The sequence below is a fragment of the Oncorhynchus nerka genome, linkage group LG14 (assembly GCF_034236695.1).
Source record: "Oncorhynchus nerka isolate Pitt River linkage group LG14, Oner_Uvic_2.0, whole genome shotgun sequence".
Lineage (NCBI taxonomy): Eukaryota > Metazoa > Chordata > Actinopteri > Salmoniformes > Salmonidae > Oncorhynchus > Oncorhynchus nerka.
The window spans coordinates 42,969,907-43,040,715 of record NC_088409.1 but is presented as its reverse complement, the minus strand read 5'-3'; the positions used below and the strand labels follow the sequence as shown (position 1 = coordinate 43,040,715).

The 70,809-nt window shown below is 42.3% G+C and overlaps 5 protein-coding genes and 1 pseudogene across 7 annotated transcripts in view; 4 read left to right on the top strand and 2 right to left on the bottom strand.

Moving 5' to 3' along the window:
- LOC115141145 (large proline-rich protein BAG6-like) overlaps positions 1-10,178 on the top strand; it is a 15,919-nt gene extending 5,741 nt beyond the window's left edge. Inside the window, 19 exon segments of the mRNA XM_029679825.2 lie at positions 1-97; positions 314-514; positions 3,812-4,043; positions 4,264-4,320; positions 4,470-4,772; positions 4,775-4,830; positions 5,093-5,165; positions 5,335-5,663; positions 5,892-6,183; positions 6,370-6,539; positions 6,697-6,750; positions 6,903-7,005; positions 7,121-7,245; positions 7,441-7,578; positions 7,795-7,842; positions 7,950-8,150; positions 8,512-8,619; positions 8,905-9,051; positions 9,691-10,178. The exon segment at positions 1-97 is cut by the window's left edge and continues 33 nt beyond it. Of these exon segments, the coding sequence (XP_029535685.2) occupies positions 1-97; positions 314-514; positions 3,812-4,043; positions 4,264-4,320; positions 4,470-4,772; positions 4,775-4,830; positions 5,093-5,165; positions 5,335-5,663; positions 5,892-6,183; positions 6,370-6,539; positions 6,697-6,750; positions 6,903-7,005; positions 7,121-7,245; positions 7,441-7,578; positions 7,795-7,842; positions 7,950-8,150; positions 8,512-8,619; positions 8,905-9,051; positions 9,691-9,786 (2,830 nt within the window). The 3' untranslated portion in view covers positions 9,787-10,178.
- A 2,440-nt stretch (positions 10,179-12,618) lies between these two features.
- LOC115141143 (tetraspanin-13-like) lies at positions 12,619-15,746 on the bottom strand. Its single transcript, XM_029679823.2, has 6 exons — positions 15,552-15,746; positions 14,694-14,861; positions 14,202-14,282; positions 13,832-13,945; positions 13,625-13,738; positions 12,619-12,838 (listed from the first exon to the last, which is right to left on the bottom strand). Exons 1-6 carry the CDS (start codon positions 15,612-15,614, stop codon positions 12,764-12,766), a joined length of 615 nt encoding a protein of 204 aa, XP_029535683.1. The 5' UTR covers positions 15,615-15,746; the 3' UTR covers positions 12,619-12,763.
- A 1,153-nt stretch (positions 15,747-16,899) lies between these two features.
- Positions 16,900-24,093, top strand: LOC115141142 (ankyrin repeat and MYND domain-containing protein 2-like). The gene is made up of 10 exons (XM_029679822.2): positions 16,900-17,132; positions 17,547-17,611; positions 17,994-18,132; positions 18,260-18,358; positions 20,405-20,565; positions 20,921-21,135; positions 21,446-21,581; positions 22,538-22,666; positions 22,852-22,981; positions 23,230-24,093. Exons 1-10 carry the CDS (start codon positions 17,066-17,068, stop codon positions 23,382-23,384), a joined length of 1,296 nt encoding a protein of 431 aa, XP_029535682.1. The 5' UTR covers positions 16,900-17,065; the 3' UTR covers positions 23,385-24,093.
- Positions 24,094-24,659: 566 nt separating this feature from the next.
- Positions 24,660-26,849, bottom strand: LOC135575047 (leucine-rich repeat-containing protein 72-like; annotated as a pseudogene).
- Positions 26,850-27,958: 1,109 nt separating this feature from the next.
- On the top strand, positions 27,959-31,223 carry LOC115142055 (sclerostin domain-containing protein 1-like). Of its 2 annotated transcripts, none has more exons than XM_029681532.2 (2): positions 27,959-29,130; positions 30,187-31,223. In XM_029681532.2, the coding sequence occupies exons 1-2, from the start codon at positions 28,881-28,883 to the stop codon at positions 30,633-30,635; spliced, it is 699 nt and encodes a 232-aa protein (XP_029537392.1). In that variant the 5' UTR covers positions 27,959-28,880; the 3' UTR covers positions 30,636-31,223. The 2 variants fall into 2 exon arrangements, with proteins under 2 accessions (XP_029537392.1, XP_029537393.1); XM_029681533.2 differs by lacking the exon at positions 27,959-29,130 and adding an exon at positions 29,645-29,811.
- Positions 31,224-31,895: 672 nt separating this feature from the next.
- LOC115141141 (D-ribitol-5-phosphate cytidylyltransferase-like) lies at positions 31,896-64,633 on the top strand. Of its 2 annotated transcripts, none has more exons than XM_029679820.2 (10): positions 31,896-32,306; positions 32,786-33,062; positions 33,816-33,965; positions 40,736-40,840; positions 41,165-41,210; positions 41,906-42,003; positions 45,043-45,120; positions 45,327-45,419; positions 47,835-47,972; positions 63,453-64,633. In XM_029679820.2, exons 1-10 carry the CDS (start codon positions 32,098-32,100, stop codon positions 63,555-63,557), a joined length of 1,299 nt encoding a protein of 432 aa, XP_029535680.1. In that variant the 5' UTR covers positions 31,896-32,097; the 3' UTR covers positions 63,558-64,633. The 2 variants fall into 2 exon arrangements, with proteins under 2 accessions (XP_029535680.1, XP_029535681.1); XM_029679821.2 differs by having other exon boundaries at positions 63,412-64,633.
- Positions 64,634-70,809: the final 6,176 nt, after the last annotated feature.

Genomic DNA, 70,809 nt, shown 5'->3' with positions numbered 1-70,809 from the left:
GTCAGAGCTGAGGAGGGTGGAAGAGAGGCTTCAGCCATTCGTCCAGAGAACACACTCTATCCTAGAGTCTGCTACCACTGCAGAATACGCCAACACCGTAAGCTTTTCACCACTGCATTCCTCAGTGCTTTGTGGTTAGGTACAATTCACATGCACTGATCAGACATAGAAAGTCATGAGCGTTTGCTGTTTTGCCTTGTATTGTAGTTGGACTCTTACAATACTTGTCACTTTCCCCACATGACTACCTGAATAAAATATCAAAACACACATTCTCAGAAAATGGCTTCAGCCCTTTTCTTGTCACACACAGGAAAGAGAGGAGGATCAGCGGATTCTCAACCTGGTGGGGGAGGCCCTCCGTCTCCTGGGCAATGCCCTGGTTGCCCTTAGTGACCTGCGCTGCAACCTGTTGAGTCCCGCCCCACGCCACTTACACGTGATCCGGCCAATGTCTCACTACACCTCCCCAGTGTCCATGCCTGGAGCCGTGCACCATCACATCCCGCTACATGTTAGTTGGCGTTGTATCCCATTGTCAAACTTGTTTTGTTGTGACATGGCAGACACTTACACCTATTACATTATTTCTGTCTTATGTACATTACCGGTCAAATGTTTTAGAACACCTACTCATTCAAGGGATTTTCTTTATTTTTACTATTTTGTACATTGTAGAATAATATTGAAGACATCAAAACTCTGAAATAACACACATGGAATCATGTGGTAACCAAACATCCTTCACTCCTTCATTTTGGGGCGGCAGGGTAGCCTAGTGGTTAGTGTTGGACTAGTAACCGAAAGGTTGCAAGTTCAAATCCCTGAGCTGACAAGGTTCAAATCTGTCGTTCTGCCCCTGAACAGGCAGTTAGGCCGTCATTGAAAATAAGAATTTGTTCTTAACTGACTTGCCTAGTTAAATAAAGGTCAAATAAAAAAAACTCTGCAGCCCGACTCATCTCAAACCATCTCTATTTGGTTGAGGTCGGGGGGTTGTGGAGGCCAGGTCATCTGATACAGCACTCCATCCCTTTCCCTCTTGGTAAAGTAGCCTTTACACAGCCTGGAGGTGTGCTGGGTCATTGTCCTGTTGAAAAACACATTTTTAATCCACTTAGCCCAAACCAGATGGGATGGTGTATCGCTGCAGAATGCTGTGGTAGCCATGCTGGTTAAGTGTGCCTTGAATTCTAAATAAATCAGACAGTGTCACCAGCAAAGCACCATAACACCACCTCCTCCATTCTTTACATTGGGAAATACACATGCGGAGATCATCCGTTCACCCACACCGCGTCTCACAAAGACATAGCGTTTGGAACCAAAAATCTCACATTTGGACTCCAGACCAAAGGACACATTTCCAACAAGTTAATGTCCATCGCTCGTGTTTCTTGGCCCAAGCAAGTCTCTTCTTATTATTGGTGTCCTTTAGTAGTGGTTTCTTTGCAGGCCTCCTCTGAACAGTTGATGTTGAGATGTGTCTGTTACTTGAACTCTGAAGCATTTATTTGGGCTGCAATTTCTAAAGCTGGTAAATCTAATGAACTTATTCTCTGCAGAGGTAACTCTGGGTCTTCCTTTCCTGTGGCGGTCCTCATGAGAGCCAGTTTCATCATAGTGTTTGATGGTTTTTGCGACTGCACTTGAAGAAACTTTAAAAGTTCTTGACATTTTCCGTATTGACTGACCGTCATGTCTTAAAGTAATGATGGACGGTCGTTTTTCTTTGCTTATTTGAGCTGTTCTTTCCATAACATGAACTTGGTCTTTTACCAAATAGGGCTATCTTCTGTAAAGCACCCCTACGTTGTCACAACACAACTGATTGGCTCAAACACATTCAGATGGAAAGAACTCCCACAAATAAACTTTTAACAAGGCACACCTGTTAATTGAAATGCATTCCAGGTGACTACCTCATGAAGCTGGTTGGGAGAATGCCAAGCGTGTGCAAAGCTGTCATCAAGGCAAAGGGTGGAAACTTTGAAGAAACCCAAATATTAAATGTATTTTGATTTGTTTAACACTTCTTTTGGTTACTACATGATTCCATGTGTTATTTCGTAGTTTTGATGTCTTGACTATTATTCTACAATGTCGAAAAATGTACAAATAAAGACCCTTGAATGAGTAGATGTTCTAAATCTTCTGACCGGTAGTGTATTTAGTTACAGTTGGAGGTTTACATACACTTCGGTTGGAGTCATTAACTCGTTTTTCAACCACTCCACCAAATTCTTGTTAACAAACTATAGTTTTGGCAGTCGGTTAGGACATCTACTTTGTGCATGACACAAGTAATTTTTCCAACAATTGTTTACAGACAGATTATTTCACTTATAATTTACTATATCACAATTCCAGTGGGTCAGAAGTTTACATAGACTAAGTTGAGTGTGCCTTTTAAACAACTTGGAAAATTCCAGAAAATATCATGGCTTTAGAAGCTTCTGATAGGCTAATTAACATAATTTGAGTCAATTGGAGGTGAACCTGTGGATGTATTTCAAGGCATACCTTCAAACTCAGTGCCTCTTTGCTTGACATCATGGGGAAATTAGCCAAGACCTCAGAAAATAAACATTTGTAAACCTCCACAAGACTGGTTCATCCTTGGGAGCGATTTCCAAATGCCTGAAGGTACCACGTTCATCTGTACAAACAATAGTACGCAAGTCGAAACATGCGACCGCGCAGGAGTCATACCGCTCAGGAAGGAGATCTGTCTCCTAGAGATGAACGTACTTTGGTGCGAAAAGTGCAAATCAATCCCAGAACAACAGCAACGGTGAAGATGCTGGAGGAAACTGATACAAAATAATCTATATCTACAGTAAAAAGAGTTCTATCGACATAACCTGAAAGGCTGCTCAGCAAGGAAGAAGCCACTGCTCCAAAACCACCAAAAAAAGGGCCACTGCAACTGCACATGGGGACAAAGATCCTACTTTTTTGAGAAATGTCCTCTGGTCTGATGAAACAAAAATGGAACTGTTTGGCCATAATGACCATCGTTATATTTGGAGGGAAAAGGGGGAGGCTTGCAAGCCGAAGAACACCATCCCAACCGTGAAGCACGGAGGTGACGGCATCATGTTGTGGGGTTGCTTTGCTGCAGGAGGGACTGGTGCACTTCACAAAATAGATGGCATCATGAGAAAGGACAATTATGTGGATATATTGAAGCAACATCTCAAGACATCAGTCAGGAAGTTAAAGCTTGGTCGCAAATGGGTCTTCCAAATGGACAATGACCCCAAGCATACTTCCAAAGTTGTGGAAAAATGGCTGAAGGACAACAAAGTCAAGGTATTGGAGTGGCCTTCACAAAGCCCTGGACAGAACTAAAAAAGTGTGTGCGAGCAAGGAGGCCTACAAACCTGACTCAGTTACACCAGCTCTGTCAGGGGAATGGGCCAAAATTCACCCAACTTATTGTGGGAAGCTTGTGGAAGGCTACCCAAACGTTTGACCCAAGTTAAACAATTTAAAGGCAATGGTATCAAATACTAATTGAGTGTATGTGAACTTCTGACCCACTGGGAATGTGATGAAAGAAATAAAAGCTAAAATAAATCATAACTCTACTATTATTCTGACATTTCACATTCTTAAAATAAAGTGGTGATCCTAACTGACCTAAGACAGGGAATTTTTACTAGGATTAAATGTCAGGAATTGTGAAAGACTGAGTTTAAATGTATTTGGATAAGGTGTATGTAAACTTTGGTTAGTTTTAAATTTATTTGATATAGTTTGCCAATGGAACACAGTACTTCAATGACATTTTGAAACTCATCTGCAGATGAACCTGGGAGCCACGGTCACAATGGCGTCCAATGGCAGACCAGCTACAGACGGACAGGCCCAGCCCAGTCAGACCCCCGGCCAGTCGGACCAGCCAGGTCAGGGACAGACTTCCCCCTCACAGCCTCCCCTGTCCAATCAGCAGGCTGGACAGGGACAGCCCGGCCCCCGGGTCATCAGGATCAGCCACCAGACAATGCCGGTGGTCATGATGCAGATGAACACGGACGGTGTGTTGTCCCGTACCCGCCACTGATTGAATACTTTACCACAACTTGTCCATCCGTTTCTCGTCCACAAATGGCCCATTGGAAGTTAATAACTCTACCATTGCATTTATTCCCATTTACACCCCTTTGGGTGTTATTTTTTAAGTGCTTGTTAAACCATAGTGTCCATTTGTTTTTACACACGGTTTACAGTTCAAACATTGTCTGTGTGTGTTTACAGACTCTGGTGTTCCTCAGGCAGCTGGACAGCCAAATGTTGCAGGAATGGGTCAGCCAGGTGAGTGTTGGTAACACTTCATGATGATGTTTTAGTACCTCTGGTTGTATCTCCGAATAACTGCGGACTAGAGTAAAGCCCCGTAAACCAGAGATCCTGAATCCAATATTCAAGGCACAAAGAAACATTTTCTTATACTCTCTCCCCAGGCTTCCAGATGCCTCCTGGTGTTCAGATGAATCCAGACTTCATGCAGTCCATCGTGCAGCAGATCGCCCAGTACACCGAGGCTGTAGCTGCTGCCACCGGGGGCGCCATCCCTGGCCAACCCCCCCAGCCTACCCCCCCAGGCTCCACTGCTACCTCTTCCACAACCACCACCGGCCCTAACACCCCCACCACCACCCCCACAGCCCCCCCTCCGCCTTCTCCCGGGGCCCCCCAGGCCAGGGTGGTGTTCACCCGGCCCGCCTTTGCTCCCAGGATCCCTCCACCCGTCTTTGGCACCCGGGGGCCACCATCAACCTGAGGACTAGCGTGCCGCCCATGATGGGTCAGCAACCAGGACAGGTGAGCATGTTTGTTATAGGGGGTTTGGTGCCCTATGGGTTTAGTGCAGGACTGGGATTAATGTCTTGTAGATTTCAGTTTTGACAAGAAGTTGTCAGACTTGGAATTTCAGTAGGAGGCATTCGTGTTTGCTAGTCGTTGTGGGCATTTTCATCGACAGTACCAATTGTCTTAAGCTATAGTGCTCTGAAATCTTAATGACATCGCCATGTTTGCATTATATGCTAACGTTAACTGTTGACCTATGACCTCTCCCCCACAGCCCTTCCCTCCTGCTGCCCTCAATCAGATGATCAGTGGACTGGTGGGACAACTCCTGATACCTGGACAGATGGGTATACACCCCACCTTTCAAACCTCTTATTTGTATATTATTATTTTTTTTTTTTTTTTTTGGGGGGGTTGCATAGTTACCAATCACACTAAAAGTGAATCCTCTGTTTGAAGTGTTAAGTGTACTGTTAGCCGACTCTAATTTTGTTCCTTTCTTCCTTTCCCCCCCAGCTGGTCAAACAGCCACCTCCTCTGCCTCTCATACCTTCTCCTCTGCTTCTCATACCTTCTCCTCATCCTCCTCCAACTCTTCTTCTTCCTCCTCCTCATCCTCCTCTGGCCCTATCCCCACTCCTGCTCCTGCCCCTGGCACCACTGTTCCCCCAGGCCAGCCCGGAGCCATCCCCACCATGCCCCAGGGAGCTCCCCCTGACCTGGCCCAGCTCCTGGGCTCTCTCCTGGGGACCGCAGGGGCAGTTCCTGGGGCCATGGGACCCTCCATCACTGTGACTATGCCTGGAGTGCCTGCCTTCGTCCAAGGAGTGTCTGACTTCATGCAGGTCAGTGTCTGGATCGGAATTTGTTCCAAGGGTATTCTGTGGATTAGGACACATAGAGCAGTAGAGCCTGTTACAACAGAATGGTTGAAACCAAGATTACATCATCCCCCAGTTAACTGACGTGTTAGTTGTAAGAATACCTTAATGGCATCTTAACAACATATCTTTCATATGATACATTTTTATTTTCTCCCTGTCCATCATCCATAATCTCGCTCTCCATCTCAGGCCTCCGGACCAGTCTTCCCACCACCCCCCAACAGTGCCCCCCAGCCCCCTGCCTCTGGTACCACCCCCCCTCCACCCGGGACCACCCCTAACCCTCCCACGGGTGACGGTGCCGGGGCCCAGGGAGAGGCCCTGAATCCGGAGTTGTTCACTGGTATTGTACAGGGGGTCCTGTCCACCATGATGGGCTCCCTGGGCTCTCCCCAGAGCAACACTGAGAGCATTGCCCAGTTCATCCAGAGGCTCTCTGAGACCAGCAACATCTTCACACCCGGCACAGGGGACGCCATGGGTAAGAGTTTCTGTCTTGTGTGCTTTCTTTTTTCTCTCTGTCCCTTTTTCTTGAACCTTGCTCTCTCTTCCTGTTTCTGTCTATGAAGTATAATCTCTTTCTCCCACGTTCCCTCTTTTCTCCCATGCTCTCTCTCTTCCTCAAATGTTTTTGTTCCATGTCCACACAGTTGTCTCTCTCCCTCAGGTTTCTTTGGAGACCTACTGACCCTGGTGTGTCAGAACTTCTCCATGGTGGACCTGGTCTTGCTGCTCCACGGCCAGAACCAGCCCCTGGGTCGCATCCAGACCCAGCTGTCTCAGTTCTTCACCCAGCACTACCTCAACGGGAGCGAGCCCACCGACCACAACATTGCTGTGAGTGGGCCACCGTCTATATAACCGCCTCTGTCTGGGATGTTACTGTCACGCGTCAATTACTGTCACTGCACATGGGGCTAGACAAGCTACTTGATGAGTCTCATTATCTCTCCCCTTTGGTTCTTTTTCTTTGTTATTTTCACTCTAATCCTAGGTTGCTGCTGATGGTCTCATCAATGAACTTGAGGAGTACATTACCGAGAGCTTTGTAAGTACCGTAGTTCACTTACGCTGCCCCCTTTTATAGTCCGTGGTCTTCAAATTGCTCAATAATACCAGTCACTTTTAAATTCTCCCCGTGGCCAGTTGGTCAGAGGTGAATCAGTCGCTCACATTTCTCTCTTTGTCTTGGTCCTTCAGTCTTCAGTGGCAGTGTTGGAGGGTGTCAACGTCACTCAGACCAACCTGTCCTTCTTCAGACAGCAGTTAACGCGTATCGCCACACACATACTCCGCTGCACAGGTAACATTCTGTCTTCATTGTGCCAAATTATTTTATTTGACGCAATTCATCTGACCTGGCCTATGAATGTCTATGCTTTTGTCACTTATTGCTGGGGGTTTTTCACCTCCTGCAGACAACACGTTTGGGCCGCAGCTGCTGCAGATGTGCAACCAGGGGCTGTTTGAGTGTCTGGCCCTTAACCTGTACTGTCTGAGAGGAGAGCAGAGTGCCCTCACTTCTGTCATCAACCACCGCATAGTCAGTACATGCACGCACACACACACACACAATGTTCTTTATGATATGATATACAACCTCCCACTCCATGTCTCTCCTCCTTCCATCCAGGTTATCTCTCTCTGTCAGATGATTTAGAATACTCCTTCTATAGATTTGAAAAAAAAAGAGCTAAATGGAGGTGAAATAGGTGTGTTGACCCCTCTCCTGTTACAGAGGACGTTGTCGGCTGACATGAACCCCAGCCTGGTGAACTGGCTGACCAGTATGCTGACCATGAGGCTCCAGGTCATCCTGGAGCACATCCCCGTCACAGAGGACCAGATACTGCATTATGTCGTCCACACACAGCAGGTAATTAACACACACACCATCTCGCAAACAGGTCATAGTGTTTAAAAATAATTGAAGCACACTGTTAGTGTTCTAGAAGGCTCATTTACTGGACTACTATCTAACAATGCACGTGGATACCATCATTTCCTAATCAACTGTCAGTTACGATAGCTGTCATAGATTCCATTACCACATTCCATTCAAGCAATATACGTTAAATGGTTTCTTTTCAAGGGGGAGGCTTCTAATGCACAGGAGCCTCAACGTGCCCAGATCATGGAGGTAAGGTTTTAAAATGTATTTGTAAAATTAATTATATTGTCCTCGATATACCTTGGTGTGTTGTTTCTTACCATAACTCTCTTTTCTCTATCGCCATCCCACCTTAGATGGAGGCCACCCACTCCCCAGCCCCGGCCACCACAGCTGAGGAAGCCATGGCGTCGTCACAGGAGACTAGGGCAGAACCCAGGGAAACTGGAGCCACCGGAGGGGCTGCGCCATTGGGTGGCGCCATGGCAGCAGCTGAAGCCAGCGGGAGGGAGGAGCCTGGTAGAGAGACTGAGGCCTGGACTGCTGCCGTCCCTGCTGTAAGAACACTGTTCAGCTCTCTCCCACTACTTGTCCAATCTTTCTCTCGTCCACTTTAGTTTCTTTGCCATTCTCTGTCTTCCACTCTGTCCACATGCTGTTTACTCTTTTTTATTTTTTTACATACAGGCTTCTAGTTGAATGTATACTGAATTTTTGTAAAAGTGTCATTGACTTGTAGTTTGGATTCTTGGAGAAAGAAAATATGAAAGGAAATGATCCAGCAATGGAAGTGTTTCGCCTAATCAGATCTGCATCCAAACCCATTCAAGTCTTAAAATCCAGTGTGCAGTTATATGGCTCTCGAGTGAGTTTAATTGTCTGTCTGTTATTCTGATCATCTCCGTCACTGTGTGATAGGAGTGGGTACCCATCATCAGACATGACCTGATCACCCAGAGGAAGATGAAGGCCCAGCCTCCCATGTCTGACGCCTATTTACATGGGATGCCTGCCAAACGCAGGAAGGTAAATAGATGCCCTGTGAATGAAACTAACTTATGTGCAAAAGACAAGCCCTGATCTCACAGGTCTTCCGTTATAGGAGGCATCCTGCAAGCTTTGTTGGCAGAATGCTTCCAGGCCGTATTTGTAGTTGACCCTCCATGGCTAAAACATGGGAGACTTGCTATATCAGGGCTAACATAAACTCTGATCATTGTAGTATCAGCATGCTATGTTCAACATTGAGTGCAAGGGCTTATTGTCGCACTAAAAGTTGGATTAGCGTATGACCAGGGTGTGTGTTTTCAGACCGGACAAGGGGACGGCGCTCTTCTCTCCCTCTCCGACGCCGTTAGCAGGGCGGCAAGGACGGCCGGAGTCAGGCCAGTCACTTCCCCAGACAACCTGCAGGATGAGCTTGACAGCCCTGAGCTCCAAGAGGCCTATGCAGAGCAGGTACAGTCCTCCACTAACACTCACTGACAGAAAAACAAGCCGTTTCATTCCATGGCTTCTCTTATTAAGATTACAGATGTCACACATTGACTTTGACACATAACAGTTAAATGCAGTGGTGGAAAAGGTACCAAAAAGTACCCATTTTCTAGTCAAGATAACTTAATAGAAAATGACTCAAGTGAAAGTCACCCAGTAAAATACTTGAGTAAAAGTCTTTGTTTTTAAATATAAATTCCTTATATATATTTGGCAAACCAGGCGGCACTATGTGTTTGTTTTTCATTTGCGGATAACCAGGGGCACTCTAACACCCAGACATAATTTACAAACAAAGCATGTGTTTAGTGAGTCCACAGAGTTGACCTGAGATGTTCTCTTGATAAGTGTGCGAATTGGACAATTTCTGTCCTGCTAAGCATTCAAAATCGAACGAGTACTTTTTGGTGTCAGGGAAATTGTATGGAGTAAAAAGTACATTGTTTTCTTTAGGAATGTAGTGAAGTAGTTTGCTTTACTATTTATATTGAGGTGTTTTGCACCACTGGTTGTGATTTTCAATATTGAACAATGATAGCTGATGCATTTTATATATTGAACAACCTTTTTTGTAATTGCCACCTTTGTCCTCTGTATCAGGTGAAGAAAGACATAAAGAAGCGAGTGAGAGAGGACCCGGACTTCAGCTCTCAGCAGTTCCCCAACACACACAGAGCTTTTTCATCCGACTCATAACCCAAACACATCTTGTTTTGCAAACCGATTCAAATTAAACATAACCAACCTGTATACATCATCACCATCCTTCAGTTTTACTTTTGGATTGCTCAGTATCACAACTGAATGCAGTTAAACCTACGAATTTTTTGTTGTACCATAGACACCTTGCATCTACTTTTGACTAATTTACTGATTTTGTTTTTTTCTCCACCCTCCCCATGATGGAACACACCTGATTTGACAAGTTTGTTTGGACTTTATTTTATGGATGACTTTTACATTTTACCGTAACATCTGCAATGCTCCGTTTTGTTTAGCGTTACCATGTCAATATTATCGTGCCTATTCATCTAACCTGTTTTGTGTTTTTCATTAGCTTCCCTGAAAATAAAAATGGCTTATTTCAAGAGTATGCTTTCATGGGATGAAAGTAAATGCTGTTTTGGTACATGAATGTAAGTGTGCTGAATAAATAACTTAGTACACAATGTTGTTTAATGGTGCTTGTGGAGAAACAATAAGTACCGGCCTTTCAGTTGTCTAGGGCAGTTATCAACATATTTTATTTTTTACATTACCCTAATAAAACAGTTCTGTAAGAATGAGGTTTGTGCAATGGGCCTAATACATTATCACAGCATATTGGCTATATTGAACCTTTATTTTAACTAGGCGTGAGTTAAGAAGAAATTCTTATTTTACAGTGACAGCCTACCCCAGCCAAACCCTCCCCTATATGCCTGCCCTGACAATATTGTTCTTAGAACAGATATTTAAGCTTTGAATACAAAATAGATCACCCATATATTGGTGTAGCATTTGGAAGGCACCGCTGAGCATAAATTGAAATAATTTGCAAGTCATTTATTTTTCTTTTACTGGACTGATGGTACCTGCGTCTGATGGTCATGGTGCTTTCAAGAGACATGGGAACTTGGGAAAAAAACTAGGTAAAATCATGACGCCAGTGATCTTCAGGTCGGAGGTCTAGAAAGACGTCAGTTTCTGAATTGGGATTCAGAGTTGGATGGCCGTTCAAAACGATCTTTCCCAGTCGGATCTATTTTTTCCCCCCGAGTTCCCAATGGTCTTGGACGCACTGAAGTCGGACATTTACGAGTAGTTTTGAACACGGCATTCATCTCAGCTGAGGGAGAGCGTAGCAGACCGTGCTCCTCTCACTGTCCTTGCGCTCTCCTTTTCTTCCGGTGAGACTGACCCGAGGGGACACCGTCTTCCACCTGATGGCGAAACTCGAGTCCCACCACATCTAACTCGTTCACAAATTCGTGTTGTTCCTATGACCAGAGAAAGTTAAATATTCATAAATATTAAAAATAGTAAAAACGCAGAGCTGTCGATCCACTTGGCTACTCATTCATCACAGCGGGAGTGGAAGCATGGAGAAGCGCGTTTCGTTTTGCAAGTGTTGAATAAAGATTGTTGACATTGCCGAATCAAAAATATCACATTAAAACAGCAGATATTTGCTGTATTCTTTGACAGTCTCTGTAGTCATGGTTTTAAACGTTAAATCTTACGTCTGCTAGTATTAAACTGTTGTTGAAGCGCTATAAACGCCGTGATTTGAGCTGGCCGATTGATCTCCCGGTCAGGTGGAGTTTCTCTTTTCAGACAAATGAAAACGGTTCGAAATGGGAACACTTTGCCTCCCGGTGCGCAGGGCTTCTGAAAAAGTGCACATACCGCCAACATCGCAACACAACAAAACTGAAAGGCACACAAGCCATTATCACAGCTTTTATAGTTGGTTTTTGTACAGAAATGTTTGATCATCAACTATGAATGCCTTGAAGATCGACAGGTTGGTGACCAACGGTCATTTGCATGGTGAAACATGTTACTACTGACAGCTTGTGGCACTATACACTAGCAACACATTACCATCACAGAACAGCTCACATTTGTTCCACATGTGCTAAGTTGATCATTCAAATATAAAAAGCCAGTTTGTTAAGACTGATTTAGGTATGGTGATGCCTTCATGAACAGGTTGGGCAGCCTATAGAAGAACGAAAGGGAATACACAGTTGGGTCCTTGTTCCTATCCTGTTTGGAAGGCAGGAATGTAGCCTTAGGCGTAACTCACACAGCACTGAGTTACATATTTTTACTTGGTCATAAGACTGCATTGCAACTCACTGTGCTCTGTATCTAATGTTCGCTGGAGAACAGTTAAACTGTGACTTGGAGGAAGAAATTAAGTCACACTACACCAGTGCCAGTGAAGAAATCACAGCCGTAAACTTTCTTCCTGAATCTAATTTTGAAAATTGTATTTTTGGTTGTGACATTGAGTGATAGCCTACACCAGATGTTTAGAAATTAGTTGTAATATGAACTGATACCAAATCAGTTTGTGTAATGCTTGAAGCTTTCAGATGAATAGGACAATACAGCTTAACGGTTTAGAAATGAAGACAAAAAAAGCTTAATGTCTGGATTAGTACATCTCCTGTGTAGTGATCGACTATTTAAAACTTTAGTAGGGCTGAATCTGAAAAAAAAGGCTGAATCTGTTGGCATCCGTGTGACATATAATACCCCCCCATACACTGCAACAAAGACAGCACTGTGTAGGTACCCAAAGAAAGCCAGGTTTGAAACTGGGAATCCACAGACAGCTTACCAGGAAACATTGCTCTCTGCCTTTACCCTATGTCTGTGCTCTGTTTGCATAAGGTGTATGACATTTGCTCACGACTCCGATCAGTGACCTCAGTCTGATTAAACCTTAAAGTAACTGCTCTCAATTTCAGTGTCCATCACTCAAGATTCAAATTGATTGGAATTGTTTCACAAACTTTGTCGAAAAACAGCCAATAGTATTAGATATATCAACGCATAGTTATATTTATCACAGCAATGAAAATATCCAAATAGGAAACATACAATAATCGTAAGATAAAAGTCACACAGGATCTAAATACAAATGCATGACAGTGCAAATTTGAGTTTATGAACAAGCTAGTTATAGAAATGCACCAGAGTTTGGACGGGAATCCTTCTGATTTCTGTATCTGTGAGTTAGCCACACTCCCAGGATCTGAAATTAGATGGGGGAAAAAATAGCTGAATATGTGATTCAATTAATACTAAAGCACAATATACACTGTGTACAAAACATTAGAACACCTTCCTAGTATCTTTGTTGCATTTCCTTTTGCCCTCAAAAGCCACAATTTGTTAGGGAATGGACTTTACAAGGTGTGACGTGTTCCACAGGGATGCTGGCCCATGTTGACGCCAATGTGTCAAGTTGACTGGATGTCCTGGTGGACCATTCTTGATACCCATGGGAAAGTGTTGAGCATGAAAACACCAGCAGCATTGCAGTTCTTGACACACTCAAACTGGTGAGCCTGGCACCTACTACCATACCCCGTTGAAATCTTGTCTTGCCCATTCTCCCTCTGAATGGCGCACATACACAATTCATGTATCAAGACTTGAAATCCTCCTTTAACCTGGCTCCTCCCTGTCATCTACACTGATTGAAGTGGATTTAACAAGTGACATCAATAAGGCATCATATCATAGCTTTCACCTGGTCAGTCTCATGGAAAGAGCAGGTGTTCCTAATGTTTTGTACACTCAGTTGAGATCAATCGATTTGGAATTGTTGAATTCATTCCTGAAGTCAAAATCAAAAGTCTAAAATGTAGAGCGTGTTGATGACATAATATAAAAATGCAGACAGTAAAAGTCCCCAATACAAAGTGTTCTGTTTTCAGTTCCAATTACATAGGAATCCCACAGCCTTTTACTAAGTTACACAGCAAATTCCACCCATTGCCAGTGCATTGCTATGAGGCTAAAGCAGGTTGCTAACCTCTGTGAAGCTGAAGAAGCATCCAATCCCACCCACAAAGCGTAAAACCTCCTCAGCATGACTTTGGATGATTGGACCACAGGGGTTGCAGGATAATGGTTTGGAGAAACAGTCCTGTAGTGTGAGGAAGCAAGTAGACAGGACAAAATTTAAGTAATGTGTCCATCACGCAAGATACTATCTGACAAACACGTTGCTGGTTTTTACCGCGTCACAGGTGCCATTATAGTTCGGATGGAAGAAGCCACAGCAGTTTAGAGTTTTCTCCACATCCTTCTGAGTGGCCTCGGACTTGTTCCAGCCTACCTCTAGGAGTTCTTTCTACAGTGGGGGAAATGGATGAAGCGGTGCAGGGAGATGAGGCTCTGGTCACAGAATTCAATCAGCATGTCATCAACCAGAGTGCTTCTTTGAGATCAACTGGAAATCATTTACACTTTCCATTTATGTTGTGCATTAGCCATTTGTCAACTAGCTAATACAGGACATAGAAGGAAAGTATGAATGATTCCCAGTATTTATTTAAGGTGTTCTACAGATTAAGTGGTCATGAGTCACGTTATACATTGTCACGTACCTGCTGCTCTTTATTGATAGCCAGACATGCAGCAGACACTGACAGCTGAACCATGAACACCAGGAACAGGATAATCATGTACTGAGGCCAACTAAGGAAGCTCACATGTGACAACCAACTAGGCTGTGTATTTGAAAGAGAATTGTTCATAAAGTGAGAAAATAGCAGTTAAGTGTAGTCTGGATAGAGCAGTTAAAAACACATTGCGACTAAGATCCTCTAGTATACAACAGTCCTCTGTGTTTGTTATCAATATGTGTTGTAGTAGTTTGTATTGACTTGACTATGTAATGATATGTGGCATGAATAAAACGCATTACAATTACACCCAACCCTGTGCAATCATATCACATCATGGTGATGAAAGGTGAACGGATCTAGGATCAGCTTCCCTTCCCCCAATCCTAACTATTAGTTGGAAAAATGCAAAAGAAACATGACCCAAGTTCTGTGTCTAGGGGCAACTCCACCCTACTCCTGATTGAAGGATACAAAGAACAGCAGGACCTGGTGGTGCTTCAGGGCACCACAGAGGCCCACGAAGGCCACAAATAACAGGAAGATGCCCACACCAATGATTCCAGCCACCACCCGAAAACTGGAGACCAGGCCAAACCATTTCCCCCAAGCAGCTACTCCAATCAGCAGCAAGCTCACCATCTGAAGACCAAGCACAATACAACGTCATGACAGAAATCCACTGGGAACGGAAAAGCACTCAAAAAGGACACTTCATGCTGATTTCTTTGATGTGGGCAAAGTCAACACCATCTTATATTCAGGCTACCACCTCCAGGCGGATTAAAGTCTGTTTAGACACATGTTTATATGAAATAAATACATAGAATACAAGACATTTACAAAATATCACATTGAGTATTTTGATTATATATTAAATTGCAAGAATTGTATGACGATAATGTATCACACTTTACAGATATGGTTTAGACAAATAGTTCCCAACCTTTTTCGGTTACTGTACCACCAACAAAATGTTGTTCTGCCCCGTGTAACCCTGAAGTAATCCCATAAATACATTTTCCCAGTAGGTTTATGGTATCATGAGGCTTCTTAAGTACCCCCAGTGGATCGGCCAAGTACCCCTGGTTGGAAACCAACACTGTCGACTTTGCATTAACTGAGAGACATTTGTGCAACTGTTTGGAATGTAGCCTACTATCATTTTGATTGGGGTCACAACGACTTAATTTGCACGACAGCCTTCTTGCCCTGGCTATATTATTCCTGGCTAGAATCATGTTGGCTTTTGCACTTATTATTACACTCATTAAAAACCTATCATCAAAAACAATACGGTCGCATATGGAAACATCTGTGCGTGGTACTTACAACATAAAGTATGTTCAGAGCGCATAGGGAATTCTTCGTGCAAACAAATCCTCCGCAAACCATTGTCGATATTCGTTTTTTATCCTCTCGAAGAAAGCAATTCTCAGACTCAAACGTCTCCGAGTTGAAAAGTAATTAAGTCTTATCATAGAATGACAAACAGTCCCTGTGGCGTTTTACAGGTGGGTAGGATTGCAAGGAGGGCCCAGTCCAGGGAAATAGCTTTTCAACTTACCTGATTGGTCGTCTTGAAATTATGACTTCACATATGCAAATAATGCAAAAACAATTGCACGAGCCAAGTGATTACCAAGGTGCTATTTTAATCCCCAGATACTGTGTAGGTTTATGTATTTATCATTTATTTAACTAGGCAAGTCAGCTAAAAACAAATTATTGTTTACAATGACGGTCTACCCGGGTCAAACCCTAACCCGGACGACGCTGGGGCAATTGTGCGCCGCCCAATGGGACTCCCAAACGCGGCCGGTTGTGATACAGCCTGGAATCGAATCAGGGTCTGTATTGACGTCTCTATCACTGAGTGCCTTAGGCCGCTGCGCCACTAGGGAGGTTAACTTGGACTAGACTGCACTGTAACACATTTCACATTAAATATTCCCGAAAGAAAAATAGAGTGCAGTATGCTGCAAATACTGCATCCAAAAACTTTACTGCAATAATTTTGCAGTGTAACTGCAGTTAGAGTGCAGTATAACTGCAGTTCAACTAGTTATTCTGCAATTACTGCTTCAAAATACGACGGTGGACTGCAGTTACTGCACTTTTACTGCAGTTTCAAAACTGCAATTTTTTTTGTAGGGGTTTAACCTACAGTGATGAGGAAAATGACTTTTGAAACAATGGGAGCATATAATGACTGGTTATGACACTAATGTATCTCTAACCTTTATCTTTTAATTTGGACATTGATAAACAACACTTGCTTTTCAATAAAACACAATATTTATTATTCAAGTTATGAAAGTGTGCTAGTGCTTATGGACAAATGTGATGAATTATACCCCACTAAAACATATTGAAGAACACCGACGGCTAGAGAAACAATGTATCAAATGTGTACAGTCTCTAAACGCTTAAACATATCAATAATTAACTGTCTAAACTTCTGTGGAATTGCTAACAAATGTTGAAAAGGGGGGGAGAATGGGCTTTGAAAGCAGTTCGTATTATGTTAAATAATTAAGGTGTTGCAATTTTGTATACTGCAATAATATCTGTGCATATTATTTACTTTCTGTGTTAATGTCTTCAACGGAAGAGAAACATTTGAATGAGTTAATATGAATTTCAATGCCCACCCCTGTACTGTAGAACGTGGTACAGTCTGACCACTAGTTTAACCCCAACAGCCAGCTAGCAAGACTCGCAAGCTTCAGAATGAAAACCAAACGTCGTGATAGTCTATAATTTAGTGTCACTCACAATTATCCATATTTGTCTTATTTCATTCACTGATTATTTTTATTTTTTTACACCCAATTCTAGCCAAGATGTCAGCTCCGAAGAAGGGAGATCTATCTTCCACCGAGAGGGAATTATTCGTAGTTATTGCTGCAGGTAAAGCTTACTTACTTTAATGCTAATGCTAGCTAGCTAGACAATAAGCTTGTTACTGTAGTCTAGATAATATATCTGAGATTGCTGTACCATTTTTCATTTAGCGAGTACGTAATGTAATGGGTTAAATTATGTTTCTAATGATAGTGGCTATATGGCTAACTTGATCGCTCAATCCAGCAAGTTGCATTGGAAGGAAACTTGCTAACTACTGTAGCTAGCTAGCCAAGCTAATACTACAGATAGTTATAACTCTGATAACGTTAGTACTGTACTAGAGGTTATGTTAGCTAGCTAGCCAGTTCATGAAATTGCTGAAACAGTTTTCTAGACAAGACAACTGTTGGTTGTTTCAAGCCTTGGTTAGCTTGAGGCATTGTTCATGGCTTTCAATGCATTGATGCTTTTTCTCAGGAAATGTTCAAGAAGCCTCAAGATTATTGGGTTGCAAGGATGTCAGAGTCAACTGTTTGGATGAGGTAAAGGCAGAAATGGGTTCGATTTTTTTCAACGATATTCTATTATAACATTAGTTTTTAAGTTATTGATTTATGCTCTTCATAATTTGTCAGCAAACTGGACAGTAAAGGAAATGACAGGCAGCATGTCTCTTTTTGTTTGTTAACATTGCCTATGTCTTCTCCTCAAGAGGCAGGCAGTGCAGTACAGGCACTCCACAGTTTAGCAAAGGCTATTTTCTGTAATCTCATTGTCCTGTATTGTGCATTCTACAATGTTGTATGTACAATGGAAAATATCTCTGCGTAGATTTAATTCAGCATAAATGGTCTGTAATAAGCTACTTAAATGATGCCTATATTTACAACATACACTACTGACAGTTCTGTTTCTCCTCCTCAGAATGGGATGACTCCCCTCATGCACGCTGCATACAAGGGCAAGGCGGACATGTGCAAGCTGCTACTGCAACACGGGGCAGATGTGAACTGTAATGAACACGAGCATGGCTACACGGCACTGATGTTCGCTGGGCTATCAGGTAGACACATTTTCTCAAAGTTTGTATCGCTGAGAAAGGATATCCCTGTGTAGATCAGGGTGCACCATGGTGAATTCGTTGATTTGACTGTGTGCGTTAACTCTTTTCTCCCCGCCTTGCCATATAGGTAAGACTGATATCACCTGGATGATGTTAGATGCAGGAGCGGAGACCGATGTGGTCAACTCCGTCGGGCGAACAGCATCTCAGATGGCTGCGTTTGTCGGTATGTACAGTAAGGATTTCACACATAATAAAAATCAAATCACATTTTATTGGTCACATACACATGGTTAGCAGATGTTAATGCGAGAGTAGCGAAATGCTTGTGCTTCTAGTTCCGACCGTGCAGTAATATCTAGTAATTTTAACAATTTCACAACAACTACCTTATACACACAAGTGTAAAGGAATGAATAAGAATATGTACATGTAAATATATGTATGAGCAATGGCCGTGCGGCATAGGCAAGATACAGTAGATACCCTACATTACTCATCTCATATGTATGTAAACATGATATAAAGTGGCATTGTTTAAAGTGACTAGTGATACATTTATTACATCCAATTTTTTATTATTAAAGTAGATAGAGATTTGAGTCAGTATGTTGGCAGCAGCCACTCAATGTTAGTGATGGCTGTTTAACAGTCTGATGGCCTTGAGATAGAAGCTGTTTTTCAGTCTCTCGGTCTTAGCTTTGATGCACCTGTACTGACCTCGCCTTCTGGATGATAGCGGGGTGAACAGGCAGTGGCTCGGGTGGTTGTTGTCCTTGATGATCTTTATGGCCTTCCTGTGACATCGGGTGGTGTAGGTGTGCTGGAGGGCAGGTAGTTTGCCCCCGGCAATGCGTTGTGCAGACCTCACTACCCTCTGGAGAGCCTTACAGTTGTCGTACCAGGCGGTGATGCTCTCGATTATGCATCTGTAAAAGTTTGAGTGTTTTTGGTGACAAGTCAAATTTCTTCATCCTCCTGAGGTTGAAGAAGCACTGTTGCGCATTCTTCACCACGGTGTCTGTGTGGATGGACCATTTCAGTTTGTCCGTGATGTGTACGCCGAGGAACTTAGAACTTTCCACCTTCTCCACTACTGTCCTGTCGATGTGGATAGGGGGGTGCTCCCTCTGCTGTTTCCTGAAGTCCACGATCATCTCCTTTGTTTTTGTTGACGTTGAGTGTGAGGTTATTTTCCTGACACCACACTCCGAGGCGTCTCACTCACCTCCTCCCTATAGGCCGTCTCGTCATTGTTAGTAATCAAGCCTACCACTGTTGTATCATCTGCAAACTTGTTGATTGAGTTGGAGGCATGCATGGCCACGCAGTCATGGGTGAACAGGGAGTACAGGAGAGGGCTGAGAACGCACCCTTGTGGGGCCCCAGTGTTGAGGATCAGCGGGGGGCGGCCCGTCAGAAAGTCCAGGACCCAGTTGCACAGGGCGGGGTTGAGACCCAGGGTACTATGGTACTATGGTGTTAAACGCTGAGCTGTAATCAATGAAAAGCATTCTTACATAGGTATTCCTCTTGTCCAGATGGGTTAGTGCAGTGTGATTGCGTTGTCTGTGGACCTATTTGGGTGGGTAAGCAAATTGGAGTCGGTCTAGGGTGTCAGGTAGGGTGGAAGGGATATGATCCTTGACTAGTCTCTCAAAACACTTCATGATGACGGAAGTGAGTGCTAATAGTTGTTTAGCTCAGTTACCCCATCTTTCTTGGGAACAGAAACAATGGTGGCCCTCTTGAAGCATGTGGGAACAGCAGACTGGGATAGAGATTGATTGAATATGTCTGTAAACACACCAGCCAGCTGGTCTGCGCATGCTCTGAGGACGCGGCTAGGGATGCCGTCTGGGCCGGCAGCCTTGCGAGGGTTAACACGTTTAAATGTTTTCGTCACGTTGGCTGCGGTGAATGAGAACTCGCAGGTTTTTGTTGTGTGCCGTGTCAGTGGCACTGTATTGTCCTCAAAGCGAGCAAAGAAGTTGTTTCGTTTGTCTGGGAGCAAGACGTCGGTGTCCGCGGTTTTCTTTTTGTAATCCGTGATTGACTGTAGACCCTGCCACATACGGACACCGATGGAAATGTGTTTGATGTCTGTGACGTAGAATAAACTAGAATGACTCTGTATTGGCATTGCCCCCCTTTATTCTGATTGTGTTCATTAGGGCACATTCTGTTTGGAGCCTTATGAATGCAACCTCTGTCACAGTGAGACTTCGGTACTTGTTTCTCACCCAGGTGTATCTCCTCTCCCTCTCCCCAGGGCAGCACGACTGTGTGACGGTGATCAACAACTTCTTCTCGCGGGCCAAGCTGGAGTATTACACCAAACGCCAGGGGCTGGAGAAGGAGCCCAAGCTGCCCCCCAAACTGGCAGGGCCCCTCCACAAGATCATCATGAGCACCAACCTCAACCCCGTCAAGGTAAAATACCATCACTGCTGTCTCTGGGCCACATTATGGAATAGTGGTTTTGGAGTGAGATATTAAGTGATGCATATTTGGTCAAAGCAATGTGTACACCGGACCGCTCAAGACCAGCAAGGATATCAGGCAAAAAAAGAAAGCAGATCTTTTCTATGGGAGAACTGTAAATGATAAGACACAAAGACCACCAATATAACCCTATCTGGGTGTTATGTCACCTTTTATAAAGCATATATTTTTGGGGAATAGTGGTTTATGTGGCAGTTGGCAATGCATCCTACACAGGGAGCTGTTATGTCATCCTTTATAGTGTATGAGACACCACCCCCCCTTCTCTCTTTGTCTCTCCCAGATGGTGCTTCTGGTGAAGGAGAACCCGGTGCTGGCCGAGGCAGGTGCCCTGGAGAAGTGCCGGCGGGTGATGGAGCTGATCTGTGAGAAGTGTGTGAAGCAGCAGGACATGAACGAGGTGCTGGCCATGAAGATGCACTACATTAGCTGTGTGCTGCAGAAGTGTGCCTCCTTCCTCAAGGAGCACGACGACAAGCTGGAAGGACTCATCAAGAGGTGGGCGAGGGTTTTGGACTGTATGGGCTGGTTTCCCGGACATGCATAGAGTATACACATATGAACATGTGAATACATATGAGGCCGGTTTCCTGGACACTGTTATTACTATTTATTTGTTTATTAAACTGGACGGACAGAGGATGTCAATGGAAAAAGTTGGAAAGATGAGGAAGAAATTGGTATGAAATGCATATCTGGCTGCACTGATGATGTGTAGAAACACTCTGACATACTAAATCTTTTTGATTGTTATATATACTGTATTGCAATGTATATAACCCCAGACGTCATTGCTGTCCCCATGCAGCTTGTTGAAGGGACGGGACAGTGACGGCTTTCCGCTGTTCCAGGAGAAGTTCATCAGAGAGTGCATCCGCAAGTTCCCCTACCGCGACGCCACACTGCTGCAGCAGCTGGTCCGAGGTATCGCTCCCGTGGAGATCGTGAGTTCATCAGTCATCAATCAAATTGATTTATGAAGCCCCTTTTCCATTAGTAGTTGTCACAAAGGGCTTTTACATTCTCTCTATCTCGTGTGATGTCTGTGTATTTAGTGATGACTCATTTTGCAACGTCAGTTTGAGTGAAGCGCCACTCGTAATCGTTTCCTGTTGTGGGCTTAATAACCTTTTTAAGCTTTTATACTGTTAGGCCCGGTTTCCCGGACAATGATTAAGCTTAGTCATGGACTAAAAAGCATGCTCAATGAGGAATTCCCATTTTAAAATAGCTTTCTTAGTTTATGACTAGGCTTAATCTTTGACCCTTATTGTCATTTTCAATTGTTTGTACTGTACATCTTGTGTATATGGAACAGTATAACTATAGACCGTCCCCTCGCCCATACCCGCGTGCGAACCAGGGACCCTCTGCACACATCAACAACAGTCACCCACGAAGCATCGTTACCCATTGCTCCACAAAAGCCGCGGCCCTTGCAGAGCAAGGGGAACCACTACTTCAAGGTCTCAGAGCAAGTGACGTCACCGATTGAAACGCTATTTAGCGCGCACCACCGCTAACTAAGCTAGCTGTTTCACATCCATTACACTCACCCCCCTTTTGACCTCCTCCTTTTCCGCAGTAACCAGTGATCCGGGTCACGGCACCAATGTAACAGTATAACTTTAGACCGTCCCCTCGCCCATACCCTGGCGCGAACCAGGGACCCTCTGCACACATCAACAACAGTCACCCACAAAGCATCGTTACCCATTGCTCCACAAAAGCCGCGGCCCTTGCAGAGCAAGGGGAACCACTACTTCAAGGTCTCAGAGCAAGTGACGTCACCGATTGAAACGCTATTTAGCGCGCACCACCACTAACTAAGCTAGCCGTTTCACATACGTTACATATATTTAGAATTTTCTCTCCCATTTCCCCTTTCTGTCCTGGTCAGGGTAACGATCCGACAGCCATCTCAGTTTTGACCCAGGCTATAACAGGACAGGTGGGCTTCATGGACGCAGAGTTCTGTACCACCTGTGGGGAGAAGGGAGCAGAGAAGAGATGCTCCATCTGTAAAATGGTAGGCACAATGCGCATTTCTACGGTATCTTATATCAATACAATCAAATGCTATATTCATATATCCACTGTCCTCATTCATAGACCTGCAATAGCAATGGTCAATCTGTCATTATGTATCCTTGCATCCGACGCATGGGCCTCTATTCTTCCACCAACACGTCCGACGCTTTTGTGTTCCAATAGGTGATATACTGTGCCCCAGCCTGCCAGAAAATGCACTGGTTCACCCATAAGAAGGTCTGCAAGCAGCTTCAGGAGCAGAGAGAAAAGCACGAGGCAGAGTCAGCCAAGCTGATGGAGCGACAGAGGAAAGGTATTGGAGAAATATTCTTGGGCTGTACATTTTCATGTCACCTCTTGTTTATTAATGTGTATATGTCTCATTGTAATTTTAAGTGACCATGGATTACATTAAACACCTACTGTACATTGTTTACGAAAGGATTCTTGGTTTTGAATAGGACGCCTCCGCTTCAAACGTGGTAGTTAGCTTGAATAGTCTTTCCATTGCGTTGTGTTACAGGCATCATGCTAACAGTGAGCTCCTTATGTGTTTCTCAGAGCAGAGCCAGGTGGTAGAGTCGGCGACAGGCTCCATGCAGGACCTCTCAGTGGGACCCAATGAAGACTCTCCATCTTCCCCGTCCCCCTCTGACAACCAAGCAGACCCCCCTCCCCCCAGCCCTGTCTCCACCACTCCAGACACAGAGAACTGAAGGGGGGCCTGTAAGTGACGTCCCACACAGGTGCACAATGCCTATACACCCTGCTGTCTCCCCTACTCCAGGTCTACACTGTTGTCCTAGAAGGTTGAAGGGAGGCCTGCCGTGTAAGGCCCAACAGTTAACCTGGGGATGGAGTAAAGCAGGAGTTTCACACAAGCTTAAGGCCTAAACCCATGGGAAAGGATCCCTTATTTATTGATGATCTGACATTGTTTTCCATCAAAGCAACGCAACCTTATTGCACACGATGGAAGAAGGGTTAGGGTCACGAGTGTCTATGCTTTTAATTTTTTTTTTATATATAATGTTTTTTTTCATCATTCAATGTTAAATGTCTATGTAGACTAATATAATTATGTCGATGGTTTTTGTTCAAGAATAATGGAAAGGGCTTCAGGGAGTGTGATGTAAAGAAGTAGTAGTAGATTTAATTGCTATTCTATTTGTTCATGTCCTTATAAAACGAATAATTCTGTGTCTAGTCATTTCCCTAGTTAATAGATAAAGGACATTGTTTCCAAACATACAGGAAAGTGGCTTGAATTGGCCAAGAACAACATTATTTTGAAGTGACTATAGCCTCCTGAAAAATCAACTTGGCAAATCCCTCTAACAATGTTGCTGTTTTGTTGAATACTGATGTTTCAAAGATGTCAAATGTCTGATTGTACTACAACAGAATAAACACCACAGTACTGTCTCTATGTGCTTTTGATCGTATGACAGAGTAGACTCGCCTGGGTATCAGTCTGTTTGTATCAATGATCATGCCAATCTCTTGCCACTCCTTGACATGCCAAACACTGTTTCGTATGACACTGCGTTGACATGATGGCACAAACAGATCTGGGATCAGGCTAAGACTCCACTCACATGGGAAAGGTGCTTAACGTAGACCAGTGAGGATTCTGACTCCCAGAGTTCTTCCTCAAGTTCATCCTGTACTGTGTAAGATTGAACTGGGGTGTCTGTTTGTAGTGTGGTAGTAATGAGGAAACTGTGATCCATTTGACAGGTTTAATTCAGCTAGAGCTCCCTCTACAGGCTCATACAGCATCACACCACAGTTGTATGACCTTCAGGTGAGAATATCAATTGTATTTCCTCACGTCCTCCTCCTCTTCTCAAAGCATAGTGGAGCAGAAGATCTGAGGTTCCTCCCCTGGGATATTCTCTCCTTGACTTCTTCTCAAAATGCATTAGAGGAGAGGACATGAAGAATCTTTTAAATACAATTGAGATTCACCCCTCGTGTTGCTGGAGCAGTTAGCTGAACATGACAGTGAGGATGTTGGCCCCTGGCTGGTTCCATTCCCCTAGCTTTCTTTGTTAGGCGGCGGAAATGGTCTTCTAGTCCACAGTGGAGAACTGCATGATGGATCTCTGCATAGCCCTGCGCACACTGGGATCTGCCGTCTCATCCAATGGGCTCCTCGGCAGAGATAAGCATCACAGAGAAGCACATATAAATATACATTGAAAATATTCAATACTTTAGGAGTCATACATTCAATTGTAACATTGTAGAATCTGTATCATGAGATAGTCACCCATATCCCTTATTTGTGACTTACTTTAAATGTTGTCTTGAGCCATAGTGACCTGTAAGTCAGATGAAAATTATCAAATTGACTGCATATTATCTCAATTTTCAAGTCCATATATTCAAAAACCTGGTGAATTGCAATATAAGGTGAATGCTCGTCTCCTTTGGTACAGTACTATGTTTTACCTTGAGCAAGGTGTCATCCCTCCCCATAGATGCCAGTCTCTACTGGCAGAAGTCTCTGCCCACCTGCCAAATGCCAGTGACTGGGGGACACAATGGCGTTCTATACTAAACGGCTGTAATGAACTGTTCCTCTCCTGCTTCACCTCTGTCAACCTGGCATCACTTTAGGTTCAACAAGCATCCCAGACTTGACACAGCAATGTGTTGTAAACAGTTTCTCTAGTAAGTTGCTTATTTTCCAATTTTTGGAATATGATTTCAATATTTGTTGACATACCTCTTCTATCCAATAACTGCACTGACGGCAAGTTATGGAACACATATTGACAATATCCGGTCTGTTGTGAGTAGCGATTCAGGAAAAAAGCTGCAAAAGCTTTCATCTACAATACTGTATCAAATCCAAAGGAGGCTGGTGGGGGGAGATAAAAGAGGACGGGTTCATTGTAATGGCTGGAATGGAATTAATGGAATAGTATCAAACATATGGAAACCACATTTGACTCTGTTCCATTTGTTCCATTCCAACCATTAAAATTTTCACGTCTTCTTATACCTCCACCCACCAGCCTCCACTGGTCCGATCTTCCTCATATAACCATGTCAAATGTGAGGGCCTTGGACTGTACAGGATCAGTGGAACCCCCATTCACTCACTGACAGTGTAGAGATGCTGCAAGTTCCTCAGCTCAGCCACGCAGTCCTCCAGCCTCTTCATCTGGTGTTTGTGCAGAAGAAGAACCCAATGACAGGTTAGGTGTCCCAGGGTGCCAAAGGATGGAAAACATACAGTAAAGACAGTAGCCTGAGTGCTAGCCTGTTTCTGCTCTCTTAACAACTCCATGTGAAATTGTCATGCCGAACTTGGCTTGACAATGACAGCAATGGACTTCGCAAGAGCACAAACATCTGGGAACAGGCTATAAAGACAGGATAGGTATGTTGCTCTTGGGTATGGAAAACATAGATCCACAACAAGACAAACTCACACAGAGAACATGCAATGTTATAGCATATGCTTAGGAAAATAAAGATTGTAATATTGACCTGAAATAGATATTTTATTGTTTTGGAGATAAGGTTATGTCATGCAACAGTTGAGGGAATGGTAGAATAGTTCATTCATTTGAAACATTTACAGAACATTATGAAGTGGATATGGGGAAATTATAATTTTCCTTTCTTGGCTATTCTGACATGATATGCCTAGTGTTTGAGTGTCACACATTCCCACATTTAATATGACTGTATACAGTATCATCTGTTTGTGATGTTGGCTACAGTATCTTGTTGTTATTCAGCCATAAGTATCTCAGCATGGAGAACCTTGACAAGTCTGGAATATTGGCAAGTATAATATGATTTAGTTCATTTGCAAAAAAAACATTTTATGTAACATATTACTGGCATATACTGACATGATTGATATTTCAAACAAATTATAATTGACAGGTCACATCACAGCCACAGTCTTGCAATGAATAGGGCCTCATTTGACATTCTCAAGTTATAGATTCTATAGCTAGAAGTTATGATAAGACTACTATTTGGCAAGGTAAAGTTGACAGACATCAATGCCCCTCCTGATTCCATACTTCTGGAGAGCATCATCAATGTTCTGTAAGAATATGCAGTACAATTCTAAATATCATTACATCTTCAAAATATTTGACCAATCTTTTAGGTAAGATAAATGAAGTATAGTAATTCAGACACACCTCCATGTCTATCATCCTGTGAAGGACAAACCAAACCTGACCAACCGCCCTACTACAGTAGGTCTACCTGCAACCAGGAAACCCCTGTTTTCATTTTGAATCATAACAATCAAAGAAAACTATTCTCTTGTTCATCCTCAGATTGCACAGGTTTCAGAAATGTATTTATTCCCATGCTATTTGTTTTTTTGGGGGGTACAGGAAGCAATAATATATATATTTTGTTATGTGAGGCTAAATGATAACATTCATGATATGACATTATTAATCACGCTGCAATTCAATTCCTTCAACAATGGCAACAACTGGTCAGCAGATGGCATACTATCTCTACCCAGTGTATTGACTGAAGGGTGACAAAGGTTCAGAATGACATAGGTTTTCCCTATATCGCATGCATTTATTTCATTACATTATCGTGGGCCTGTTATTGAACTGTGGCTCAAGTTCACAATTCTATTATTCACAGTTCATTGGGATATTTCACAATTTTGACATAATAATTCATATCAATAATACTACACAATTGGGAAAATGAAATCAGTACCTTGAATCTGGTGGTTAAAGGCAACCCGAGAACAGCTCTGTCTAGAATAAGACACAAATCCATTGTCTGCATTTATAGACTGGGCTTCCTTGGGGATTCATAGTGAATTCTACGCACCCATGAACTTTTATTTATTGGCTTTGTTCCCATGTTATGCATTCCTTTTGTCCCTCTCTAGTCCCCCCTGTCCCCCCTCCTATTACCACATGAGGGTCCTTCCTGCTAATACACACACTCCTGACATGTTAATAACTCACTGTGTGTGTGTGTGTGTGTGTGTGTGGGATTGTGTGCCTGTCCCTTTACTTCCCACAGGATTCTGTCACCTGATCTACTCCTATACGTCACCGTCTCCATGGTCTGGACACATACAGACGGTGCTGTCTCAGCTTTCTGCTCCTTTAGATGGGAGAAACATGACAGTGGCATATCGTACGAACTTCTGCATCATTCACCCCATCACCTAAAGGACAGTAGATGGGAAAGCCATCCATGTATTACTAGTCTCCTGGGATAAAATGGTGGTATTGTCTTTATTTTGTGGTCGGAAGTGAGGTAGGTGAAATACCTATTTAGTGAAATATGCCTTGTATGTAAGTAAAAAGAGACAAGGCCATCAGTTACAAAACCAACAATAGTATACAAATATATTATGGCTTCACCTTTACATGTATTCAGGCAGATATTATATCACAAGATACAGTACATATGATTTGCTTTCAATGCTTTATGGTATTCTACACAGGAGGAAGGAGGCCCCTACATTTAAGGTTCATATGATAATGACACTGAACGAAAGTGTATCAGATTTCCTTCACATGAGCAACAATTAGTGTCTATGTGTGACACTTCTTTTCAAATCTGGAAGACAAGGCTGAAGTGAATGCTCCCACAGAAGTAATTATATCTCTCCTTGCCATGAGTGGCACACACAGAAAGACTCCAGTTAGTCTAGGCACTCCAATCATTAGGTGTAAAAATGACAGGGGATTGAGAGATCGAGAGGAAGAGAACGACAGAGACCGAAAGCAAATTACACAGACCATATCCGCTTTCATTTTTGAATTAAGAGAGTAGATGAGACTGCATGTCAGAACATGGACGATGATTAAATGAGGGAATATAAAAAATAACATTTAACAGAAGAACACATTATTGCAGAGACCAAAAGTGGAGGCTCTTCTAATATTTTGAATAGATTAAATGTGATGAATAGATTGCGATCTGAAGAAACAAAAATGACGCAATAGCTCTAAATCCCATCAATTGGAGAGACAGGAACAGGATCACTCCAGATGTTGTACAGGCACTGGCTGTGTAGCGCACAGACAAATGGGCGTGGTTATCCAGTTACGCCCAGCCTTCAGTCAAGAGACCCCATGATGTGCACCTGAGCGGTTGCCAAAACAAGACTCGGACAGGCCTATATAAAAACAAGCTCAGAACGTAGTATCTCTGCCGCAGACATCAGAGGCACAGAATCAATTTACATGACACGGGATCTGCTTATTCCCTACATCCCCAGAAGCAATATGCACTTGAGCGCATGCAAGTCGTGCCACCTGCTATTCTTGTTTTGTATTCTTGTGAGGAGTTGCCAGGCGTTCAAGAATGATGCTACGGAGATCCTATACTCGCACGTGGGTACTCCTGTGCAGGATGCCCCGAGCAATGTCTCTTTAAATCGGGCAAGAAACGGCGGGAGAGGCGCGGGAAATACTGCTGGGAACGATAGAGTTGGTGAGTATTGTTCAGTTTTCTTTCTCAAAACAATGCAAAGTTGTGCTTTAAGGTTTTTAACTATTTTCCTTGGATTTAACTTTGTAAACGTTTTTTAAAACGTCAAGACAAGTGCATAGACATATTTATTCCAGCACAAGCAGGTTTATAGAGGCTTCTACAATTAGGTTGAGATTGGGTTCTCTAAATGATAAATTATAATATACTACAGTCTTAATGTAAAAAAATATAACTGCTAAAACTTCAACCAGCTATATATATCTATATATATATATATTACAATAGGCATGGATATGATCAGCAGCTAAGTAGTGACAGTATCAGATGTCCCCACTGAGTGAGACCAGGCAAAGCTTGGCACTATGATCTTCAATACACACACACACACACACACCTGGCAGCAGTCCAAGCAGGGCAGTAGAGATGAGTCACCCAGGGCAGCCAGGCTAGTGTTTGGGGAGTGATCGTGTGTCAGCGCCACTGAATGGAGGTGTGTTCCTTTACACAGGAAGTCTGTGATTCTGGCGCTCTTTGACTTGAGCTCTCTAAGGACCCCAAGTATGAAGAAGAGAAAGGGAGCCTCTCCTCTCTTCATTCATCAAACTCTGTCATAGAGAAGGGGGCACATTGTCACAGAGGTGTATGGCAGTCTGTGAATGGTGCCCTGGCTTGGATTACAGGGTGAGTGAGGAGCTGTAGCCTGGAGCAGAACAGTGCTGGTTGCCCGCTGATAATCCTATAGGAAAGCCAGGTCCAAAGCCAGGTCCATTGACATAGCTCAGAACACTAAAGCCCTTCCTCTCATGCAAGAGCAATGCACCATTTCCTCTCTACAAGCCAGTAATCGGTATAGGCTTATAGTCTGTGCCAAAAACCTCCAAATTAACCAAATAGACAGCTGTGTTTGTAAAGTTTTCTGATCGAAAAGCCTTTGTTTGCTGCAGTAGAATTTAAAGTGAAACCAAATAGTTTGGGGCCACAAAAGGACATTTTAATCTTCACTAGATTTTCAAAGTAGTTTGATTCTCATCGTTTTTCTGTTTCTCTCTCTAACAGATCAGAGAAGCCAAGTTGGCTGTAGAGAGCTGAGGTCCACCAAGTACATCTCTGATGGCCAATGCACAAGTATCAACCCCATAAAGGAGCTAGTATGTGCTGGCGAGTGCCTCCCCGCTCAGATGCTTCCCAACTGGATCGGCGGCGGCTACGGCAGAAAGTTCTGGAGCCGGAGGAACAGTCAGGACTGGCGCTGCGTCAACGACAAGACGCGCACCCAACGCATCCAGCTGCAGTGCCAGGACGGCAGCACAAGAACGTATAAAATCACCGTGGTCACCTCGTGCAAGTGTAAGAGGTACTCCCGGCAACACAACGAGTCGAGCCATATGAAGTTTGAGGAGCCTGCCTTGCCTCAGCCCCAGCATCTCCACAAGCACAAAGCCAAAGCCAAAAGGAGGCTAGGGAAGATCAAGCTAAACGTGAATTGGCATGAAGCAGAGCCCTAAGGCAGGACTGCAGAATGCCTCAGTGACTGTGGTCTTGGATTATCTCTTTATTGGGACTGGCTTGTTGTGAGGAGGACCACTGAAAGTGACTTTGTAAAAGCGAATGGCATTGGTTGCTTGCTATTTGAGGACCAATGAGCACCATTGAATCATTAGCTAATAAGATGAAATGAACCTAAATGGGGTCATCATGACCAATAGAACTTTCTGGAACTTTAAGATAATTCGCATCATTCAAGTTCTTGTATGACAATGTAAACCTGCTCTTCACTCCATTATACAAACACAGTTTTACAGCCAATATAATGTAAAAAGTAAGCTCTGCATGAAAAGGGGTTTCCCCATCACAAAAGCACCACAAATACACAATGTAAATATGTGTACATATATAGTATGATATCACATGTCCTCTGAAGTATGGTAACATATGTATAAACGTTTTCTATAAGATGTATATGATGTAATATATATGTTGTATTGCTATTCATTTGATAAACCTTTTTAACCTGCATCACACACATTTAGCAAGAAGTTGTCATTGCTCATATTTTCATTTGAAAAAAATAATAAATGTTAAAACAAATTTCACATTATTGTATGTTGATTCTTACATTAGAGATCTAATTTGCCACTTTTTGCCCCCTGCAATTATTTTATGTCCTAAGGGCTGTTTTCAAGTTCTTATTTCATTGATGTAAATCCATGTTCTGTGGTAGGCTACTTACACATAGTAATTTAGTTTGAATCATAACTTGGGTGGCAGCGCATGTCAACCACCTACAACTATGTAGGCCTACCCCCAATTGTTCTATGGACCATTAGATGGTATTTCAGTGTTGAAGCATGTAGGTCAAGTCATCCCATATAGTATAAACCTACACATACAATTATCTCAGACTAGTTATACTTCTGCACCAGATCAAGCAAGCTTGAATAAATCAATTAATATAACAGGTAGCCTGGCGGTGAATTGAGTTGGGCCAGTAACTGAAATGTTGCTGGTTCGAAACCCTGAGCTGACTAGGTGAAAAATCTGTCACTGTGCCCTTGACACTTAACCCTAATTGCTCTGGATAAGAGCATCTGCTAAATGTATGCAAAATTGCATCAAGCAGTCAAAATTAAAAAGGCATGAAAGCATTGCAGGATTAGCAAAATTGTCACAAATACATATGATAGGGGATATTAAAATCTTGGGACATCAGCAAAGACCCCACAGATAACATCAGTGACGTAGAGCTGGTATGGGGCTTCCTCGACAGCGCGCATGTGCAGCACTGTGGCTACACTGTAGCAGGATACAAATCGAATCAATCACTGGTCTACGCGACTCCGCCCAAAAAGGAATGAATGAAACTGTATATGGGGATACCGATAGGACGTATTCGTGACCTCAGATGTTAGTCCGTTTTAACTTCACATCACTCAATTGCCCTGAAGCACGTAAAAGAATACGCGCGACATGGACAGGCCTGTTGAACCAGGACATTTCTCAGCATGCGAAGCCCGGTTAGACAAACACATTGCGGGACGTTGCAGCGTGGATTTCCCCGTAGCTGTGGTTCTTCCAGCCGGTGGCAGTGGAGAAAGAACCGGGCTACTGACACCCAAACAGTTCTGCACGTTTCTCAATAGACCTCTGATAAGCTACACAATTCAAACTTTCGAGAGGTAACACTTGACGTGTCGAATGTTTGCATGCAAAAACATATGTCCCGTTTGGAATACTGTAGTTTTATGGCCCTGCCCCTTAATCTTGTCACTGCGCAAGAGAGTAGCCACATGTAAACAAACCATTTCACTGGGGTTTTAAGCTCTTTTATGTTATCGTTGAATAAATGTATGGTTTTGTAATGTCTCATTACATTTAATAGATCTTTAATGAATCCATCAGGTCACACATTACACTTTTGAGTCTTTCTACAACTTTCAACAACGTCCAAAATACCCTACTTGTTCTTGATACTGCCAGGTATTTTTGTTTCATACTGTGGAATTCTGTTGAAATAATGTATGCAAATAATTGAAACCAAATGTGTTATGCATGGTAATATAACAGGTAATGAAAGAAATATACTCAACAAGAATGATATGTTCTAAACAGTGCGAAAGCTGTTGACTTATGACTATACACACTGTTTCTTTGACAGAGTGCCATGGATCCAAAGCATCGTTGTGGTGGTTGCCAAGGAGAGCTTAGATTTGATGATGGACATTATCCATCGCTTCCACCACAGAAATGTCCTAGTGGTACATGGTGGATCTACTCGCCACAGATCTATCTTCAATGGGGTCCGAGCCCTCAGTGAGGGAGAGGGTGGTACGGCCCGCGTCAAACCGAAGGTGGTCATCATCCATGATGCAGTGCGGCCCTTTGTGGAAGAGGACTTCCTCCTCAAGATAACAATGGCTGCCAAAGAACAAGGGGTTTGTACATATTCAAAGTCCTCTATCTCTTCCAACGCAACACAGTCAGTGGAGCTCAGACGGAGCGATTCATTGCTCTCAACTGTAGCCATGTATACCTACTGTAAGCCATGACAAATTAAAAGCACATTGGCTGATATTAGTCGCTAAGGAAGACATTGATATGTTTAGATGGTGATTTATATTTTAGTAGCTGTGACATGATATTGTTGAAGGCTGGTCACAAACGTGAGAAGTGTGAGCAGGAGCTCTTTGACATTGTGTGTGTGTGTGTGTGTGTAACTCTCAAAGCCAGCAGTCTGGTCTTCATTAACTTGCCATTATCCCCGATCATGATAAAATGTCAGTCTCCTCCGAAGAGCATGAGATTCATTTTGAATTTAATAACATGTGTAACACACATAACACATGTTTGCTTTCATCCTATTTACTAGTCATTTTGCCCCCCCTTATCTCATTGACCATACTTGTTCTTGGCACAATGGGGATTTTCATCCTTAATCATGTCATGATCACAAGAAAATACGATCTCAGGAATGTTGCTTATGAAGAACTTCCAATTGTACAGGAAAATCATTGTGTGCACAAGCTGTTGTTTAGCTGGGATTTGTTGTTGTTATCCAGCCATGGTTAGAACAAGTGTGTTAAGCTTCAAGACACAATAGGATCGGAACCATTTGATACATTTTGGATTGACGTGTGTATTTGCCATAAGGAAGAAAGACATATTCCGATCCATTCATTATTTTGCAGGCTGCTGGGGCTATCCGACCTCTGGTTTCCACAGTGATTGCTACCACATTGGAGGGCTATCTGGACCATTCTCTGGAGAGAACCATGTACAGAGCCAGTGAGATGCCCCAGGGATTCATCTATGATGTCATCTACCAGGCTTATCAGAGGGTAGGTACTTCTAGGCACTAGGCAGTTCTTGTACACAAAACATCACTTGTCGTCTACCCAAGGTCTAGTTAATAAAAACTGGTTGCCTGGTTTTGGGGCTATGTAAAAAAATACACTCCCGTGAACCCAGCCTGATCTCGTGATAACTCACATTCTGTTTCAATTAAACAGAACGTGAGTGCACCGGTCAGTCTGTTTGACCTGGTTAAAAATGACTATGTTTACTGTGTACATTTGAATTAGGGATGTGACTGATAAAACAACAAACTATTGAATGATTTTCTTAAATAGAAATATGCCACCAAGGATGCACCTTGAAACAAAGTCCAAACCTAGCCGTGCACAGTATTTAGTTATCATGTTCACATAATGTTTTTGTGAAGTTTCTTCACCTCTGGTCAGGGAAATTGAGAACCTTGGATGTCTGCAAAACCTTTTTCCATGTCGATCACTAGTCATGTCCTGCAGGTTTTGAATGTTCTCTCTCGATGTCAAATAATTGCTTTAAAAGGTCCCTCGAATCACACAAAATGACCGCCGCAGAGAGATATATGCTTGAGAAATAATTAACCCCAGCAATGCGACTAGATGACAAAAGACTTTATGATTCTCATACATCACACTCAGTCTTTACAGTCGTCCATTGTTCACCAGATGTGCTGGAAGCTGCAGGGTTTCAAGCTGAAGAGTTTGTGGTGTGGGTGCCATCATTTTCACTGCGGCGTGAATATGTCTGGGAAAGAAATGACACATTAATATACTCTGGCACTGTGCAGCATATCACTCTGTCGAACAAAAGAAAAATACCTCTTGGCTTTGGTAAAGGTAACGTAAAAATAACATTGAAGTAACGTGGTTACTACAGGTCTAACAGTCTGTGATTTAATTTTTTGAAATTCACACATGAGATGATTTCAACGTCCCAGAATACTTGCGAAAAAATAAGGGAAATCATTTCACCTTTGGTTGATATCTCACGAAAACTAGAACAATATTTTGTTTCACAACATTTAATCATTAGGTTCCTTTGGAGGAAGGTTTGTTGACATATATTTTACTTTTTTATTTTCAAGCATATTTCAAAAATAATTAATTGAAGTTGGAAAATTTGGAATTTTGGCCTTACCCAGGCCTCCTTTAAGATTCCATAGTGATTCACCTGAAAGTGCTACAAATCATTGGTGTTATATGAAGCTTTACAGCTTGCTCTGCACTATGAGTAGTATTTTGATTTCAAGAACAATTTTCTTACAATGATTAATGAACATGTAAAAATATAAACATGAACAGTGTTTGGATTCGTTACTTGGAAAAGCAATCAATTACTTATTACTCAGCTTTTTAAAAAATGCTGTCCATTCAGCACGAAGCTCCACTGTAGGCCTATCAGATGAGCGAAGGTGTAGATTTTCCTTTGGTACTTTTTGCCGTTGTTTGGTCGATTTCATTAGACTTAAATACTGTAGGTCCTTGATCATAAGTAATCCCTTTGATTATATGCCTTTTAATTTCAATGCATTATTATGTGCAGGATTGACCTGACATAGTTTGCATTTGCGCTGCGGTCAGTTAATGCGGGGTTATTGGAATGCGGGGTTATATCGGCATTTGAAGTCGGCCTCGTTGTGACTTCATAGCCTACATATTAAAGACATTTAAAAAAGGCTATGTACTGTTAGATTTATCAAGACATCATTTCGTTGTGATAAAATACACTTTTCCATTTTGAATTGCATTTGTCAGATGTCGATTGTTTATATGGAAATTGTGTTGGAACATATTAAATATTTATGTTTTATATTTATGTTTTATCATAATGAGTAAAAATGTCTTTCACACATTTTTAGTGGAACCATACCATATAAGGTGAGTAATGGGTAAATGGGACACAGAGAAAAGTGACTTTTAAGCTTTCTAATAGATATCCTAATCAACAATCAATACCTGTGTGTTAGTGAGGAAGTACAGTTGAAGTCGGAAGTTTACATACACTTTAGCCAAATACATTTAAACCCAGTTTTTCACAATTCCTGACATTTAATCCTAGTAAAAAATTCCCTGCCTTTGGTCAGTTAGGATCACCACTTTATTTTATGAATGGGAAATGTCAGAATAATAGTAGAGAGAATGATTTATTTCAGCTTTTATTTCCCTCATCACATTCCCAGTGGGTCAGAAGTTTACATATACACAATTAGTATTTGGTACCATTGCCTTTAAATGGTTTAACTTGTGTCAATCATTTCGGGTAGCCTTCCACAAGCTTCCCACAATAAGTTGGGTGAATTTTTGCCCATTCTTCCTGACAGAGCTAGTGTAACTGAGTCAGGTTTGTAGGCCTCCTTGCCTACAAAGGAGGCCTTCAGTTCTGCCCCCAATTTGTCTATAGGATTGAGGTCAGGGCTTTGTGATGGCCACTCCAATACCTTGACTTTGTTGTCCTTAAGCCATTTTGCCACAACTTTGGAAGTATGCTTGGGGTCCTTGTTCATTTGGAAGACCCATTTGCGACGAAGCTTTAACTTCCTGACTGATGTCTTGAGATGTTGCTTCAATATATCCACATCATTTTCCTACCTCATGATGCCATCTATTTTGTGAAGTGTACCAGTCCCTCCTGCAGCAAAGCAACCCTACAACATGATGCTGCCACCCCCATGTTTCACGGTTGTTCTTCGGCTTGCAAGCCTCCCCCTTTTTCCTCCAAACATAACGATGGACATTATGGCCAAACAGTTCTATTTTTGTTTCATCAGACCAGAGGACATTTCTCTAAAAAAGTACAGTCTTTGTCCCCATGTGCAGTTGCAAACTGTAGTCTGTTTTTTTATGGTGGTTTTGGAGCAGTGGCTTCCTCCTTGCTGAGTGGCCTTTCAGGTTATGTCGATATAGGGCTCGTTTTACTGTGGATATAGATACTTTTGTACCTGTTTCCTCCAGCGCCTTCACAAGGTCATTTGCTGATGTTCTGGGATTGATTTGAACTTTTCACACCAAAATTACGTTCATCAATGCCTTGCAAAGAAGGGCACCTATTGAAGGACAAAAAGCAGACATTGAATATCTCTTTGAGCATGGTGAAGTTATTAATTACGCCGTGGATGGTGTATCAATTCACCCAGTCACTACACAGATACAGGCATCCTTTTAGCTCAGTTGCTGGAGAGGAAGGAAACCACTCTGGGATTTCAACATGAGGCCAATGATTACTTTAAAACAGTTAGAGTTTAATGGCTGTGATAGGAGAAAACTGAGGATGGATCAACAACATTCTTCATTCAAAGACTCGATCATGGACACTCTTACTGACAGTTGTGGCTGCTTTGCGTGATGTATTGTTGTCTCTACCCTCTTGCCTTTGTGCTGTTGTCTGTACCCAATAATGTTTGTACCCTGTTTTGTGCCGCTACCATGTTGTGCTGCTGCCATGTTGTGTTGCTACCATGTTACATTTACATTTAAGTCATTTAGCAGACGCTCTTATCCAGAGCGACTTACAAATTGGTGCGTTCACCTTAAGACATCCAGTGGAACAGCCACTTTACAATAGTGCATCTAAATCTTTCAAGGGGGGTGAGAAGGATTACTTTATCCTATCCTAGGTATTCCTGAAAGAGGTGGGGTTTCAGGTGTCTCCGGAAGGTGGTGATTGACTCCGCATGTTGTCATGTGTTGTTGCCATGCTATGTTGTCTTAGGTCTCTCTCTTTATGTAGTGTTGTGGTGTCTCTCTTGTCGTGATGTGTGTTTTGTCCTATGTATATATTTTTGTTTTATCCCAGCCACTGTCCCCACGGGAGGACTTTTGCTTTTTGGTAGGCCGTCATCGTAAATAAGAATTTGTTCTTAACTGACTTGCCTAGTTAAATACATAAAACATATAATAATAATAATTGTAGTTAATCCACAATACTAACCTAATTGACAGAGTGAAAACGAGGAAGCCTCTACCAAATACAAAACATGCATCCTATTTGCAACAAGGCACTCAAGTAATACTGCAAAAATGTGCCAAAGCAAATAACTTTTTATCCTGAAATACAACATGTTATGTTTGGGGCAAATCCAATACCACACATTACTGAGTACCACTTTTCCATATTTTCAAGTGTAGTGGTGGCTGCATCATGTTATGGGTATGCTTGTAATCTGTAAGGACTGAGGAGTTTTTCAGGTTAAACAAGAGAAGCGGAATGGAGCTCAGCACAGGCAAAAACCTGGTTCAGTATGCTTTCCACCAGACACTGGGAGATAAATTCACCTTTCAGCAGGATAATAACCTAAAACACAAGGCCAAAAGCTACGCTGGAGTTGCTTACCAAGAAGACAGTAAATGTTCTTGAGTGGCCGAGTTACATTTTCGATTTAAATCTGCTTGAAAATATATGGCAAGACTTAAATGGTTGTCTAGCAATGATCATCAACCAATTTGACAGAGCTTGAAGAATTTTGATAAGAATAATGGGCAAATGTTGAACAACCCAGGTGTTGAAAGCTCTTAGAGACTTAGGCAGAAAGACTCACAGCTGTAATCAATGCCAAAGGGGATTCTAAATGTGTTGACTCAGGGTGTAGAATACTTATCTAATCAAGATATATTAGTGTTTTTCTTTTTCTTTTACAAATGGTAGAATATTTCTTCCACTTTGACATTGCAGAGTATTTTGTGTGGATTATTAATGTTCCACAAAAATACCTATGTTTATCACGAATATATATTTTTTACTCATGTATATATTATTTACTCTCTCAATTATCCTCCTTTACAATAAATAATTAAGTGTCCCACTTTGCCAATCAAGGTGGCCCAATTTGCCAGTATTGGAATGCGTTACTTGAAAAAGTAACTTATAGTATTACAATATTTTAACACGGTAACTTGTTATATTACTCCATTACTGATACAAGTAATGCATTAGTGTAATGCGATACTTTTGTAACACATTACCCCAACACTACATTTTTCATATTTCTGAACATAATATACTCCACAGGCATTTCAAAGTTCCAGACTGGGATCTCTTCTACTGTTTGCGTTATGATCCAATTTGTCAGCATTACAAACAGTGAATGTGAAAATCGATTCAAAACAGTTGCCCTCTGCTGGTGATTTGCAGGATGTGCAATGATACAAGTAAAAGGATGGTTGTGATTGGTTACATTGCCTACTATGACAATTAATTATATTATGTTCAACAATATATTGAAACATTTGTCAAATCAAAAATGTTATATTCTCTATATTCATGTTTCCATGTTTAAATATTCATTAATGTAAGAAAATCATTATTCAAATCAAATTATTACTCATATTACAGAACCAGCGGTAAAGCTTCAAATGAAACACATTATTCTTTGTAGCACCTACAAATGAAACATTATGCTTGGGTAAGGCCAAAATGTCACATGTTCCAACTTCAATGAATTATTTCTCAATTGTGCTTTAAATTACAAAGATCAACAACCCTTCCTCCAAAGAACCCTTCTATGGATTAAATGTTGTGAAAATCCTTCCAATATTTTTTTCTTCTTCTAGATTTGTGAGGAATCAGCCCGTTGACCAAAACCATAAATGTGTGGATTCTTATCTTAAAACATAGGCTTATAACTTTTATGTTGTAACAATTTCTGTCTATCACAAATCCGTCACTCTAAAAATTCATCATATTTATTTTTCAAACAGCCCAGATACTTCAGAGCTCTGCTATTTGAACCTTGGCTCGATTTAGATGGTGATGCAGATACCAGTGTTTTGAAGGACGTAGGAAGACTTGACTAAGAGCCGAAGTATGGGTCCAATTGGAGCCCCATTTGTCTGCAGTTATTTTGGTTCCTGGCACATACAAATTTTAGATTTCCAGGGAGCCCTGTTGGTTTTGGCTTTAACTCTCTCTGAAAATGAGAGCAGGATGCAAGAGAAGCAGAGTGTCAAGGCCAGTCAAGTAGCATTTCACCGAAAATGAAGACAAATTTGTAGTGATGTAAGTGTATTTGTGAAAATGAGAGGCTCTGGCACGATGGGGAGTGCCCCACCCCCTCTCCACTTGTGTCCATCAAAGTTGGGAAAGTGTAAGGTGTCTGTCAAATTAGCACTGTAGGACATATTTCCCCCAAAACCTGCGTGAGCCTCACATTTGTAGTTTGACATGCATTGAGTCTGGCAGAACTCTGGGCTGAAAAGACAAAGGGGAGACACTCTATCCTGTCCCCAGTGCACGCCTTTGTACCGGGAGAAAATGCTACAGGTTCAATTACCACAGGACGCAGTCATATTTCTCCTGTAATTTCTCCTTCAGTTCCAGGGTCCTGAGAAAAATAATCCTGATAAAATATTGCCCGCATATTATCTCAGGTAGCATGAGTTACTTTGATTTAGCCTTTGTAGTCCACCACAATATCTTAAAAGGCATGAGCTCATTGCTTATATCAAATGTTCAATGCAATGCGATCTACAGCAACGGCAATCTGATTCCAATGTGTTCTCACTGCACTGGGCCAAAGTGTTAGGAACTCAACTCTCCTCTGATTTGGGGTGACAGGTAGCCTAGTGGTTAAGAGCGTTGGGCCAATAACCGAAACGTCACTAGTTAGAATTCCCGAGCCAACTAGGTGAAATATCTGTTTAGATGTAACTATGGTCGATGTGAGTTTGTGACCTATCCTTTGTTTGTCCCTAGAAGACTTGCTCAACTCTGTTTTATGAAATGGGAACTAACTCAATTTGTTATGCATCTTCAACAATCCCACGTTTCTTGTGTCCTGTCCTCATAGTGCAGTGAGTCGGACTTTGAGTTTGGCACCGAGTGCCTTCATCTGGCTCTGCAGTACTGTGGCACCAATGCCAAGCTCATCGAGGGCCCGCCAACCCTGTGGAAGGTGAGCCAGCCTGGGACACTAACTCAGTTTGGGACAATGCCTTTAAGCCTAAATTAGGCTGTTGTCTTAGCTCTAATTGTATGCTTATTACTAGTTTGTTATACAGGGACAAGTACAGATTTGAATTCATACATTGTGTAATGTATGTAATACTATTTGATATGACTGAAAGTAAAGGGTTTTTATGGTTTTGATAGCATTTAACTAAGCCAGTAATGGGGTAAGGCCTATGAATCTAAATATATTTTCACTAAAATGAACAATGCTTTTTAGAGCAGGTGTTATGCTAAAATGTTGTTAAACTAAGTTGTATTTGTCCTGTAGGTGACCTACAAACGAGATCTGGCTGCAGCGGAGTCCATTGTCAAAGGTATGTGACTGTATCTGTATATATTTTCATACACAACTTATACTGTTAAGTGCAATATTTACATGATCGTCGTTTGCCTCCGACAGAAAAACCACATACTTTATAGACCTAATGTATTTTAACACTATTTTCTGAGGTGTTTTTTTTTCACATTTTTTTTTTGTCCTGTGTGAGACAATGCCAGTTTAGAATGGAATTGAGTGATGTCGACGAGAAATAGAATAGTCTTTTATTGTTCTCCCAGGAAGTTATTCTATGAAGTCTTGTTTAGGTTTGTCAGAAAGTAAGGGAGGGTGTTTGCAGTCTGTGATGTGAATGCCATCCATACAAGTCAGGGCACGGTAGAGCCATCATGGTCTCTACACAGTCAGGGAAACATTCATAAAGTCATCAGTCCTACTCTTTACCTCTGTATGCACCTGGGCCGACCAACTGAATTATGACATATTGAGCATAGTAATTATACCAAGAGAGCTTTGTGTGTGAATGAATTCATTGTTAGTGTGTGTTGGGAGCGTATGCAAGAATACATCTTCGTGTGTGTATGTCTTTGGCACATCACTTCCCCATGTAAATCAAGTTGGATCCCGAGTGGTGATGATTTAAATGAATTATCACAATGTTTAAAGATTATTATCATTGCTAAGTAACGGAGATTTGCAGCAAAAGTGGTCAAAGTACACTTTCTTTTTCAGAGACTCTCTCCCAATCGGCCTGTGTTGTCACAGGTGGCTCTGCAAAGGCTACAGAGCTGGCCAACGCTCTGCAGAGGAGCATGAGCGCTTTGGACATGGTATGGTGATGATTATGATGATGATTATGATTACAATTACAATGTTTGTGAGATTTTTACATTCGATCATCACATTGATGTTTCTTCCACCCCTCCGACAACCCCCCTCTCCCAGACCATGTGAGCTCCGCTTGGGTGGGCCCCGGTTAGACTTGCCATCTGCTGTTAGACCTATATTGGAGCTTGTCTGAAGGCTTCCACACCCTCCTCCCTCCATCCCCCCTCTGCCTCTCCACCTCCCGGCATGACGGAAAGCAGATGGCAGTCATGTAGTTCATGCCATGGGAATTATCTGATTAATTGAGTGTTCAGCGATGACTCTTCACTGCCACCCTTCGCCCGTCATGTTGACTGGCTCCCTATTTCCCCATACTGTCCCTGTATGACATGTCTCCCATTCATTCTCAGTCATGGTGAAGGGGTCACAGGTTGCCATATCGTCCCCACAAATCACATTGCACTTCTCCATTCTCATACGTTTTAAAACAGACACCCCCGGCCTCCCACCGTACCGTCCCCACATTGCCGCCGAGAGTCTCTTCCTTCCTACGTATATCGGAAAGTGTGTATACATCCTCCCTCAGTAGTTGATAACAGAGGGTGGAAATGCATGGCAGGTGAAATGTTTTGGTGATACAGGGAAAGCACAGACAGCTCATCCTCCTGTGAAGCAGTGCCAAGCTCTTCATCAGGCAGTACGTGTCAAACAGGCAGCGGATCTAGCTGTCGTGGTTCATGGCAGACCCCTGAGATGTACTGTATGGGGTCCTAGGAACCTAAGGCTTTGGCTTTGATTGGAACCATTGTTCCCTTCACTCGGTTGGCCGGTAAGGTCGTGTTGTGGTGCACGCGTTTCTGGGACCAGATACATCCTTCCCAGGGGTTCGAGGGAGATGAAAGGCGAGATAATGGAGGAGGCGGAATTAGCTTTGTGATCAATGCCGTTAATGAATCTAATACAGGGGATAAGAGCCTGAACTGTCCTGGAGCTTGGAGGCGAGCAGACAATGTGTGTGTGCAGGTGGAGGATTTTGCAGCGTGTGTGTTATTGTGGGGAGAATATGATTAGGGGATTCTCCTAGCATGATGAATATGGATGTGATCCCATAATCATAGTGGAAGATACAAAATATACATTAAATTGTATTAATATGTAATATATTATAAACAATGTTCTTGTTAGCACTTTTAATTCTTGTTCTGTACATGTTGGTCAAATAAAATGTTTTTTTTTTAGGTTTATAAAAGTATTTTCCTCAATAACCCCAGATCACTTGTCCTTTAAAAGACATTCCCAGACGTTATTCAAGCAAAAAGCTTTTATAGCCGTTCATTATTCTTTTGATTAATAAGTAAACCTATTAGTGTCACATTTATTTCAGTCTCCTGAGACTAAGGAATTGGAATTTAACCACTAAAACATAATTCTGACAATGCATTAGAGCTGCAACTGAAACATCTGCCTCTTTTTTTATTTTTTATTTAGGCTCGGAGTCAATTTGTGTCGGAGCCCAATCTAATAGACATTAATGTCATGATAGGAAGGGAGGATCTGATGAAGGGAGAACACCTCCATCCTCTCCTTATCTCTAACATTTTGAGCTTAGTATACGATAGTATTTCATATTCACTCAAGATTAAATACAATCTTGGAGAACATGAATGAGATCACTCCTTTTTCCAAAATATGAACCTTGACCTAGTAGATATTTAGTCATGGACACAGCCAGATAGAGGAACAGCTCGGGCTGGACCGGGACAAAGCTCACTGAACTACACTTTCAGCACTATATTCAAATCATGTCTATCCTTTCTCTTTGTCTGAGTTTCTCAGCATTTCAAACAAGCAGCTCATAGTTTGAAAAAGTAATAGGTAACACTTTATTTTATAGCCTTATAGGACTTGCTATTTATATGGTTTTACTAGGAAACAATGTGGTAACATCTTACCACTTTCTGAATTGAAACTCATAGTTTGGGGCAGTTCTCTTTTTTTCCTCTGGCAGCCTGGAACTTGATTTCTGCCTCGGTCACGGACTCTCTGATGTGTCCTGTAGTTGGTCCTTGACCTCCTGTCTCTTGAACAAACATCCCATTCCAGAATTTCATGCCCAACTAACCTTGTTTAAATCATGTCAGAAAATGTGATCTTGCAAATCTACATTTCTGACTGATGGTTTTCCCTCAGAACCCACAGGCGACTTATCTTTCTGGACCAAATAACCCTCCACATGTTTCCCGTAACCACTTAGATTTCCAACTGTCATTGTTATTCTAAACGGTTAAAATTGTACAAGTCCCAGTCAGTGACAAACACAGAGCGTGGATGTTTGTTTCTGTGTTTATTTCCACTTGTGTATGAAATGTTAGACAGGACCAGGGAAGAATTACTGGGAAAACAGAAGAGATGGACATGAAATGGACACACTGACATGGTGTACAGCTTCATTCTATTTGTATTCAAGGGCTACATTTGTTGAAATATACTCAGCTAAAATGTGGTCACAATTACAGTGAACAAAAAATGTTTTTTATTATTTTGGACTGCACTGAATTTTGATTTGATTTACAGTGTAATGAAATTGAACTTGGCTCGTCCACAATTCTGTCTCCATGCTTCTTTGTACCCTTTATCATTCTGCCAGCTCAGAGAGACAACGAGATCCCAGCACTGGTTCCCTGTCTCTTTCATTTGTTCTAATGAGCCATCCAGCCTTGGAGAGAATTTAGCTTAAGATCAATGGTGTTCAACTCTAGTCCCGGAGCTACGTAATGTATGCTGGTTTTGTCCTTGCCTTCTAATCAGGGACTCATTTATTATTGGGTAACCAGGTGTGTGGACTGAGACTTTCTGGCTGAAATTAATTGATTAAGTGCCAGGGAGAAATTAATACCAGCATGGAAATCCCTCCGGGACTGTAGTTGAGCTCCCCTGCATTCCAATGGAATTTAACAGCATTAACTAACATCATTATTTGGGTTTATTTCACTTTTTAATGTAGTATTTTTGTAAAATGTTTCTTTGTGTCTTTCTTCAAGGAGGTGGATGTGATCTCAGACTTGATGGGAGACGATGCCAAATCTCTGTCAAAAGAGTGGAACTTTATTCGAGTTTCTGTAAGTTCACACTTCAGGAGTTTACGAAAACATATTATAACTAAGCCTGTTTCAAAATGATGGATATCGTTTGTTATTCCTGTTATGTTTGTTATTACCACGTTGGAAATGGAAGGTTATGCACGTTACATTTTTTTTCTGTTCAGATAGCCAACTCAACAATTTTCCGCTCTTTTCTGACACTTGCTTTTCATTTTTCTCCATAGGTCAACAGTTCTTGCTTTTCTGAAGTTGGAAAAATGCTGAGTGCATTGGAGGAGGCAGACCGAGCACTCCTGCATCCAGTGGTCATTATTTGGGTGAGTTGAGTTCACATGGGGATGTATGTGTAAATAGAGCCTCATATGAATTGAGTTGCCTTACCAACACTCGTTCTGGTACTGGAAATTAGACTGTCTTCAGTTCTCTATGCTTGGGGCTCTTTGCCCCTTACTGATCACTTTGCTTTATGGTGAGTTGGCCATGTTGCTTTAAGGATGGACTGTAAGCTTGCGAAGGCCATGAAACGCTCTGATGTTTGAGTATCCCAGTAACAATCGCACACATTCAGAACAAGGTGAGTTAGCAGTGTTAACAGAGAACATTGTGTATATGGGTGTTGTCTGTGCTTAGTGGACTTAGTGGACGTTTATCATGTCTCATTCAGGTTTCCCACACTGTGAATGAACTTGCACTGGGTGTTTTCTAAAGCACACGTCTGGTCCAGGAAGGCTCTAGTTTCCTCAAGGTACATGTACTACATGGCCAGGCAACCCTTTTCCGCTTGTAAAAAGGTTCACTTTGCAGTCTACCTCTGGTCCCTCCGACAAAACTATGTTGCTGTTTAGAAACCCTATACCCCCACCTTGAGAGCACTTCACTCCTTTCACTTACTGTTTGGCTCGTTTCAATATCAACCACAGAGCAACATTAACTCTTGACAGCCCAAGTAGAACCCCCCCCCCCCCCCCCTGCAAATTGATCTAATTGGAACCCAAAATAAACATTTACGTTAGGAAGGTCCTGTTTACTTTTTGTGATTTTTACCTTTTCACCCCGGCAACAGCACAACTGCCAAAACAAAGTGAGGAGAAAAAGGTGCACTGGGCTTGGGGAAGTTGCATTCTGGAATTTTCTCTAAGCGAGTCTTTACGTCTTCAAAACAACTCGGTTTTAATCATTGCAAATGTCATACAGGATAACTTGATTAAACCGCCTGCCTTGATTTGTGTTGCAAGGCCTTGTTAGGTCTTCAGTGAACCTCTGTGCACGCAAGTGTACACACACACACACACACACACACACACACACACACACACACACACACACACACACACACAGCTCCAATCCAGTGGTGTGGAGCTAGGTTCCAGGCTGCATTAGGGTGGGAGCAACACTCTCCACCACACCAGAGTAAATGCATCTGTGTCTGAGCTTTCCCCACAGCTCTTACTGTGGACCAGATGCCCTTTTCACAGGTAGAGAACCCTAGGACCCCCCCACATCCAGCACCTTATTAAAAATACATTCACTCCCAGCCTAAGTCGATTTCATGGCAGCTTAAGGATGTCCTACATTGAACATCAGCATCATGGGAAGGCTTAAATCCAAACAGAGTTAGCGAGGTGGGAGGCTGAATTCAAAACAAGAGTTGGCTCACCGAGCGATCTCAGAATTTCCCCGCCTTAAGCGAGGATGCAAAATCAACAGTGAGGGATATCTGGGTGGCGTTCGATGGCACTTGTTGTTCTTTCTTGAGGGCTTAGTCCAGCGTTTCCCAAACTCAGTTCTCGAGATCCCAAGGGGTGCATATTTTGTTTATACCCTAACAATAAAAAACTGATTCAAATGATCAAAAGTTGATGATTAGTTAATTATTTGAATCAGCTGTGTAGTGCTAGGGCAAAAAAACAAAATGTGCACTTGGGGCCCTGAGGACCGAGGTTTAGGAAACCTTGGCTTAGTCTGTAGCATTAAACAATGACCTGGCAATCGGAGTGCGAGATAATCGAGTTTCACAGAGTGCGTGGCAGTTGATTTAGTATGTGCCTGGTAATGATCTCGTCTAGACTTAAGCCAAACTGGCACCTTCTGCAGCAAAACAAATCAATAATATCACTTATTTGAATTGGAACAGATGGTGATAGATGACAAGTGACTTACTTTACTTATTCAAGAAATACTTGACTTAGTCATATAATGATGTATAATAGAAGGTTAATAACAGATGAATTAACACATTTGACATTGAGCTTACAACACACATCCTGTATATGAAGACATAAATGGAGTGAATTCACCCTGTCGAGCCGTCAGTCAACAGCCCAATTAGAAATCTTAAGTTTTGCAGCAGCAGTGTAGATGCTTTCACATCCCATGCATGACACACTAAGTGACTCATCTGTGCTGGTTAATGCTGTCTTAAGATGGGCCCATCTATCTACATAAACACCGTGAGGCCTTTCCACCTGAACCAGAGGCATTACTACCTCCCAGAGTCCTATCTGACGTGTGTTTACCCCGAATACCACAACACACTCCTCCAACATCCCTCCCAAACTAGGACCTTAAATAAACATGCTTGTTCATTCGCAGCACGTCTTTCTTAGGAGTGTTTTGAACAATGTGCTTCAATTGATCCAAAGGTTGAATCATTCTCACGGTCTCTGTAAGAGAGTGTCATTATTGGCAGGAGATGCATGTCTCACTGGGTGTGGCGGGGCTTCTTTTGATAGGTTTATTTGAACGTGTCGGAGGACGGTTTGTCCGGCAGCGAGCCGACGGGAGGAGAGCCGGCGGCCATGATGGAGCTCGCCACAGGAGCCAAGCTCGGAAATATTTTAGTCTATGGCATCCAGCTTCATCACTCAAAGGTATGCCCCCTTGTTTTCTTATTGTTTTTCAATTTGCCTGGTCTTACATCCTGCTCAAATGGATTTAGAGCCCCCCTGGAATGCTCGTTTCAAAAAAGCCAAACATAACACAATGAACTGTGTACGTCCTTGTTCCAGAGTCTTGCCTCCTCATGCATTTGGACTTGAGGCTAATTATTCTGTCTGTGTTAGATGTTGGACGTGTGTGTTTGTTCTTGTGCTTACTTGTGTGGAATATAACCTTTTAACCTTTCCATTCAGACAGATATTCTGTTTTGTTTTTAATCAAATAAACATGCAAGGGATAAAGATGTCCTCCAAGTGTGAAAAAGCCATGCTGCACTTACACACACATTGGTTCAAGTGTTTGCCCTTACTGCATACATACCTCAGCTGTGTCTCATGGGAAGGCTCTGTCCTGGATGGTGTTTGAGGTTCCCCATTGGCCTGTCAAAAGTTCACTGGAGTTGTCAGGGTTGATGTGGTTGACCTGAAATGTGTTTCTGTCGGAATTTACATGATTATATGAACGTGAAACACTCCTAACATGGGATTAGAGATGGTGGGATATGTGTTACTGAAGCGATTGGATTACTGCTGCCTTGTGGCTACGTTGCGCTCACCCACAACAGTAGGTCGCAACAGCTGGAAAGGATACAGAAAAGCCAGATGTTCTCACAATAGAAAAGCCCCCCCACTCCCCCCCCCAAAAACAACAACAATACAAATAATTATATAATAGTTGCAATCTTGTTTGTGCAACAATTGATATACATGCCAGTGAGCTTCGTGTTTGTGATAGATTGAGCTATTTGGACAAATGACAGCTTCAATTTCCTGGCAGCAATAACACATCACAAACCAATGGCAGTACCTCACTGTTCAGGGCAGATCGAGAGAGGTTTCAGCCATCTCTTTTGATTTGAGCCGTGTCAGCATCAGCTAGGAGGAATTCAACCTGAGTAATGGAGTGAAGATGGATTTCCATTTTGTTTGGAGTGTTGACAACGTGCGGCCGTCGGTCTTTGACGTCAACGTGTCATCTTATTAAAACAAGGTGCTTTGCATTCTTTACGGGGAAGCGTGTGATGCACCTACTTCACATGTGAGTTTGATTGCGCTATCAGTTGTTTCTGTCTTTGGTCTGCGATTCCCAGCATGCCAGAGTCTTCCACTGACCTATGGAGAGTGATGCTCTTAATTAGTCATTCCTGTTCCAGTTTTATGAGAAAATGCTTATCCTTATCAGATAGTGGAACACCGACTAAGACCTTGCATAAATCACTGTGTTATGTTTTCTGTTATATTGAGGATAATTCTTCCCAGATGGGCTTATTCATACTTGTCAAAAAGGGGTGCCAATACTCCCTATTTCAGTCCACCTGGCCTCCAGATATGTACAAATATATCTATATTAATGCACATCCACAACTTAAACTCATTGCTTCTGTGTTATTTCATTTTCCTATCACCCAAAGGGCTGGACAGTATTTAATGAATTGTAATTTAATACAATATCCCAAATGTACTTAAGGCCCTGTTCAATCAGACATTGTAACTCCGTGACTGGGAAACCTAACCAAGATTGCAATGTAGAGTTCCTATACTGTACATTACATAGAGCAAACCTTAGGTTACCATTGTGTGAAAACAAATTGAAGTGTATTGATCTATCTGTTTTGTTGTGTGTTTTTCTCTCTAAACGATGTTATAGCGATGTTGTTTTTGGTGTTCTCGAATTCCCCTGTTTAGAGATGGAATTCTTTAGTTAGTCATGTAGAGGGATTCTTGTTGTAAGAACTCGATAAGGATCAGTAAACCTACTCTCTGGTAAATACAGTCTCAAATATCATATTGAAAACAGTCGTTCTTATTGTTGGAGACTCGCCTGATTTCCCCTTTGACATTTGTAAGTATAGATTTTGTCATGTTTAATTTCCTCGTATGCCAAGACATTTGGCCATTCTATGGGACTGCTGCAATAAATCCACTGTGGAGAACGCGGGGTGAAATGTCACCCAAGAATCTAATCGAATGTGAGGATATTTGTTATTTTAAACCTTCACTGACTGGAATTAAACACATTATCTTGCTTATAATATACACTATCGGTCAAAAGTTTTAGAACACCTACTCATTCAAGGGTTTTTATTTTTAATATTTTCTACATGGTAGAATAATAATGAAGACATTAAAACTATGAAATAACACATATGGAATCATGTAGTAACCAAAGAAGTTTTAAACATATTCTTAAAATATCCACCCTTAGCCTTGATGACAGCTTTGCAGACTCTTGGCATTCTCTCAGCAAGCTTCACCTGGAATACTTTTCCAACAGTCTTCAAGGAGTTCCCACATATGCTGAGCACTTGTTGGCTGCTTGTCCTTCACTCTGCGGTCCGACTCATCCCAAACCATCCCAATTTGGTTGAGGTCGGGAATTTGTGGAGGCCAGGTCATCTGATGCAGCACTCCATCACTCTCCTTGGTAAAATAGCCCTTACACAGTCTGGAGGTGTGTTGGGTCATTGTCCTTTTGAAAAACAGATGATAGTCCCACTAGTCCCACTATGCCCTACACTATGGTGTATCGCTGCAAAATGCTGTGGTAGCCATGCTGGTTAAGTGTGCCTTGAATTCTAAATAAATCAGTCGGTGTCACCAGCAAAGCACCCCCACACCATCTCACCTCCTCCTCCATGCTTTATGGTTTGAAATACACTTGCGGAGATCATCCGTTCACCCACACAGAGTCTCACAAAGACACGGCGGTTGGAACCAAAAATCTAAAATTTGGACTCCAGACCAAAGAACAAATTTCCACCGAACTAATGTCCATTGCTCGTGCTTCTTGGCCCAAGCAAGTCTTTTCTTATTATTAGTGTCCTTTATTAATGGTTTCTTTGCAGCAATCGGCCACGAAGGCCTGATTCACAGTCTCCTCTGAACAGTTGATGTTGAGATGTGTCTGTTACTTGAACTCTGTGAAGCATTTATTTGGGCTGCAATTTCTGAGGCTGGTAACTCTAATGAACTTATTCTCTGCAGAAGAGGTAACTCTGAATCTTTCTTTCCTGTGGCAGTCCTCATGAGAGCCAGTTTCATCATAGCGCTTGATGGTTTTTGCGACTTGAAGAAACTTTCAAAGTTCTTGAAATTTTCGGTTTTGACTGACCTTCATATCTTAAAGTGATGGACTGTCGTTTCTCTTTGCTTATTTGCGCTTGAATTGGTATTTTACCAAATAGGTCTATCTTCTGTATGCCCCCCCCCCACCTTGTCACAACACAATTGATTGGCTGAAATGCATTAAGAAGGAAAGACATTCCACAAATAAACTTTTAAGAAGGCACACCTGTTAATTGAAATGCATTCCAGGTGACTACTCATGAAGCTGGTTGAAAGAATGCCAAGAGTGTGCACAGCTGTCACCAAGGCAAAGAAGAATCTCAAATATGAAATATATTTTGATTTGTTTACTGCATGATTCCATATGTGTTATTTCTTAGATTTGATGCCTTCACTATTATTCAACAATGTATAAAATAGTACAAAAATTAAGAAAAACCCCTTAAATGAGTAGGTGTTATAAAACTTTTGACCGGTAGTGTAGATCCCCTACTGCAGCAAGAGGAAGTTGCAAGTGAAATTACCTGATGGTGTCTGGTGATGGTGGAGTACATTTTCACTATTGCTCCATTGTATACTCTGCAACCTGAATGCCATGTAGTATATTTATCAGGACCAGTAATGGAGTGTTTTAACTGATATCTTATTGGGCGACAATGTTTTGTTGCATTAGGAGACTATGTCTTTGATATTACATGCGGGGTCCCGCAGGGATCTATTGTTGGCCCCTTGCATTTCTTCATATCCCCCCCAAAACTAAATGTTCTTGTTGTTTCAGGATTATTACTGATTGGTTGTATTCTCTGTTTTTGCTCAGTATTGACTTTGTCCTTAGAGAGGAGGAGAAGGAGAAATATAATGTAGTCTACGTCTGAGGTAATGTGACCCCAAAATTACCTGCTTAACAGCATACAGCTCTTGTTCCTCCCTAAGTGTTTTCACATTTGGTGTTAAATGAATGGTTATTCTCAACCACAGTAAGTAGGGATAGAGAAGAACAATAATGGAGATAATTGAAATGCTTCTATTATGTATCATACTGGGGGAATACAAGACACCCCCTGAAGTCAGTACAGGATAATGGAGAATTGAATGTCTGGGGTTGAGTTATATTTATCTCCAGTAGAATGGATTGCCACAGTACACTTTTGCACATATTAATGGCAATTTTAGTAGTATTTTAGCTTTAAAGATGAATAAATGCGTGCCATTTTAAGTGTATAAAAATTATGAATTTCTTCATCTCCAACTCATTGGCCTTCAGAAAATGTATTTTGGACCCAAAGTTGATCTACTTAAAGGAGCCATGACTGTGGTTTCATGTTATTCAAGGCAACACCCACAGCTGGAACGCAGCGTGGCAGAACCATTCCTATGTTTACCTAAGGTAAAGATTTCTCCCAAGCTGAACAAATGGAGTCACGGACAATGAACTGCCGCCTTTGTGGAAAGATCTGTGATCAAAGCCCCTCCACAGACCTGTTGCGATGGTGTTATTCTACCTGACCAAAGATGCACACCTGACATGTGTGCCATGATGTGTGAACACTGAACACTCAGACCATTTAAGCCGTTGGCTGAAGTTGTCGGTGGTGAGAGTTGGGAGACGCTCTAGTGCAGTAAACCGATCTGACGGTGTGAAAACTGATCGTATCCCCTATCAATGGCTGCCGCAGCGATAGGAAGTGTCACCGGATCCCCCCCGGCGCAGGGTCTTGGAAAACTGTCACCGCATGAAAAGAGGGTTGTCACAGTGATATATGGGCGCTCTAATCCCCGCAGTGAGAGCCCTGATGTTTACCCGCCCCGCGTTTCCTTCTCAAAGATCCCAGCCCAGGAATACCTTAAACCTGAGAAGAGATTAGCCCATGGAAAAGAAGAGAAAAATAAAGAGAAAAGCGAGAGAAAGAAAAAAGGAAAGGCTTTATAGGTCTATTCTCTTCCCTGTTTAGGTCCACCGTCCGCATGGTAGGCAGGCGAAACTGTACACCCTTCTCATAATCATACCTGGACGTGCACCCTCACCGAGGTCACAGGGGATCATGGGACGACCACCGCCACTGTGGTTTCGGGCACGCTCCCAATCACCCTCAACCACAGCTCAACAATTCTCCTGGGCTAAGATGACACGTGTATTTGTGGTAACTAAGATGTGTTATAGATCTTGAGTAGCACCCTTCAAGAGTACTTTCATATGGGTGGCAGGTAGCCTAGCGGTTGGAGACTTGGGCTAGTAACCAAAAGGTTGCTTGTTTGAGTCCTCGATACGATAAGGTGAAAAATCTGTCGATCTGTCCTTGAGCAAGGCACTTAATTGCTTAATACCCTAATTGCTCCAGGGTCGTCATGAATAATGGCTGAACCCTGGCCGTGACCCCATTCTACGAGGGTGTCTAAGGAGGAGTTGGGATATGCAAAAAAACACATTTCCATTTCAAACCTCACATTGGTACAGGTTACCTACTTGTACATGCAGTGAAACAGGACAAATGTAAGCACTATTTTATCTTTGTTAGAGAAGGACCTACACTGACACGGTGAGAATGCAAGGAATGAGGTAAACTGTAATTTAAACCAGTAATTCAAATACATGTAGTTAGTTCGCTCTGTTGATTTGAAATCTGTGTACTGTATAATTTGAGGCACTGCATAGGAAAAAGTGCACGGCTGAATGAACCGTAGATAAAGTGAATCAAGTGCTTACAAAAACTCAACCCCAATGTGAAAGCTGTTTTGCGTCACTCCAATAACATATCCGACAGCGCTGACAGATTTGGCCAATCTTCTGTAGATCTTCTAATGGTTAGCATCAGATTTATGTTACAATATGCAGCCGCTCATTCACACAGTATTTTCCCCTGTCATAAGCCTAATTTGTTCTCTTTTGTTTTCTCATAATGATGTCTGTAACTGTTATTGTGGATCCCTGGGGAAACCAAGATAAGAACCCCCCCTGGGTGAGTCTCCAATGGCACTCTTTCCTTTATATAGTGCACCAGGGCCCATAGGGCCTTGGGAAGATGTGGACCCAGGAGACTTGCAGGATATCAAGCTTGATCTTTTGTGCCCCGAGTGCGCCAGATGTGTGTTGGTATGTGTGAAACTCAACCGCAGGAGTTTGGCTGCGGAGGACTTAGACATACCAAAAGCACTGTTTACTCAGCTTTGATTTGGTCGATTTTTAAATAGACCAGCAATGGGTTTTCTCAGTGATAGGACTTGACTTAGATGTCCCAATCGGGGAAATGGCATTCCAACTACGGGAACTATTACAAACAAAAGGATATGTTCTTTTATAGTGGATTAATACATTCCAGGTCTCTCTAAATTAGTTTGTAAACATATACTCAGGCAAAGAATGCCAAAGTGTATTCATATGTGAATTTACTTTACCACTAGCTTTGTGCGCTGTGACCACCCACAGTATTGACCACCCACAGTATTGACCACCCACAGTATTGGCGGATAGAGTTAACACGTCTTTATAATGTTGTGTGAGAGAGATGGCACTGGAAGGATTACACTTTTGCTTTACATGTTCCTTTTTAAGGCTTCTTTGAGAAGTGTTCACCTTTCAGATGTGTGCTTGTGTCTTCATTGGGGGAAAGACCACACTGTGATATGGTATGGTGTGTTTTGGGCTGTGGAAAATCCTCACAGTAAACCTTGAATGTGATTACAATGTTAGAACATCTTACCTACATATACTGTATCTTTGAAGGTGATGAGAATAGAGTCCAATTCCAAACGTTTAGATTTGATTGAAATCAGTGATGCGTCTGTCTCAAACACCTATTGTTTTTTTTGTGAATTGTTTTGATATCAATTTCACGGCCCATTGCCTGCCCACTGTCTCACACTCATCATCTGGTAGGCCGCACGGCCTGCACATCCCCTCGTTGTTTAGTCTGTGAGATGCCGTTGTTTTGACAGAAGTATAGAAACACATTGTTGCACCGGTGTTTGTATGCCTGGCTTATGGGAGATATGTCTGCGATTACATTCTACCTCCGTGTTTGGAGTGGAAGTGAGGACGCTAAGCCGTGACCAGGATGTACTGGGTTTAAGTCCAGGGTGTGTCATGTCTAGGGTGTCAGTGAACAAAATACCAGTACCTGTATTTGACCTAAGATGTCCTACGATACAGACCGTGTCATGTTTATCTGTAATATGGGGACTTTCTACTATCATAACCAAATGAGGTGTGTGTGTCTGTGTATGTATGTGGGTGGGTGGGTGTTTGTGTGGGTGGAGGTTGGTATGTCCCAGTGCATACATCCTCCCCATGTCTTCATGCCTCTATAAGTGAAGAGTCATTGTCCTGGTTACTGTTTAGAGGTATGTCTGCCGGTGGGCCAAATTCAAGTCATCACTCACTCACTCGAGCTTGTTGAAATAACACAGCATTCATTCTGAAAAGACCCTATGGAAACACAGACTTCCTTTTTATTTTCTTTGCTGAAATGCTCTGTGTCCCATTTTGACTGGGTTTGTTGTTTGGTTAGTCAAAGGGAAGCCTATACATACCGTATTTGTCAGAATATTTTGGAAACCCCTTTTCAAAGTGAGTTTTCTCGCTGTACTGTGAGCAGCTTGTGCAACAGCAATTGTTGTGTCAGTGGGGTCTAAGAAGCAGCTATGTATCAATGCAAGTGCGGTTTTCCTTGTCTGGAAAGTCTGAGGAGACTCGCAAAAGTTCCACACAAGTGGTGGAGGATAAACATCGACGCGCTTAAGAATTCTCATACAGTACGTGTCGTTTTCAAATGAAGTGCAGCAGACGTTCTGGCACCTTGCCACATTCAACGCCTCACCCTAAAATCATTGACCAGCGGCCTGTCACATTTCCTGACCTCCAGACCCTTTGGCCTGAATCACTAATCCCAAGTCAATGGTTTAACTGTTGAGTTGGATCCTCCTAATTTAGCATGGCCCAAGCAGTAGCCTTGTAGGCTGTACTTTGGATTAAATTACTCCAAATCTTGGGTGTTAGGTTTGGGCTCATATCAAGTCTCTGAACCAGACATTAACCAGACCTGCTATCCCCCTCTGTCTGTTTAGCCCCTAGCTATCACCTCCCCATAGAATTAGAGGGGAGGGGGGTGGTGGGTCCTCAATACCAAGAAAAGGACATGCTGTCAGAAGGATGAAACACAATCCTTTTAAACCAAAGGGAATGTGTGTGTGTGTGTGTGTGTGTGTGTGTGTGTGTGTGTGTGTGTGTGTGTGTGTGTGTGTGTGTGTGTGTGTGTGTGTGTGTGTGTGTGTGTGTGTGTGTGCGTGCGTGTCCCCAGTCATATTGTACCAACGGGACTCACCTCATAGGTCATTTGGGGAGAGCTTCTTATACAACTTTTTTCTTATTTTAGCCTACTATTTTAGACGATAATAAACAAGAAGCAAATGTTCAGCGTTTTTAGCAAGGCGGATCTGCTCATGGAAGAGTTTGAAACAGCCCACAGAAACTGATACTGCCCTCGTGGCTAACGGTACCACAAGCATAGAAGAACATTACAATGCACCCCAAACATTTTGTCATGCAGTATGTCTCAACAGGACGTTTTGGACGATTTCTTCGCTGGCTATTGTGATTCTAACAACTCTTTCCAGGACACTTGGCCCGGCGCTACTGAAAGCATTTCCATGAGCTGTTTTTACTGAGGACTCCAGCTCCACTGGCAATCCATGAAGGGAACTGAAGTGGGAGCCCTCGGTAGCTAGTCCTCGGGGCTTGAGATCTCAAAATGTCAGAGGCGTGCAAATTGTCACTGTTAAAACTCCTAATTGCTAAAACCCAAAGCTTCAAAGAGCCCCTTCATGTGTGGCGGTGGACTGCTATACACAGCTCTGCTTCCATGATGGAAAGGTTGATCCCATCTGTGGCATTTTAAAAGTAAAGTTAGCTAGTACTCAAAGGATTGCTTATTGTGTGGTCTGCTGATGTTTTCTCCTCTTTCAAAGAGGTATAGTCTTACTCCTGTCAAAATCCTCCTCTTAAACAGTATGTAAAAATAGATTCCGTAATGATTTGTAGTTCCATTCTGTAAACGTGTGGTTTCAGTTTGGAATAACAAGGCTAGTGTGTGTGTGTGTGTGTGTGTGTGTGTCCGTGTCCGTGCTCACGAGAGAGCATTTGTGTTTATCCAATATGTCACTAACTTTTGATACCTATTCTAAGTAAATTTGTCGATGCCCTTTTAAGTGAACATGTCCATATAGAAGGAACAGGTATTAAAATATGAGGTGTGGATGATTTGCTGTAGAGGAGTAACTTTTATATGAGTGTAACTGTATGCTCTGCTCTTGGGTTACATATGGCATATACTGTATAACTTGTGACACTTCCCACTGATATGTACAAATGATGGACTTTTGTCAGGGAGATTTTCTATGTGAAAGTCCATGGCAGACTGTCATGATAAAGTGGAAAGTGAGGTTACCCCATGTGTAATATCGGTGAAATATATTCTATTTATATTCCGTTATCAAAGTGCTCTGTGGTTTTAGTCTAATGCTGCATATGTCAAGCTCATTTGGGTTAATTTCATATTCCCTAGGTTAATATGAAATGTCCCAAAAAATGGACCTACCCTTGTTCTGAGAGCACTAGGTCTCAGATACATGTGTTGGGACTTGTTGTATCCCACAACACAGGTGGGCACTATACCTAGTGTGTATACATATTTATTGGTACACATATTTGGATCAGGCATTTGACAAGCATTGATTACAGTGCAATCATTACATGTATACTGTTTCAGCCAATCAGCATCCAGAATCCAAACTACCTGTTTTATAATACTTACTTCTTCTCCAAGTCAGGTGTCTTTCTATTCCACATGTCTCAGCACTTCTCTATGCCTCAGAGATACTGGAGGCCCATTTGTGTGTGGTGTTGCATCCCAACCAACTGTTTTCCCCATCCATATTAAACCTCTGGAAGACATGGTGAGACTGAGAGCCAATGGAAAACCACCTCGGTCCTGGAGGACATTTTATTGGGTCTGACTAGATGGTGCTAGAGACATGGAGAAATGACCCCCCCGTTTCAGATTTGATTTGATTCCCTCTCTCTCAGCAAGTGAATCAAATCAAATGTTATTCGTCACATGCTTCGTAAACAACAGGTGTAGACTAACAGTAAAATGCTAACTTACAGGCCCTTCCGAATAGAAATAGTGACACGAGGAATAAATACCCAGTGAATAACAATTACGAGTAAAAATAACATGGCTATATACAGGGAGTGGAAAATAACATGACTATATACAGGGACCTGTTGAGTGTGCGTGTGTGACTTGAGTGCATGTGTTCGTAACAATGGGCCAGATAGGGCCTCATTAGTGAGAGGAGTTTATGCATCCTGGAGTGCCAGCAGTGGAAAGAAGCGAAGCGAAGAGGGGGAGCACTGAACAGACAGACACTCTGCCAATGACAGGAAAGTTTAGTGGGTGAGCTAGGGTCAGGAGAGGTACCCGTCTTGTCTGTCAAGCCCATCCAGAGTAATTTGCGTGAGCTGCCATTATTTATGACTCGGTTTCCTCTTTCTGTCATCGGATAGGCCTACATTTCATTCTGAAACCAGTTATACGGTGCATTCAGAAAGTATTTAGACCACTTCACTTTTTCCACATTTTGTAACGTTACAGCCTTATTCTAAAATGGATTACATCGTTTTTTACCTCATCAATCTACACAAAATACCCCACAAGGATAAAGCAAAAACAGTTAAAAATAAAATTGTATTACAAATAAAAAAACTGATCACATTTAAATAGGTATTCAGACCCTTTACCCAGTACTCTGTTGAAGCACTTTTGGCAGTGATTTCAACCTTGAGTCTTGGGTATGCCGCTAGAAGCTTGACACACCTGTATTTGGGGAGTTTCTCCCATACTTCTCCATAGATCCTCTCAAGCTCTGTCAGGTTGGATGGGGAGCGTCGCTGCACAGCTGTTTTCCGGTCTCTTCAGAGATGTTCGATCGGGTTCAAGTCCAGGCTTTTTGCTTGGCCGCTCAAGGACATTCAGAAACTTGTCCCAAAGCCGGTCATGCATTGTCTTGGCTGTGTGCTTAGGGTTGTTGTCATGTTGGAAGGTGAACCTTCACCCCAGTCTGAGGTCCTGAGTCCTCTGGAGTATGTTTGCATCAAGGATCTCTGTCTACTTTGTTCTGTTCATCTTTCACTCGTTCCTGACTAGTCTTCCAGTCCCTACTGCTGAAAAACATCCCCATAGCATGATGCTGCCACCACCATGCTTCACCGTAGAGATGGTGCCAGGTTTCCTCCAGATGTGACGCTTGGCATTCAGGCCAAAGAGTTCAATCTTGGTTTCATTAGACCAGAGAATCTTTTTTCCCATGGTCTGAGAGTCCGTTAGGTGCCTTTTGGCAAACTCCAAGTGGGCTGTCGTGCCTTTTACTGAGGAGTGGCTTTCGTCTGGCCACTCTACCATAAAGGCCTGATTGGTGGAGTGCTGCTGAGATGATTGTCCTTCTGGAAGGTTCTCAGAGGATCTCTGTCAGAGTGACCATCGGGTTCTTAGTCACCTCCCTGACCAGGCCTTTCTCCCCCAATTGCTCAAGATGGCAACAGCCAGCGACAGTTGTGTCTGCTCAAAGCTGTAGTGACTTCAAAGGGACGCAATTCTTGCTCATGTACCAGAGAGCGACTAGTTGATTTAATAATGCGTTGTTAGGAAGTATAATTCATATTTTAAAGGCATGTATTTCCCAAGTGGAAAAATTGAACACAAAGGTTTAGACAGGGCTTTAAATGTTAATCCTCCTTGGTGATCTCCAGTTGTTTTCTCTTGATTTCTCTCTTTTTTTTTATTCCTTTCTTCTTCTTTTTTTCCAGCAGTTAGACTTGTCATGCTGCGCCTATAACCAAACAGACCTTGTTAAGGGGAGTGATCATTAGCTTGGTGGTTAGGGCTGGGATTGTAGCTGTCTCAAATGAGCCCATGACATGACACTATACTCTTAATGCTTTCCCGGACTTTCCCTTAGACAATGCACTTGGGTGGTAAATAATGGACTAATTAGCATTTATCATACTCATAGTCCACTAATGCCTCAAACATTCTGGAATCGATTCCGTGTGATGAACTGATAGCCATTGCCTTTATCAATAAGCTATTTTTCTGAATTAGATTGAAGACCGAGACAGAGAGAAAATAATGTATTAGTGATTTACTTATGGTGCAAATAAAGGGGAAGAGTTGCAATCAGGTTTCCTAGAATGCTTTGATTTCTCGCAAAGCTTTGGCTCCCAATCGCTGACAAACTAACGTGTATTTCTCTTATGGAGGAATATCCAGTCAACGTTGGGGTAAAAAAGTACATTTGCTGCCATACTCTGTTGACTGCTCACAGATGTATTGGCCCCCATCCTCATTGCCCAACCTGGTCTCATTATCACTCTTATTATTCTGTATGTAAATCTAAGACACTCCATTTAGTATGTTATGTTTCGTATGTATTAATTGGTGGATGTCCATCATCGATTTCGTATGGTATGTTATGAATTACAATTCGTATTATATATTACGAGTTTGCTAAACGTACAATAGGTTACGAATTTGCAAAATGTATGATATGTTACGAATTCTAACTAGGTAGCTACTGTAGCTAGCTGGCTAACTTTAGATAGGTTAGGGTTAAGTTTAGGAGTTAGGTTAAAGGGTTAGGGGAAGGGTTAAAAGAGTTAAGGTTAGGGGAAGAATTTGATAAAATGATTAGTGGAAGGGTTAGCTAACATGCTTATTAGTTGCTAAGTAGCTAAAATTGTCCGTGATGAGATTCGAACTCGTGACCTTTGGGTTGCTAGACGTTCGCGTTATATCACCCCCATCCTCCCAGACCAACCACCCTACTTTAGTTTTGACCTTAAGTAACCGTCTGTTTTATGTAGCCATACCAAACCAAACATATCTTACTAATTGAGTCCAACGGAATTACATTTACTATGTTACGTCTAGTCTTTGAAACCAGGCTGCATTGCCAAGTACAAGTAATTAAAGGGATACATCAGGATTTTGGCAATGAAGCCCTTTATCTACTTCCCCAGAGTCAGATGAACTCATGGATACCATTTTTATATCTGCGTGCAGTTTGATGCAAACTGCTAGCAAGCTAATAGATACCATAGACCAACAGTCATTGCGCTAACGCTAGTTAGCCTTCTCTCGCGAAATTGTCTCCAACTTCCTTCATACTGAATGCAGAGACATAAAAATGGTGTCCATGAGTACATCCACCAAAAATCTGTCGTTCTGCCCCTGAACAAGGCAGTTAACCCACTGTTCCTAGGCCGTCATTGTAAATAAGAATTTGTTCTTAACTGACTTGCCTAGTTAAATAAAGGTACAAATCTGACTCTGGGGAAGTAGATAAAGTGCTTAATTGCCAAAATCCCGAAGTAATCCTTTAAATAAAATAGCAATGACTTTAGTACATCTTAAAGAAAAGCAGGAGAGCCTAATTTTTTTTCATTCCCTGCGCTTTTCTGATTTCTTAAAACCATGGCCAAATGTAAATAGAAAAACATATTAGGCGAACACAGGAAAAGCTGAAATGAAATACTCCTGGAACCTGCTCAAAGCTACCATATTTTGACTCCATTATGCTTTAATCAATAGATCATTGCTGATCCGTCTAGCAGCAGTTGTAGCCTCGGATCCCCTCTTGGTGTGGAAAATGCTTGTCATCTGACTCCCCAACACTGGTTCTGATTAGGGAGTTACTCCAGGAGTTCTGGATCCCAGTGCTCAGTCACATTAACCGCGGTCAGGCCTGATTCCACGCTCACCGCTCTGAGCACTCTCATACCTCACCACGTACATTCCCCTGCACCCCTACACGTCTTTTAGGTCTGGTCACTGATAACGTTTCATCTGAATAATACCCAGGAAGGGCTGAATTAGAAATGTTTCTTATTACAATTTTACACTATGAAATCAAACAACATTCCAATTACACATCATTCCACTGGGAGATGAGTACAGAAACTAACTCCTTGTGACTCTGAGTCTGTCCTAATATGGACACCGTAGCAATAGATTAAGCACTATAGGTTCACAAACGAGTAGTCGCAAATAATCATTCAAATAAATTCAAACGTGAAGAAAGTAAGTCTTTAATGAAATCTCATTTCATCACAGTTTCCAATGCTTTGTGACTAGGATGATATTCAAACCCACGAGGTCCAATGTGAAATTGACCAGGCTGAATAGAGTAGAGTACATGTCAAGAGATCCCCCTCAGATCTCAGATCAGTGGTGGAACAGGACGGCAGCACCATAGTTCTCTAAAACACTGCTGGGTCTGAAAGACAGAAACCAGACTTATCCCAACGTTGATGCCTCATCAAGCAACTACTAACCCAAACCGGGAGTCACTCACTGATGTCCGGAATGGAGAAGGGAGTGAAAGACGATTATGAAAGGCATTCGCAGGCAGCCTGAAAAAAACACAAGGCACAGAGGAATCACAAAAGCAAATGACCACAACATTAGAGAGTCTGCCTTTTAAAAGCAGTGGGTCCCTAGTCGGTTAGATCAGACACACACATTCTGTCTGTAGTTGAACGTGTGGTTTGCTGCAGATCTGTCCAATATCATGCACTGTAAACTGTAAAGAATGCCCTTGCCTGGGCTTACGAGTGCAACGGGACCTGTAATTCAGAAAAGCACTTTTGAAAAAAGAAATCATACAGAGGTTTAATTTTGAAGTGCTCTCTTTTCAAATTGCTTCCGTCTGTTGATTGAACTCGCTATCGAATCACATGTGGGCAACGATCATTTCCCCACCCACCCTGCAAATGGGAATTCTTAACAAAATTTGATTTAGGAGAATTCAAATGTTTGTTTGGCCAATGTTATGGACATGCGGTAGGCATTACAACACCGGAGAATGTGAGAAGGGCTGTTTTTCCAGGGAGGAATCCTCCTAAAAGACAATGGACTCAACATGGGACGTCCTGTGTAAGTCGTGGTATCTGTCAATCACAAGGCTTCTGGTGTGATCCCAGCAGGTTGTGTGTGTGTGTGTGTGTGTGTGTGTGTGTGTGTGTGTGTGTGTGAGAATATTGATGGGTATACTTGGTGGATTGTACTGTTTTTGTCTGTTCTGAAGGAGCTCAAAGAGCTGTGTATTGTATTTGAACAGTCAAACGTGTGTGAAGGAGATCCTCCCCACTGTGATTGGTTTGATAGATCAGGATATGCAGCAGCACAGTATGTCTGTCTGTGGATCAGATTATGCAGACGATCCAAACACCATCTCTTTGTGTCTTTGCACTCAGGATCCTCACAGTGTCTCTCTGTATGTATGTGGATGCTGCAGGAAGCTACACTTTGGGGGCGGTCAGTGGAGAAGGTGGCCCAGATGTCATGTGCTCTGATCCGGGACAGAAGCCCTGCCCTTACAGGACAGCTGCTCCAGGCGTGAGCCAACCCGGAAGAGCAGATCACTTTGTACAGCCTCGCCTCGGACCACCTTTATCACTACCCACCTACGGATTGGCCACAAGTTGTGTGTTTGAGTCTTCAAACTCTGTATGTCGTGAACTGCACTAGAAAAAGGAACAGTGTGGTGGATAGGGAAGAGTTTAACATGAGACAGGGGTGTGTATGGAGACAGTTCGCTATGCAAGTGTGTGAGACTGTCTATAGTCCTATGGTCTGAGACTTCAAACAGTACTGTGTTTCATTCACATGAATAAATACTGCAGTTTACTATAGAATACTACAGTACTTACTATATAATTGTGTAGTAAACTCTATAATATACTACACACTGTAGTGTCCTTCGATCATGTGTAGTCCTTACTATTGAATGCTGTAGTATGCAGTAGAATACTATAGTAAATACTACAGTAATGTCAGCAAAAACACTATATTAAATACTACAATATTTAATTGGCATATACCGTGCCCATTACCCTCCCCCATATCCCAATTTGTGCCACCTATAATTGTGTGTCCCTACAGGTTATAGAAAAGAGCAGAAGCTCTGAACTATCCGTTCAGACCCCAGTCCTACCTACCTACAGGTTATGGAAAATTAGCTCTTTTAGTGTTTCCCCAATAGATTTCCTAAAGGAAAAAAGCCTCCACTTCTGTTAAAGATAATAAAACAAGAACACTATAGTAAATACTACAGTAATGTCTGCTAAAACACTACAGTAAATACTACAATCTTCAAAAACACTTGCATTAATTACTATAGTATATACTACACTTTTTATTTTACGACGGTCTTTATACTATAGTTAATAGTAAATGCTACAGATTACTATAGTAAACACAGTCTGCAAAAACACTACACTTAATACTCTAGTATATATACCATAGTATACTATAGTTTTTAAAATGTGGGTTGGTCTCTAGATCACTGGATAAAGGTGCTGCTGAATGGAGGAGAGGAGTTGACATTACTGTATACATGTGTGATTTTGTACTGCCATGTTTGAGTGGAGGTATAAAATGTTTGCTTTCATTAAAATGACTTTTCTTTTCATTTAATCCTTCACATAAATTGTCTTTGTTTTGATTATACTATGTCCACCTCGGACATCTCACTCTCTCTTTGGTTTCATTACTGCATTGACCATTCTGTAGAGAATCTTCCCTAATGGCATTATAATGACACAACCCCTACGGTTATATATTCCATTCAAATGGACACAGTAGCACAGACCTTACATCAGTGTTGCTGATAAATATACAGAACATGAAAGGGACGAGTGTAATTGCTTCGTCTGAGACCCCACACATCAGTTGAGCCCATAATGAAGCAGCTTAGTCCAATTGAAGCTCCAGCTTCCTCACAGTAATTCCCTGGAGCTGCATGGACTATTCATACACAGTAAGACGGAGCCCAAGGCAATAGTCTATCATCCTACTGTAAGTCTCTAAGTGAGGCATAGTACAAAGGTATACAGAACCCAGGTTAGTAGTGTAACATTGTTTATCCCTCCTGTCAGCCATCACTCACACGTGTGTGTGTGTGTGTGCAAGTGCGCAAACGTGTAGGCTACATTAGGTGTGTGCTTGTGAAAGTGTGTGTGTTGTAAGTGTGCTTGTGATTACATGTGTGTTTGTGAAAGAGAGAGAATCCCAGAGAGAGAACAAGGATTCCCTCAGGTTAGTGTTTTTATCGCAGGAGTGGAAGAAAGTCTCAACATCAATGGACTTTTTGCTCTTGATCCCTTAACATTCCACAGCAGACCGTACCGAGGTGGAGAGCGATTGGTTTTGTTGTTTCTTTGTATACGTCGTTTACACTTCCAGGGCGGATCCGATATCCAACATTTTACATCCTCCAAAATGTAGTGGAATTCCCACTGTTGAAGGAAGCTGCCTCAGGGAGAGTCAGGATCACTCCACTGCATGCTTCCAGACATGAGAGGGAATGTCTTAAAACATTTGTTTACCTTGTTTCAGTTTTCAGAGGGAAGGTTTTATCATAATATGAGATGACATGTCTTGGTGTTCAAACATTTTCTGCATGTGATTTGCACATCTTTCAGTTCATCAGTTGATTGTCTGAGGACTAGACACAGATCAGAAAACTTAGTGTACTCGGATTTACATAATTGTTCATCTCTGACAATATAGGGACACCTGGTGGATAATCATGCTACAGCAGGAGCTCTTTAGAGTTGTAGTTTGTTCATTCTCCACAAGGGACTCTCATTGAGCTCACTTCCATGGTGGTATTTGCTGTATCACAGTGTTTCCCAACCCTGGTCCTTGAATACCCCCAACAGAACACATTTTCATTGTAGCCCTGGACAAACGCACCTCATTTAACTCATTGAGGCTTGATGATTAGTTGACAAGTTGAATCAGGTGTGCTTGTCCAGGATTACAATAAAAATGTGTACTGCTCTCATCGCGCTCTAGTGCCTCCTTGTGGTGGGACGGGCGCCTGCAGCCTGACTTCGGTTGTCAGTTGAACGGTGTTTCATCCGACACATTGGTGCAGCTGGCTTCCGAGTTAAGCGAGCGGGTGTTAAGAAGCGCGTCTTGGTGGGTCATGTTTCGGAGGACGCATGACTCGACATTCGCCTCTTCCGAGCCCATTGGGGAGTTGCATTGACGATACAAGCTTGTAATCACAAAAGTGGGGAGAAAAAGGGGATTAAAAATGAAATAATAAGAAGTGTACTGTTGGGGGTACTGGAGGACCAGGGTTGGAAAACACTGCTGTAGCACACCATGATATGCAGAGTCACAATACATTTAGCGTAAAACAGTTGTTCAGGCAATAAACATATTTTTATTTTATAAAAGAAGTGTGATCACTGATCTTTTATCTCTTTTGTTTGTTAAAAAAAGGTTATTTGGTAACCAGTGTTTCTGATCTAGACACATTGGCTTACCCTTTCCTCCTTTAGCCTCATGGTTCAAGCCTTGTGGCCAGGGTTGGGGAGTAACGGATTAGGCCAAATGAAATCCATAGGCCTAATGGACACATGTTCATACCTGTACACTTTTACAGGTATTATATTATATATACAGTACCAGTCAAAAGTTTGGACACAGCTACTCATTCAAGGGTTTTTATTTTTTACTGTTTTCTACATTGTAGAATAATAGTGAAGACATCAAAACTATGAAATAACACACAAGGAATCATGTAGTAACCAAAAAAGTGTTACAGTGTTATATACAGTGTTATATTTTAGGTTCTTCAAGGTAGCCACCCTTTGCCCTAATGAAAGCTTTGCACACTTGACAAAGCATGCCATTCAATGAATGCAGCATTTATTTTTAAACTCGAATCAATGAGCCCAATCAGTCCTCCATGACAACACAATCATAAACAGAGTAGGGCTGGCTAATAAGTCCTTAGTTTTGGGGTCATGCTCAGGTAAAACAATTAGGCTAATCAATACTTATTTCCAAGTCCTATTCTTGTATATCAGGGGTATAACATTTATTGGAATGACTGGAATTCTGATAGACTTTGGTTTTTAATGTAAAGATATAATTTAGTGGTATTATTATATGTAGTAGAAAGGTTAGGTTAGGTTAGAAGAAGCCTACATAACCAACCCATAGAGAAAAATGTAACATCCATTATGGCCAGCTATGTAAACTTTAACATTGATTTATCCTGCAATAGATGTCTTTCAATTGGTAACATACATTTTTGTCTTCTTCTAATGCCTCTTAAGGGGAAAGTAAAAGTAACAGAATGTAATCAGATTATGCTACTGAGGGTAATCCAAAAGTTACGTTACTGATTACAATGTTGGACAAGTAACTTGGAGCTGTAACGGATTACATTTAGAAAGTAACCTACGCAACCCTGCTCATGGTCTACCAGAGTGTGTCTGACTGAAATCACTGTCATAGACATTTGTTATGTCTGAGCAGACCTAGTTTAACTCTAGACAGATATGGAGACCATGCCACCACATCGCAGAGCTAGGCTAATGTTTCACTGTTATTCACTGTTTTACAGAGCTGAATAGGAGAACAAACACAGTTCCAACTAAATGGGGGTCTGTAGATCTGCCAGGCCCAGACAGTCAGTCATCACCCTCACCAGACAGGTTTGATTATGGCCTTGGTGCTTCCCAGGAGGCCCCGAGGCGTGTGCTCGCATGTGTGTGTGTGAGAAAGAGTGTGTGCGTGTTAGTGTTTCCTCTAAACTTGGATCACTACTTGGATCACTTAGTTTAGGAACTCTGGGCCAAAGGGTCCCTTAGAACACAAAGCAGCAGAGAATACACCCACAGACTAGAAAACTGTTCTTCCTGGATACTGAAAAACAAATATATCAAGGGTCAAAAGAGCAGTCAAAGCGAAGAGGATACCGCATACAGACGGGATGTACAGGTCAGGGCGTGGAGGAGATATGGTGCCAAGTACAACAGTGTTATTTACAGTCAGGAGGGGAGGTATTTAGCAAGCTGAACCCAGGTCAGGGTGTGTAGGAGATATAGTGCTAAGTACAACAGTGTTATTGACAGTCCGGAGGTGAGGTATTTAGTGAGCTGAACACAGGTCAGTTCTGTTGAGTGCCTCTTATGATGTCATTACAATTCTAGATCCTCACTCAAGCTATTATGAGAGGCACAAAGCATAGCTTTGGTGAAAAATCTGAATTTAAAATATATATTAAGAAAATGTAGTAGGTCTGTATTAGCGGACCAATTTAACCATCGGGAGCACTGTCAAGAATACACCAAGGTTCAGCATTTTTGCATACGTCAATACTGCCATCTAGTGGAGTGAAGTGTGAATTATAATCGAGGAGATTGAGGTAGTTTATTCGAACTTGTTATAATTAGAGCAATCACCAGCGCTTGGGCCAACCAATCCACACAGTATCTGTCTTCATTCGGCACCAGTGCATGGTTGTCTCAGGGTCGGTTTTATACACACAATGACCACAGTTATGGGATCAACAATATTGGGGTATACAAGACTGACGTGGAGGGTTACATTTGCCAGTATACAACACATTCATCAAAATCAACCAGATAAAGGAGAAAATGATTGAGGTGAGATGAAAGTGAAATGAGAGTGGGGAAGGACTATAAACTGAGTACTGATGATGTAAATGGTTAACACAAAGAGCAGACAGAGTAACAAAACTTACAGTGGGTAAAATGCTCCACTTTTGTCTTATGCTCATTTGCACCTAGAGAGAATATATTGAACAAAGATGTAAGAAGAGATACAGAGAATCTCGCCGTGAGTGTGAGTGAGGGAGACACTCACACACACTACATCTGGAATGTAGACATTCACACCCTATGGACCATTACCTTTTACTCAAACAGCCATGTGTTTTACAGCTACACACACATTCTGTGTGCTCGCCATGCTCTCTCAGCCCTCTAAAAATATTGCACCTTCCTCCAATACCTCCTCAAAATGCTCTTTTCCACTTCTCACTTCTCCAAATTCTGTTGGTAACACTCCTTTGTCTCACCCCTCTTTCTGTTGCTCTCTAAATAAATGTTGAATAATATTTTTCTTCAGGGATTTTTCTGTCCCTTTTAAAGCATTGTCTTTTCTTTCCTTCCTTCCCTCACTCCTTCCAGCCCTCACTCCCTCCATCCCTCACTCCCTCCCTCCATCCCTCACTCCCTCCATCCTACACTCCCTCACTCACTCTCTCCCTCACTCCCTCCAATCTTTCACTCCCTCCTTCCCTCCTTCCCTCACCCCCTCCTTCCCTCACTCTCCCTTATGTCCTATATGGTCTCTGCTTTTCACCACATAAATTTGTTCCACATTCTCTCTCGCAGAGCTGTCACTGGTCCACACATGCAGTGAGCTTTATAGATGAGAATCAGCAGGGTATCATCTCTCTGATGGGTTCCTATGAAACTGGAGGAAACAGAGACTCAGGCAGATGGTGTTAAAGTACTGTCTGACATCAGCCCCAGTTCTGGCCTGTCCCATTCCCCACTGTGCTCAACACACATGTCCTTGGGTAGGTCCAGGAGTTTCACCTGACTACATGACATGACCAGGAAAGATTCTTGGCCCTAGTTATAGCCTGGCCTCAGTGGAGGCTGCTGAAGGGAGGACAGCTCATAATAATGGCTGGAATGGAGTGAATGGAATAGCATCAAACACATGGAAACCATTTGTTTGATGTATTTGATACCATTACACCTACTCGGCTCCAGCCATTACCACGAGCACATCCTCCCCAATTAAGGTGCCACCAACCTCCTGTGCCAGGCCTGCATGTCCCATCTCCCACTGTGTTCAATTCACATGGCCAGGTGTGAACTGACTAGGAAACATTCTGGGCCCCAGTTACAGCCTAAACCAGTGTTTCCCAGACTTCTCCTTGAGTACCCAGAGGCAGTTCCACTTATTTGATTTATTCCAGCAATAGCATACCCGATTCAAATAGTCAACTAACCATCAAGCCCATCATTAGCTGAATCAGGTGTGCTATTGCTGGATTACATCAAACATGTGGAACCTGCTTGGTGTACAGTACTCGAGGAGAGGTTTTGGAAACAAACCTGATCCAAGCACATCCAAAAGACTCCATCAGCAGTAACGAGGTCCAAATCCAGTCGCCATAGCAGCCCCATGCTGAGATCCTAGGGTGGGCTTGGTTAAGTAGAACAAAGTGGTCTAAATTGGGCTCGGGGGTGATTATCCGTCATTACAATTACCTCTGCAGGCCGGCCCTATCGCTCATCATGGCTGATTATTTGTATTTGGAAGGGTAGAAGTGCTCTGTCGTAGGTGGAGAGTGCGAGTCGTGTGTGGAGGGGGATGTGGTGATGAACTTTACAAATGGGGATGTCCCTCTTATGTAAACTAAACAGCTGAGAAACCAAACAGAGGGAAGAGGTCTAGGAGTTAGACTGGGATTAGGATGGAGCTCTACAGTTATCTCACTCATGTGTGCTGTGTGTCATGGACTCCAGACTAAACCACTCAGTTACAAATGGTCTTGCTGTAAGTGCTATTCGTATATATGGGGTAGCAGGAGGGTCTAAATGGACTGAATGTCTGGTAAAGTACATCACTTAGAAACAATTACATTTTTTACTGAATCCCATTTTGATGTGCGGTGTGATCTGTGCAATGATTTGTGTGTGTGTGTGGGGGGGGGCAGAAAGAGAGCAGGGATGGAGAGAGAGAGAAAGGGAGAGCTGTTAGTTGGAAGCAGCTGTGCACCTGGCACTGGTTTTACCTGTGAGCTT

Bases quoted from the DNA above. Each gene is read 5' to 3' on its own strand.
- LOC115141141 (XM_029679820.2), top strand. From the start codon at position 32,098: ATGGACAGGCCTGTTGAACCAGGACATTTCTCAGCATGCGAAGCCCGG. The intron at 33,063-33,815 runs GTTTGTACATAT...ATTATTTTGCAG, and splicing joins TGGCTGCCAAAGAACAAGGG to GCTGCTGGGGCTATCCGACC. The intron at 40,841-41,164 runs GTGAGCCAGCCT...TTTGTCCTGTAG, and splicing joins GCCCGCCAACCCTGTGGAAG to GTGACCTACAAACGAGATCT.
- LOC115141143 (XM_029679823.2), bottom strand. From the start codon at position 15,614: ATGGTTTGCGGAGGATTTGTTTGCACGAAGAATTCCCTATGCGCTCTG. The intron at 14,862-15,551 runs GTAAGTACCACG...CTTGGTCTTCAG, and splicing joins CTCTGAACATACTTTATGTT to ATGGTGAGCTTGCTGCTGAT. The intron at 14,283-14,693 runs GTATCCTTCAAT...AGTTGGCCTCAG, and splicing joins ACCAGGTCCTGCTGTTCTTT to TACATGATTATCCTGTTCCT.
- LOC115142055 (XM_029681532.2), top strand. From the start codon at position 28,881: ATGACACGGGATCTGCTTATTCCCTACATCCCCAGAAGCAATATGCAC. The intron at 29,131-30,186 runs GTGAGTATTGTT...TCTCTCTAACAG, and splicing joins TGCTGGGAACGATAGAGTTG to ATCAGAGAAGCCAAGTTGGC.
- LOC115141142 (XM_029679822.2), top strand. From the start codon at position 17,066: ATGTCAGCTCCGAAGAAGGGAGATCTATCTTCCACCGAGAGGGAATTA. The intron at 17,612-17,993 runs GTAAAGGCAGAA...TCTCCTCCTCAG, and splicing joins GAGTCAACTGTTTGGATGAG to AATGGGATGACTCCCCTCAT. The intron at 21,582-22,537 runs GTGAGTTCATCA...TGTCCTGGTCAG, and splicing joins GTATCGCTCCCGTGGAGATC to GGTAACGATCCGACAGCCAT.